Source organism: Aricia agestis, chromosome 3 (assembly GCF_905147365.1).
Source record: "Aricia agestis chromosome 3, ilAriAges1.1, whole genome shotgun sequence".
NCBI lineage: Eukaryota > Metazoa > Arthropoda > Insecta > Lepidoptera > Lycaenidae > Aricia > Aricia agestis.
In genome coordinates this window covers 14,457,814-14,518,761 of record NC_056408.1, presented here as the reverse complement: position 1 = coordinate 14,518,761, position 60,948 = coordinate 14,457,814, and the positions used below count along the sequence as shown (strand labels likewise).

At 35.6% G+C, this 60,948-nt stretch overlaps 3 protein-coding genes across 8 annotated transcripts; all 3 read right to left on the bottom strand.

Annotated features, from left to right (window-relative positions):
* Positions 1-716: 716 nt before the first annotated feature.
* On the bottom strand, positions 717-20,674 carry LOC121725240 (organic cation/carnitine transporter 7-like). Its single transcript, XM_042112101.1, has 11 exons — positions 20,581-20,674; positions 12,703-12,790; positions 7,471-7,632; positions 6,980-7,142; positions 6,419-6,540; positions 5,712-5,956; positions 5,081-5,247; positions 4,607-4,730; positions 2,553-2,836; positions 1,847-1,974; positions 717-1,281 (listed from the first exon to the last, which is right to left on the bottom strand). The coding sequence occupies exons 2-11, from the start codon at positions 12,779-12,781 to the stop codon at positions 1,178-1,180; spliced, it is 1,578 nt and encodes a 525-aa protein (XP_041968035.1). The 5' UTR covers positions 12,782-12,790; positions 20,581-20,674; the 3' UTR covers positions 717-1,177.
* Positions 20,675-28,502: 7,828 nt separating this feature from the next.
* On the bottom strand, positions 28,503-44,426 carry LOC121725242 (synaptic vesicle glycoprotein 2C-like). Its single transcript, XM_042112103.1, has 12 exons — positions 44,349-44,426; positions 44,142-44,231; positions 42,339-42,421; positions 41,097-41,258; positions 38,383-38,545; positions 36,664-36,785; positions 35,405-35,649; positions 33,595-33,758; positions 32,834-32,954; positions 32,191-32,474; positions 30,976-31,103; positions 28,503-29,129 (listed from the first exon to the last, which is right to left on the bottom strand). Exons 3-12 carry the CDS (start codon positions 42,412-42,414, stop codon positions 29,032-29,034), a joined length of 1,563 nt encoding a protein of 520 aa, XP_041968037.1. The 5' UTR covers positions 42,415-42,421; positions 44,142-44,231; positions 44,349-44,426; the 3' UTR covers positions 28,503-29,031.
* Positions 44,427-49,031: 4,605 nt separating this feature from the next.
* Positions 49,032-58,384, bottom strand: LOC121725239 (putative transporter svop-1). 6 transcript variants are annotated; one of them, XM_042112094.1, is made up of 13 exons: positions 56,583-56,614; positions 56,201-56,261; positions 54,979-55,073; positions 54,036-54,197; positions 53,659-53,821; positions 52,401-52,522; positions 51,941-52,173; positions 51,610-51,770; positions 51,425-51,533; positions 50,945-51,132; positions 50,541-50,639; positions 49,980-50,107; positions 49,032-49,460 (listed from the first exon to the last, which is right to left on the bottom strand). In XM_042112094.1, the coding sequence occupies exons 1-13, from the start codon at positions 56,590-56,592 to the stop codon at positions 49,402-49,404; spliced, it is 1,590 nt and encodes a 529-aa protein (XP_041968028.1). In that variant the 5' UTR covers positions 56,593-56,614; the 3' UTR covers positions 49,032-49,401. The 6 variants fall into 6 exon arrangements, with proteins under 6 accessions (XP_041968028.1, XP_041968030.1, XP_041968033.1 ...); XM_042112096.1 differs by lacking the exons at positions 56,201-56,261; positions 56,583-56,614 and adding an exon at positions 58,192-58,384 and having other exon boundaries at positions 54,979-55,076; XM_042112099.1 differs by lacking the exons at positions 56,201-56,261; positions 56,583-56,614 and adding an exon at positions 57,234-57,481.
* Positions 58,385-60,948: the final 2,564 nt, after the last annotated feature.

Sequence of the window (60,948 nt, the reverse complement as noted above, 5' to 3'; positions counted from 1 at the left end):
TTACCTCATTTTAGATTCTGCGCGAGTTTTCTATGGGAAAATCGCAATACTTTTATTGATACAAAATGCTTTTATACCTACTAAATAATTAGAAAAAATAATTTATAAAAACAGAAAAAGATGGCGCTATGAGCTGGATGCTATACAACTATAATACCAGCCAGGCTGGCCAGCGGTGGCACAGGAGCAAGCACCGTGGAAGACTTTGCCCAGCCGTGGGACAGTATATTTTCAGACTTTAGGCTAGAAATATACGTAAAGTTGGTTGGAGCAAGAGTAGACATTTCATTTATATTTTTTTTCCGTTAAAGACGAAAAATGGTTTTTCTATGGCACATTGCATTCACATTAGACCATCTTGCTCTAAACCAGCGATAATCAACCTGCGGCCATGAAACATTTTTAAAACGTCCATCGGCAAAACAGTGCAAAGCCGTCGTGAGAGTCGTGACGACTTTGCCATTTTTAAAACGATAATTTCGAATAAAAATTTTTATACGGTCCAAAATATATATTTTGGACCATATAAAAATTTTGGTTACGGCCTACGACACCAAGACCACTGCGTGGTCTTGGTGTCGTTGAAAAAAAAGGTTGAGTACTGTAATTGCTCTAAACCAGAGTTCCCAAACTTATTTTGTCTACCGCCCAGTTTAAGAACAAATTATATTTTATATTTTTTCAATATAAAATGCATCCTGATGAAACAAATCACCCCCAAGCCGCTACACAACGTCCCCATTTTTTTTCTGGGTCCCACATCCTTCAGACATTCAGCGCCCACAAAGGGGCGTTTTCGTTTTGGGAAAGGCTGCTCTAAACCATAAAAATATTTTTGACAAAATATAATTATATACAAAATAGACAATGATAATACAGTCCTTTCCACGTGAGCTCATGATAGACAAAATAACATTATACAGCTGGCAACGAATGTGTAGTGTTGTGTGTTCATTTTGATCCCATGATGGAAGTCGATTGCACATAATTGTGGCAGTTACACAATATTGGTATTAATTATGGTTTTCCATCATGGCTAATCGTGAGGTGGGTATTTACATCATTCAGGTACTATAAACATGCTTTGGGTCTATATTATATTCCACTCTCCCGAAGAAGCTCTTCTACAGGCGGAGTGACTTATATACGATTTTGGGTGACATTTCTTAAGACAGTTTCAAGCAGGTTCGTGGGTTTCATTCTCGGTGGGTTCCATCTTGGGTTTGCTGATGCTGCCCATCTTCTTCCTACTGGGTAGAGTCAGGCAGAGCAGGGAACAGACTGAAAAAGTTAATACATAATATTATACTAGCTATTTGACCGAGCTTTGCTCGGTATTCGATAAAACACGAATAAAATGACATTTTCTAAAAATGATTCCTAGCTAGATCGATTTATCGCCCCCGAAACCCCCTATTAAAAGTACTAAATTTCGTGAAAATCGTATATATATATATATATATATATATATATATATATATATATATAAAGATGTCTAGTGATGACAACCAATAACGATTAAGCGGATATTTGCAATTTACGTCAGATTTAGTTCTCTTCCCCCACATTGGAGGCGCTGATTCCGCTTCAAATAGGCACAAAAAATATCTGTCATTTCAAAGGGTATCATAAGTCCAGCGTACTTGTATAATAAAGATCAGTGAATATAAAGACATCGCAAGCGTCATGTCACTTAGCTTTATGACAAATAACTACCTCACATTTCAATAACTTCTAAATGTGCTGCCAAATGTATAATTAGTACTCTTATTATCATGATACCGCTTTAAATCGCGGTCTAAGCTTTATTTTTTTTGTAATTTCAGGAATGGTGGTGGACACTTACAAATGATGATGCCACCGAACAGATAGAAGCTGAGGCCGCAGTTGGTGGCGAGGAACACCCCGATCAGGTTGGAGCCCGCCATCGAGCCCACACGGCCCATCATCATCGCCAGGCACACCGCCATCGCTCTGAAAAGGTAGTACTTATATTATATCGAGACAAAGTGTGTGCAGTTTACTTAGGTAGGTACCATCGAGGAAGTTGATTCCTATGCAATTGACAGACCAACGTTATTTGGTCGAATATGTCAATTCAATGTTAATTGTGATCTGTCAGCAGGGTTTGACGTAACGCAACCAAACTACTTAGGTCCCCGATTTGCATAGGAATCAACTTCTCTGATAGTACTTCGGCATGCACGTCATTGTGCCGTCGCGTGTCGGCAGCTGCGTATCCAAACATTTTGTAACAGAATGTTTTGGTACCTATAACCCAAGTGAACAATTTCAACAGTAACTTAAAATCAAATCAAATATTTTTTTTTCTTGAACTAACTTCGTGGATACTACAGCTGCGGGCAACGCGCACGCGACGCCGCTTACGTATAAAAACATCACTTTCAAAATTTCAACTTTAAAGATAGCTTCATTTCCATTTACAGCTTGTTAAATAATTCAGGCAAGCTCTACGGCAAGCTACTACTTTTCTCAAAACAAAACATATGGTTTTTGTTTGTCAAGTTAATAAAAGTCTAGTCTAAAATTACCTGAATTTAGTGGGGAATAGTTCAACAGTGACGGCATTCATGAGTCCAATGCAGGCGCCACACATCTGGAACACGGCGAACAGCACCACGGCCAGGTGCTGGTTGTACGCGAGGTGGGCGGCCACACCGCACAGACCCGTCGTAAACAGGATCACCACCAGGATCAGCTTCTTGCCCAGGAAGTCCACCAGGAAGCCCACGATGATGTACATGGAGCAGAACACGAGGCCCACGTAGATGGACAGCTCGAACGTCGCCGTGTTCATCGTGTCGTCGCATTCCACCTGTAAGAATAATATCTTGTGTTTTTATACTGGTGAATAATTCTGTAGGTTCCGTATTATCCAACAGTTATGGAAAATTCTAAACGCATAAAAAACGCTGATTGACTGATAGAAGGCAAGGTCAAGTTCTTTGTGTAAAAAATGAAATATCATAAGAGGAATACATGTGCTGTATTCCGAAAACTATACAATCGATTCTATTCGATTGTAAGATTTTATATTACAATCGATTGTATAGTTTTCGCGCAAACCATAAGTCTTAAGGTACTCAAAGTATCTCCATACCAAATTTCATCTATACGTGACATAATTATAAAAACATACGGAGGTCAATTCTGCACATAGAATAAATAAAAAAAAATACTTGGGACCTGATCTACAATCGATATAATGGAAGCCAAAAATTTAGTTTTCATAATTTTCGTCTTTTGGTCTGTATATATGTCCGAGATAAACTCAAAAAGATTTACTTCAAATTTTCTATATTACTAAGGGGTCGGGTCAGCACATAGGCTCCATATTAATAAAACGCTATCACCTAGGGCAGGGCAAGTTCAATTTTTATTAGTTTTTTGCTCATTTCGTATCGAAAAAGTGTCTTCAACATAATGAAAGCCCATAAAATTTACTTAAACGCGCGCCCGGGTTACTTTGCAGGGGACTTTGCCCTCGGCCATATTTGGGGGGGCTGCGCCCCCCCGAACCCCCCTGTGATTGTTGCTTACATCAAAGTGGTATCGCGTCGTTAGTGCTAAGTTTTAATTTTCCTTTTTAGGAAAAAAGTTATTAATTAAAAGTGAATTTATTCTAACCTTAACAAAACAAAGTTTTCGAGTGTCATTTCATTAATATGTGGGGCTTTGCCCTCGGCCCGTACTCCCACCCCTCCTGGGATGTCTGCTTACATCAAAATGATGTCGCGTCGTTGGTTTTGAGTTTTAATTTTCCTTTTTAAGAACAAAGTTATTAATACAACCAAAACTAAACAAATACTTTTCGGCTGTCATTTGATTGATTAATATGCGGAGGACTTTGACGTCGGTCCGTACTTGGGGGGGCTGCGCCCTCCCAAACTCAACCTCCTGGGATTGTTGCTTACATCAAAATGGTGTAGCGTCGTTACTGTTAAGTTTTAATTCTCCTTTGTATTCCTACAAAGGAGAATTATTTATTATTTAAAAGTCAATTTATTCCAACCTAAACTAAACATACAGTTTACGAGTGACCTTTGATCAATATGCAGGGGACTTTTCTGTCGGCAAAAAATTATCCATTTCCGTTATTATACTATGTTAATGCGGACGAAGTCGCGGGCTACAGCTATAATATAATAATACTTTTTAACGCGAGCGAAGCTGCGGGTAAAAGCTAGTTATTTTTGATAATTTCAATTTCATGGGGGTTAAACAAGGAGCTAAGTTGTTGCCATTTTTAATCATAATTGTAAAGCCAAGAGAAAATGCTACTGTAGTGTGTAAGTCTTAAGTATACAATACACAATATATACTTAGTATACTATAATATAATATGTATACTTAAGACTTACACACTATACTACTTAGGCAGCTTAGTTAGACTTAGGTGATAAATTAATTGATGATAGAGACAATTAATTGTTAAGTGCTTAATCATTGCAAAAAGATCCATAGTATGCAAATTTGATAAGTCTCAATTACTAAAAAATGTAATTGTTCATTTTTGTTTAATAGTTAAAATCTCATCGCAAAAAACAATAATTTTGTATTCCAAGAAACATTTTTATCAACTTACTGTCGTTCCGTTCCCAGGTGAAGACTGAGTTGCATCCAAAACGTCACAGATCTTGGACTCGGCTCCGTTGTGGTTGACCAGCGAGTTCAGTATCGTTGGGAACCACACGTAGAACCCGTTCGTGCTGGAAACGAAAAGTAAAACAGAAAGTTTAAACTCTTATTCATTAAAATCGGATAATTTATGATCTACGCTATGAAGAGCCTCATATGGACTGTCGAAATATTGTCATTATTCATAAACTGGGTAATTAGACAACTTGCATTCGCTAGTTTCGACAGTGAAGTTACATTTCCAAAATTTGTAAAATTTGAGCTTTGACTTAAAGCGCCATGACACCACGATTCCTATATCAAATCCCATCCATTTTCACATCTAATTTCACCTAGGAGACTACCAATTTAATATGATGATATATGATATAGGTACGCACGATATAACTCTGAAGATTTTTTGACGTATAATAGAACTCACGTGGCGAATATCCCGAACTGCACGAAGCAGGTGAGACAGGTCCAGGGCAGCAGCGGCGGCCGGAACAGCGGCGCTGTCTGGTCGCGCATCGACACCAGCACCGCCACCATGCCGCGGTGGGTTGTCGCCTTGCCGCTGTAGTTCGCGTCCGTGATGAGGCTCTTCACCTGGAAGTGTAGGACAAAAACTATAGATTATAGCGTGTTATCAGAGGTCGAGCTAGAAAAATATTGGCTGAATAAGTTCTTGTAAGGCATAAAAAATCGATACCATATTATGTTTGCCCGCTATTTTTAAGTAGAATTTTCAAGTTTAACTGACTTTCAATTTCATATCTTACCCCTGTTTTTTCAAAACTCGTCTGATTCCCGTATCATACAGACTCTGACATAGACTTATTTATATACTGTCGTGCATTATAAGTTTATGGACTCTGATATGACATACATCCTACGAATAACACATCTTACATAGGAAGTGGGGTGAAAATCTTTAAAGAACTTTTTGTCGAAGTACAACTATTATGTTTGTAACTAGAAAATATTAATAAATCTGAATGCGGCCAGCGCCAATTAAATGCTAAATAAAAAATTATCATAGTAAAATGAAGTCGCAGATAAATTGCACTTACAGGAAAACTGTCAATAGGCAGTCTCTTATTGAAGTGATAAATATTCCTCAGGACCTTCAAACACGCTTCCTGTTGCCCGCTCGCGTTCAGAAACTTGGGGCTCTCGGGGAAGAACAGCAGGCACAGAGTTCCCAGTACGAACGGGAATGTACTGGCCACCAGCAGCAGTCGCCACGGCCGGTATAATATGTCCAGGAAGGCAATATGCGTTTCGAATGGCAACGACAAGATTACCCAGGATACAGCTGAAAAATTAAAGAGAAGGAGGAGTTAATATTACTTGTCACGAGACCTAACAATCTATCAGTACTGGATTTTATTAAAATAAAAATATAATATCAATTTACTCATTTATTTAATTAAATATAAAAATTGGTACTTACTAGTTTACTTACAAATCGCGCGACAAGCTTTTATTATCATGCAAATTGTATAATATTGAGGATTATAACTTAATAGTTAAAATTTTTAAGGAGTTTTTTTTTTTTTTAGACTATTTAAATGAAAGCTTTTTTCAAAAAGTTTTATGTTTATTAATTTATTTGATATACTAAGGATATAAATTATTGTACTAGCGTCGAATATTAAAAAAAAATAAAGTGCAGACATAGAATATATGATTCGAGTTGGCTGAGCAGTTCAAATAGATGGCTGCGATTTGCGACATATCAATATTTAATAACAACTACTAATCATTTTTACATTACCTGGTAACATGACAGTTCCAATGCCCACGAAAGAAGAACCAAATGCCACCATTTTGTCTCTGTGGTTCATGTTGGTGAACTCCCCCAGGTACGTGTACACCACGGCCGATGGACCAGACATGCTGAAATGAAAGAAAATTCGGTTACTTATAAAAATGTACCATCGAGGAAATTGATTCCTAGGCAGTTGACGGACCCAAGTCATTTGGCCGGCTTATGCCAATTCAATGTTGAATCTGCCTAGGAATCAACTTCTCTGATAGTACAATGCTCGAGTTTTTAGCTATCAATATTTGATATTAATTAAATAGTTACCTATAATGATTATTTAAATGATCTGCATTACGTTCATGTGTAGCAAGCAAGACTCTACAAAAGTTGAGGCAAGTCACTAAAATTCATGTTACTTACGTGTAAAAAGTATATTATATAATTTTTACCTTTTTTTAAGCAAATTTTAAAAGAATTAGGTAGTCAACACTACAAGATTAAGTAAATAATGTTAAATTTTGACACAATGATACAGTCTAATGACATTGTTATAGAACGGTGTTTACTTACAAAATAGCTGATAGGAATGATAATATAGCGAAGGAGGTAACGTTGGGTGAGAAACTAGCGAAGACCGAGAGGACCGCGGAGATCATCATAGACAGCAGCATCACAAACCGCCGGCCGCGCGTGTCCGCCAGCCAGCCCCAGAAATATGACGTTAGGATGATCGCTGAAACCACAGCAAGTGATAAATAAAAAAAAAACAATAAGAATGAAACGAGAACAGTATACTCGTAAAGCTATAGGCTATGTAAGTTTTGGTAATAAACTAGTAAAAATATTTTAGAGCCACGGGATGAATTAGATTAAAATAGTACAATATTAAGATAAATCGATATAAGATAAGAATAGTGGTAGAAGCTACAGTCTACAAAATATTGGCCACTGGTTGCGATCTAAAAGGAAATATAAAACAAAATACAAATTGAAAAATATGTACGATTTCTTGTTAATAAATACCTATTTAGTAGTCATACTATGAGCTGAGCTGTATTTACCAAGGAAAGGTATTGCAGCAAGCCACCCTCGTTGTTGGAGTGACAGGCCCAAATCGCACTGCGCTGCTGGCAGAACGTAGCCCATGACCAGACTCTGCATAATCACTCCCATCAGAATTAATCCACTGACAAGCATGTGAATGATGTTGTAAACACCAAAACCTGAAAACATCAAAGTCCGTTTTAAAAGTTGTCTAAAGTGCAGCTTGGCAAAGAAGATAAGACGTAAACATAATTTTTAAAACATATATTAAAAAGTACAAGAACATTTATAGTAAATCTACTAAAAATTTGTCACGGTGATGAAATTTAAAGTGTGCAAAACGCTGGCTGTAGATAAGCGAAAAACAACCATTCGATCGTTATGTTTAGTAAATTGAGTTTGGCGTCTACTCTTCCTTGCAAGACTAAAAGTAGAGTCAGTATAGTAGACCGTAAACATGAGTAGTAACATAAGTATTTTTTGAAGTTATTTTATCAGTATGGACTAAATGTTAATGAAATTAGGGGTAAGCTTATTATTAACAGTTATTAGTTTCAACGTATCATATTGTGATTATCTTTCGGAATGCGCTACATTTTTGTGTGACTCAATGTTTTAACCGATTTCATTGATCCGTGACCTCTTTATTTTTAATACTATTGATAAAGTGTTTTGTTACATACAAATATCAATTGAATTATTTAATTAATATAAGTACAAAATATATTCTTCTTCAAAAACCACAGGAGCTTTTGAAGAAAGAATGATTCTATGATGGCGTAATAGCTGTACCTACAATATCTAGATAACGTTTACATCAGAATAATGTTATGTTTTGGAAAATCCCGCTATCATGTAACAACAGATCTAGCAAACATCTTCAGTAAACACATCTTCTGCAAACAAAAAGTTATAACGTAGAGTTTGACTAACTAGGTACGCCATTCCATGACTTTGTGAGTACAACGCACATTTTGTCATAAACAAGATAGTATAACAATAAAACAACTTCAAATTAAACAACACTCATGTATATCTACACTTCATTGATCCGAGTAATTAACCTATTATGTATTTATGAATATAAAAGTAACATGAAGTATTTTTTATTTTTAGCAAAAATTAAGCATATTTTTAGATTTGTATGATATTAAGATTTCCGAGGTAAAAGGTAGGTAGATTATACTTGTTGCTTAGTAAGAGTTTGTTTATAATTATTCTTATCAGCCGCTATCACGTGCAAATTTAATATAAAATCATGCCAAAGGTAGCTGCAGGGGGTCGCTCGCTTATCATTCGTCGTGAATATGATAAAGGAAAGCTAGTGACATAAAATGATTTAATTTCTTTTACAGCTCTATGTATTTATTTGTTTCTATTTACGTACTGTGTAATTGTGGCCTCTTTGTATTATACTATTTACAATCCTTTTTTTTAATTTTAAAGGTATCCTTTTTTTGCAACGTTTACGGCCTTCCTGCGCAGACCGATGATGGTCAAAAACAAGCATTTACGAACGTGTAGAGCCTAGTTTCTCAACCTTATTTTGCTTACCGCCCACTTTGAGAATATGTTTTTTTCTAGAGCCCCCAACTTAATTTTACTTACCATCTGTTGCGAATTTAAAACAGCTATTGCCACGATTCTATTTAAACGTAAGATATTTATTATATTATAGTCATAAGATAGGAATTTTACCCCTATCATAATATTTCTGAGTTTTAAATGAAGAATGAAAGAAGAATGTTTTAATTGGAGTAATTAAAACGCATCCTTAGTTATATTGAGCAATATTTTGCATACGGTATATAATACGTGCACACGTGATAAACATGATTACGAGTACAAAATTAATATCGTTTATTTTTTGTTATTGTAGGTACAAAAACAAAAATTAAACGATATTATTTTTTAATTTACTTTAGTACGTGATTAGCGTGTATTTTTTGTCTTCATAGACTATATTTTTTAATCTACCCACGCCCCATCTGCGTCATCTCAATGCCCCCTAATTTTCTCTGGGTCTTCTACTGCCCCCCGAAAGTCTCAAACGCCCACAGGGGGGCGTTATCGCCCACGTTGAGAACCTATGGTGTAGAGGGACATAGAAGGGGACATAATATATTTTATGACTAGATGGAGCCCGCAACTCCGTTGCTCCAAAATTCGTTTATCGCACGGGAATCGTACATTTTCGGGATAAAAAGTTTTCTATGTCCTTTCCCGGGACACAAAGTATCTCCATGCAAAATTTCATCAAAATCGGTTGAGCGGCTTTTGCGTGAAGATGTAACGTCTGTTACATCTTGCGAAAATGTATCTGTCTGTCTAGACAGATACATTTTCGCATTTATGATATTATTATGGATTGTCAAGGGAGATGGATTGTGCATGTTCATTAGACATAATGGTGGTGGCTTTTTTTTAACTACATTTTAATTCTTTAATTTCTATGTTTTTTTATGAAATAAGGGGGCAAACGAGCAAACGGGTCACCTGATGGAAAGCAACTTCCGTCGCCCATGGACACTCACAGCATCAGAAGAGCTGCAGGTGCGTTGCCGGCCTTTTAAAAAGGAATAGGGTGATAGGGGAGGGTAGGGAAGGGAAGGGAAGAGGGGAGGGTAGGGAAGGGAATAGGGTAGGAGATTGGGCCTCCGGTAAACTTACTCACTCAGCGAAACACAGAACAAGCGCTGTTTCACGCCGGTTTTCTGTGAGAACGTGGTATCTCTCCGGTCGAGCCGGCCCATTCGTGCCGAAGCATGGCTCTCCCACGTTACATGCTGTGTCGAGCGAGTGTATAGTGCGTTTAACTTCCTCTAATTTTAGATGCTGATTTCTATCCTAGCTCTTTATCATTCTTGGGTCATAATCTGAACCGAATATTAATTTTATCAGCTCTGCTCTGGTACTCATGCAGTAATGCGCCATTATGAGTAAATCACAGCTGTCCGACAGAGATCATCTAAAGAGGTTAAGTACCTAATTCCAAAGTAGATGCTTTGACAAAATTGATTTATGTGGATGAATATTGCTCTAGTTATGATTATCGACAAGTTATGTACGATCAGATAATCAAAAAAGTTGTAATTGGCGGACGTACTACCGATTCTCTGATGAAGTTGATTCATAGGCAGATGGCAGACCTACATAATTCGGTCACGATTTGTCAAGCCCAGCCGACAGGTCGCGAATTATACAAGTTGTAATAAAACTAAATGATAATATATTAGGGGGTGTATGTGTTTCTGACATAGAGTTCACTGTCAAAGTAGTAGCTCTGAAGGAGCAAAAATTTTTTCACTTTTGTTTGGGAATATGCATGGTGCTGAGGCGATTGCCTATACAAGTCAGAAAAAAAGTTTTTGCTCTTTCAGCGCTGACACTTTCACAGTGAACTCTATGTAAGGAACACATACACCCATTAAGAGCTCACCTGACTCTAAAAATCTGTCATCGTCCTTCTCTCTTCACACTCACGCCCGTCTTTCATATGCCAGGTGAAAAAGGACGGCGCGGAATCATCGCCGAGTTAGTTTTACTTGAATAAAAGGCGAACTATAATGATTATGAAAAAAGTGTTTTGAGCAAATTTAGGTTTTATCAATACCTTTTTAGATATTAAAAAATATTAAAGAAAAGACAGCAAACTTCGAAGATCCAAGCAAAAATGTGTCTTAAACAAGGTTTTTTGTAAAAAAGAAACTATCGAGCATTTTTTGAGTAATAGTGTTTTCGTCTTGAGCATTTAATATTCATGAACTGAAGTTACTTGTGTCAAAAAATCAGTTTTCTAGACCTTACAGATTTTGAGATCTAGGTTAAAGTATGTAGTCAAGTGAGGGTCATATGCGCTCTTAGTTAACGCCTGCGTAGTCTAGTGGTATAATAGAGCACGGCTCTTGAATCGGAGGTCGTGGGTTAGATTCCCACGTTGGAAACATGTTATTTCCAAGTTCGGTTAGGACAATGCAGGCTGATCACCTGATTGTCTGACAAGTAAGATGATCCATGCGTGTGCGGATGGGTATGTAAAAAGTCGGTCCTGCGCCTGATCTCTCGCCAGTCGTGTCTGTCTTCCGTCCCACTGGGTTATGAGAGTAAAGGAATAGAGAGTGCTCTTGTGTACTGCGCACACACTTGGGCACTATAAAATTACTCCTGCGTAGCTGGGCTGGTTCAATGAAACCGGCCAGCGTCACCGAAACCGGTGTGGGAGCTATTATTATCACTTAGTTTTGTTACACCCTGTATTGAATTGATATTATAATTTGACTAAATGACGTAGGTCTGTTAACTGCCTATGAATCAATATTTTCGATGGTACATACTTGGTTCGGTCAGGCCAAGCCCAGCTAATACAGCTGATCACGATTTATAACTAATTTTAAGTTAATATTAATATTCGTCTTTGAGTGCGGCAATTAGATGTAGTGGTTATATTTGCAAGTTTATTTTGTTTAGAACAAAAACGCTATATCGGTCTGGAAAATTCGGAATTCGGCTTTGATTAAGACGGAATAAGATAAGACGTTTTAGACAGTGTTAAAAATAGTGTTTATGAGTTGGTGACGAAAATTATTATTGTTGTTGTAGATAACAATCAGCGATAATAATTTTTATATTTAGAAATAATTTCTCGTATTATTTTACGATTTCTGTTGAGTCATTTCAATATTTTTTAAGTTTATCCTTCAAATGTTATCGGAACTATAATACGATTTTTACAGTTTTTAGTTTTTATCACTTAATTTGTATATTTAGGATTAGTGTTGCGTACGGATGCTGGTGATACTAAACACTAAACAGTAGATAATATTATATCTTTAAACGAGCAATTCTTGTATATATATATATATATATATATAATTTGAATTTCGGAATTGGCTCCAACGGTTTTTATGAAATTTAGTATATAGGGGGTTTCGGGGGCGATAAACCGATCTAGCTACGAATCGTTTTTAGAAAATGTCATTTTATTCGTGTTTTATCGAATACCAAGTAAAGCTCGGTCAAATAGCTAGTAATGTTGAAGAATGATATCGACGTGTATCTGCTAAGAAACTATCCTTTGCCGCAGCTAACTTTGAAAGAACTCAAGGAAAGTATATTATTCAAGTAAATTGTATTTTTATAAGTATCTAGAATATAAAATATGATAGCGGGTTTTAAAAATAAACCTGCAGATTAATGACTACTGTAGTTTTTTTAACTAAGCTTAGTAAATAAGTAAGAGAAACACTTACCAGTGACCAACATGGCTTCGTCGAGGGACGATACTGAGAGCTCCTTCTCTCCCTTGTCCTTTCTCTCCATCACAGTCATTTCGCTTGTCTGAAATAAATCAATTATAATTAATTAAAATGAATGATTATATATTATGAATGTCTTTATCGCTACCATTTAAAATATATTTAACTTCAAACTGACCAATACAGAATACAAAGTTATAAATCTGTATACAGAAGTCTGACGAGAAAGGGACATCTTCATCAAATAGTATAAAAAACAATATTTCTTGTAATTTCTTACTACTTCAATGACGTATTCTTCAATGAAATGTATCATCGAGGAATTTGATTCCTAGGCAGTTGACAGACCGACGTCATTTGGTCGGATCGTGTCAATTCAATGTTAATTGTGACACATTGTGACAATGATATTCTATGTTACTAACGTAACTAGATTGGAAGTTTACGGTAGCAACGCGTTGCCACTTCGAAGATACCTGCAGGCATATCTCACATACATAATGACATAACGAATATATGACTTGACATTGTCTTTTGAACAAAAAAGTGGTTACGCATTTCTGAGAATCTTTTGTAAGACATTGCTACTCTAGTATTTTAGAAACTCATTGCATTGTGATCTGTCGACTGGGTTTGCGACCAAACTACGTAGGTCCCTCATCTTCCTAGGAATCAACTTGTTTGATAATACCATCGAAGAAATTGATTCATAGGCAATTGACGGACCTACGTTAATTGGTCGGATTATGTCATCTGAAGTCATCATCTATCGGCTGGGTTTGACAAAACGCTACCAAAATACGTGGGTCCGCCATCGGCCTATTAGTCAACTTCTTTGATGGTACTTGACGTGTCACAAAGTTTTTCTGTAAAGTGGCTAGCTCAAGGTAATCGATGGCTATTTGCGCGGACTCGTACCCAGATTATGTTAATTGATGCGACACAGTCCACAAATGCGAATCCTATCTATGTTTGATCCAGTCCGTTTCCAATGAAACAGCAAAACAATATTCTCATTTTGCGTCAACAATCTACCGACTGCTTTTTGGAGTTTTGGCCAATGAAACCGCGTTGAATGTTAGTATAGTATTTTTTCGTCATTTTATAAGAATTCAATTTTTCTATTTGATAGAAAACGGACTGGATCGAAATAGAAACGAAACTGTACAAACGTTGCATTACTTCCTACTCCTCCTTTCCTCTTCTGATCATTAATTTCTTTGCGGATCCCAAGACAGCTTTAGCATAATATGAAGGGCACAGGAAAAAAGGAGCTCATTGACATTTTTGTTTTTTTGAATTAACCATAGACTTATTTATATACTGGAATTAACTGTAGCATTTGCTTCTTATTTCTGTGGCCAATCAGATCATTTAATTTTAAACATGCTAAAAGGGGCTGAAATAGTGTTAAGTTCTTAAAAAAAAATCCAACTTTGTAATAAAACGCGCTCATTGCATTCCATTTAGGTTTAAATCTTTGATTACTGAAACAAAGGCAGTGTCAATGAACTCCTTCTTTTCCTGTACCCTTCATATACGATGTACCTCGAGCTGCCTAAGATCATAATATTATATCAAAGTATTTTCACGGTTTTATGCCGCAGTCGATCCTGGCGACACAGGAGATACAGCAGTGGGAATGTGATGGGCCAAGGCCCGATAAAAAAAGTTGCATTAACAGTAGAAACTCAGTACCACCGTTACCTACGGTGGTACTGAGTTGATTGCAGATAATTTTAGTGCAACGTATTGTAATCTTGTTTTGACGAAGAACGGTACGAAAAAAACAAAACAATCTAAATAATCTACTTCACTACTGAGAAAATAAATGACTCGAATCGAAATAATTTGGATTATTTGAGTCTTCATTGGTGTACTTAAATTAATAGATGATGTAATATTTAGCCGACTCGAAACGTTTATTAATTTATAACCCTAATATCATCGTTAAACAACATTGCGACAATGCAACGTTTGAAAACAAAAATCTATGGTACAAAAGAGGTAGCTGTTTTTATTAGAATTCAGTTACTTTACGATGCAATTCAATCAAGCCCTGTGACTATAGTCAGTAGTCACTACCTACGTAATAAGCTTACTTAACTAGATGTCGCCCGCAACTCCGTTGCGTCAAAACTCGTTTATCGCGCGGGAACCGTACATTGTTTCGGGCTAAAAAGTATCCTATGTCCTTTCCTGGGACTCAAAGCATTTCGATAGATACCAAATTTCAACAAAATAACTAATAATAATAAATTATAGTTTGTGCGTTTTAAGATGATATGGGTGACACTTCTCATATTCCTTGCTACGGGTTTTTTTTACAAGAAAACAGAAAAAATCAAAATGTAATAAATTATATTCCATCTACAAAAACAAATGTTTCTTATAATTGTAAATGAATAAAAATGAAAAGTTGCTAAATACTAACTTATTAATATAAAATTATAAATTTTAACTGTGAAAATTATTGTTACGAAAATATTTGAGAAATGTCAGATGCATGAAATGGAACTTATGCCAATAGAGATTGATTGATAGAGACTGTTGAATCGAAATCAAATCGATAAAAAGGGCGGCCATTTTAAATCGCCGGCGCCACTCTGAAACGTCAGTACGAAATCGATAATTTCGATTGCAATTCCTTTACGAAGTGATTCGATATTTTTAAATTATCGATTCATTTTCTTAGGTAACTTTCCTACTATTGTCAATTATAATGTGTCACCCATATCATCTTAAAACGCACAAACTATAATTAGTATCTAACAATGAGCGTCCGTGGCCTAATGGGTAGACCTTTGGTTGGCACTCTTAGAGGGTGCAGGTTCGAACCCGGGTTCTTTCCTCTGGACTAGGCCGACTATGATGCGAGAATGCCGTATGCGCTTGGGCAACCATACGGACATTTAAAAATCTTGTCCCAGGCACTACAGTATTTGGGGAGTGGTTACTTCACTCTGAAAAATACTGTATAAATCATCCATAACGGATGTAAAGGCCTAGTTAGTATCTAACAATGAATACTTTGTGAAAGGTTTATTAATTGACACGAATGTAAATTGTAATTTTTGGGTCCGAAGACGTACTTAACAATATTATAACATCAGCTGTTGCTACCGTCACTCTTCATTGGCTCTATGCGGCGCGGGCGGCTTCGCGCTCAGAATGCTTATAACGCGGGAAAGTTGCTTGACTTGCGGAAAATTACGTCAACATTCGGAAAAACCATATTTAGTTTGTTTTCAGATATTTTTACAGTGTTTACCTGTTAGTTAGTCAGTTAGAATTAATTTTAATCTTTATGTAAACTATATAATGTTTATAGGCTCATTTACCTGTAACAGTGTAGTTCTTTATATTATTTTAAGCTGAATGTCAACAAAAACTAAGTTTAGACCAAATAAATAATTTTCCCGTTCATTCTTTTAGTTAATTTATTGTAATGTATCCACCCATGCATAGCTTTGCGTGCTTCTAGCTTTACATTTATTTAGATGGAAGAATCTGAGTAGGTATATTAGGTTTTATACGGTTAAAATAAGTCCAAGTGAGCTCCGACTACTATTTCAAAAAGATGCAGAATGTTCTAAGCACTTATATCTCAAAGGTGACTGACTGACATGGTGATCTATCAACGCACAGCCCAAACCACTGGACGGATCGGGCTGAAATTTTGCATGCAAGTAGATGTTATGACGAAGGCATCTGCTAGGAAAGGATTTTGATAAATTTCAACCCCAAGGGGTTAAAATAGGGGATGAAAGTTTGCATTTAATAATACTTCTTAAAGCGAACGAAGCCACGGGCAAAAGCTCGTTATGTACCTATAAAATTATAGGCGGGTTAACAACACGAAAAATTATATAAGATAGGAGAAAAAATAATGAGCAATAAATGATAAATGATTTAGGCATAAGAACTTATTTTCTTTGTTTACGTAAATTTTAAATAATAATTATGGTACCTACTATTCTTATGAATGGATTATTTAGTATTAGTATCGCTTAACTCATAATTATAATGAACAGTTAAGTACCTTATTATAGTACACTTATCACAAGTGGTTGGTATTGCGGTATACAGCAGAAAAGCTCAAATACAACACTTCAGAGACAATTGGTGATTAAATGATAATTTTATGACTAAATATATTTAATATTCATAATATTATTGTGATACTAGATGATGCCCGCAAATCCGTTGCGCCTAGTTTCGTTTATCGCGCGCGGAAACCATATATTTTTCTGGGATAAAAAGTATCCTATAAAAGACATAGGATACTTTTTATCCCAGAAAAAAATATTTTCTAGATTTTGCTGAAATTTCGTATGGAGACGACATCCATACGAAATTTCAGCAAAATCAGTTCAGCGGTTTGGGCGTAACACGTGAAGATGTAACAGACAGACAAACAGACACTTTCGCATATTAGTATGGAAGTATGGATATGGATGCCTTACCTACTTGGATTCGTCGTAAGCGTAGAATTGATTAATTTATATTGTAGTCATATAGAAATGAAATTATTAAGAAAATATATTTTCACAACTTATAATTAATATTCCATGTAGATTCTATTGACTATAAGTATGAACGACGTTCTTACTTCATTCACTAATAATATTATACATACTTATTGAATTTAGTTTTGTGGATCACACTTATATGATAGAAGTAAAGTACGTACTCACATAAGTACTTTGTTTATGTTATTACATGTTTGTTACTTCCGTCTTCCATAAGCAAAAACAAATGAACGGATTGATATAGAATTTGTTGTGGCAGTAGTTTAGACTCACTTGTAATTAGGGAATGTAATTATTCGACAAATTTACTATTCGAATAATTCGAATATTTTACGAAAGTTTTCGAATAGTTCGAATATTATTCGAATAATTCAAAATTTTTGAAAAATGCTGAAAACTCTGAACATAAGTAACAAAAAACTTCGTACAACCATGTACGACCTATTTTGTTAATACTACGAAGTAAGCAATTCTAATTTTTCCTTTTATCAACATAAATCTTTGTAAATGACATAGTTAATTTTTATCGTTAAACACTCTAAAAATGTATATTTTAAGGTTACAGCTGGGCAATAAAAGGAAGGCTGTAAAGTGTAAACCGTTTTCGATCGTAACACCTTTTACTTTTCTCATGTGATTATGCTTGAAAGAAGTCAATGGATACAGATCGTGAGCGACCATTACTGACGATACTGAAAATTCCTTCCCATCCCATCCCTACCCTCCCCTATTACCCTATTCCCTCTTAAAAGGCCAGCAACGCACCTGCAGCTCTTCTGATGCTGCGAGTGTCCATGGACGACGGAAGTTGTCCATCAGGTGACCCGTTTGCCCGTTTGCCCCCTTATTTCATAAAAAAACCATGACTGAAAGGAGTTTATAATATCTTCATTTTCATGTCTTTAGGCAAAATCGTTATTTTGCCTAAAAACATGCAAATGAATTTATTAGACGTTTCTAAAACATGGTCAACGGCGACGATGAGTGGTCATACTCATTACATTTATATATTATAATATTATCATCAAAGATGTAGAATATTCATAAACAATATTATTTTTCTGAAATAAACTAAATTATGTTCTTATTCCATGTTAATTTTATGTTTGATAGCTTTTTAAACTAAAATAAAAAATATTTTTACTGTTCGAATTATTCGAAAAATAATTTGGCGAATTTCGAATAATAAAATCGTCGAATATTCGAATAAAACGAGTATTCGAATATTCGAATAATATACCCTACTTGTCATAAATAAATTATAAGCAAAAAACTTTTTGAAAAAAAGCTTTTATTTAAATGCTTACTTTAAAAATAAGAAAATAAATTTCCACTTAAAAATTCTAACTATTCAGTTGTATCCTCAATATATTATACAATTTGCATGATAATAAAAGCTTGTCGCGAGACTTAAAACAATCTGTCAATATTTAATTACTTTAATAAAATAAAAAATATAATATCAGTTTACTCAGTTATTAACAAATCACGCGACACGACACGACACATACAATATCATGTATTGTCATTCAAACTTAACGTGCCTGCAAAATTTCAGCTCGATTGGTTAAATATATCTACTTCAAAATTGAGTTCCAAGATTTCACCCGAACATACATACTTACATACATACAGAGCAAGTTAAATAAAAGCTTTTAAAATAGACAATATATTACAACGATATTACCGTTGTAATATTATATTGCCTATTTTTTAATACCAATAAACCGTTCTCATGGGATATAACGATTAACGAGCTGGTTTTGCCTGCATAGCAGTGGAGTCCGAGTTAAAGCTAACTAGTTTTAAATAAATGCCGGTATCGTACCGCGACTGGGTTTAAAACTATATAATATGTAGTACCTAACCTAACGCCTACAGCAGCTATACTCAACCTGCGGCCCGCCGAGGCTTTATCAGTGGCCCGCATGAAGTTAAACCATTTTCATGCCCACCGGCAAAGTATAGCAAAGTCGTCAAAATTTTAACTCTAAAAAAATTTTGCTTGCGGCCCACGACACCAAGGCCAAAACGTGTTTGTGGCCCGTATAAAAAATAGGTTGAGTACCACGGTCTACAGTCTACTATTTTGAGCTTTCCTGTATTATTATAGACAACCTATTAAGCATGGGTGACCAAACTCCAATACAAATGCCTACTTTTCATTCTTTTACATCTTTATAATTATTATCACAATAATTATAACGTTAATAGACTGGCGCAGGTTTACAAAACAAAAAGAGTGTTAAATATTAATTTCCTTATTTTTATAGCTGATTATTATTATTGATAATTCAATTCAATAATAATTATATGCTTAGTGCAGTGCAAGAAACAATGTAAATATTGAAATATAAGGAAACCAATACTAGAAAAATATAATAATTGAAATTCGTCAGAGTTTGCATTTAAGCAGGAAAGTGAAGAGGAAAATATTTATATAAGTAGGTAGATATTTTTTTTACAAATTTTATATAAACAATCTCCATACGTTTATATAAAAAACATATAACTGAATGTTGATAAAATAACAGATGTACTTAAATTTAAATTTTCTAGTTTCTTTCATTTTTAGGGTTCCGTACCCAATGGGTAAAAACAGGACCCTATTACTAAGACTTCGTTGTCTGTCCGTCTGTCTGTCTCAAGAACCACTATAGCTAATAGCTATACTTCTGAAAATTTCACAGATTATGTAAGTATTTCTGTTGCCGCTATAACAACAAATACTGAAAACAAAAAATATATATATTTAAAGGGGGCTCCCATACAACAAACGTGATTTTTTCGGCCTTTTTTGCTTTATATCAATAATGGCAAGAGGTAAGGACTTTAATTTTTCACACATTCTTTTGTTATATGTGTACTTTAATATTTAATAATAATATTAAAATAAAATAAAAATTTAAGGGGTGCTCTCATACAAAAACCTCAATTTTTAGCCTTTTTTTGCTCTGTATCGGTACTTCGTGCGCGAGTGCGACTCACACTTGGCCCATTTTTTTTAACATTTTTGTCTCGTCTTTTGTAGCTAGCCTTAGAATGACTTACCATAAAGTTGAAGATTATTTGATTCTTTCGCAAATTATACGTACAGTCTATTATTTTATCAGTATTTACTTGGTTGTCACTCGTCAGTTTAAGTAGCTTAATTAAACTGCAGCTTTATTTCTTGTTGAAAATAAAATAAAATAAAATATTAATATAAAAAAAAAACAAACACAACACTCAAATATTTTTATTCGAAGACTTAATACAACGCCGAAGAGGTCTTTATAATCATCATCACCTTATCAGTATCACTTACGTTAAATTCGAATTAAAAAAAAAACCAACTAACCTTAGTAGCATGCGCTGAAAAAATGTACTAGTTTTCAGTGTCGAGTCCACTAAGCTACTAAAACGACTAACCCTAGATCGTCTCGCTTGGCGTATATGTATGGTGCTTAGAATAATAATTATATCTTATTGTTTATAATGTCTTTTGATAAGGCGTCGCGGGAGAGACTACTAGGGTCACAGTTTGTTGGTCTCCGTGGAATATTCGGTAAAAAATATATCCAATCAGTACGCTACGTATCACGACCTACAAAATTTGTTTATATTTTATATTTCTGCGTCTTTGATATTATTTTATACATTACGCGCTTCAATGTTTTAAATTAGGGGTCTGCTAACATGACAACGATGTGAGGGGGCGACTAACCCAAAATTTTCGATTTTATAATAATTCATTTTTATACTTGAAAATAAGTCTCGAATTGTTTAATTTACTAAAATTAGACACAACATTATATTTCCAAGAATTCGATCTATATAAAACACGATATCTTAAAATTTTCTCGATAGAAAAAAATCACAAAAATGCATCTAATTTTAACGAATTTTTCATTTTTTTCCATAATCGTGCATTGAACTAAGTTAATATTTTAACACATTGTATAAAATTCTATCATTGAGAAACCGACCTAGCGGATTTTCTAAATGTTGTATATTTATCGAGATATAAAGAAAAAACGAATTTGGCGATGAATCCGCGTCGTCCTTTTTCACTTGGCATATGAAAGACGAGTGTGAAGAGAGAAGGACGATGCCTAATTTTTTGGGTTAGTCGCCCTCTTAAAATGAAACATTTAATATCTGGAACAGGCAGCCCGAATCCATGAGCGGCAACATTCACCTGGAAAAAGAATGTTTATCTTGGGTAGTATATTTCATTTTCCTATAGGTTATTTAGAAATGCATTGCATTGCATCGTCGGGTCACGTTGCAATGTGTACCGACCTTTACTCTGAATGGAAGCAGTAGCTAGTTTTTGTTTGTGTATATTTTGTCAATTATACCTAATTAGATTATGTAGATGTATTTAACGGTCTAAGTAAAAACAGCAATGCACGATAGCCATTTTTAAACACTTGTTAACATAACTGTTCAATCTTGCTTTAAATTGCAGCTAAGCCAACCAGCTGCACATGTATCATATCGTACCCAACTAACTTGTATTGAGATCAAGTTCAGAACTAACTTGACACTCTAGAATCAACAAAAAAGTCTAACAACCGCACTTAGAAACATTTAATGTTAATGTTGTTTAATTTAACATTATTATTTAACGTCGATCATTTAATAAAGAAGGTTATACATATTATTTATAATAACTTATGGTGCGGGCAATATTCAAAATCTTCATTTAATTACAGTTAAGTCATTAATATACACAAACAAGTAATAAGTCATTAATATGCACAAACCTCATGTGTTTTGTCGAGTACCTATTCTCTAATATGGATAAACAAGGGCAAGTTGATGCGGATTATACAGATTTCCAAAAAGCGTTTGATCATTCTCTGTTGTTAGATAAAATAGCCTTCAACGGGATACGAGGAAATTTGCTTCGCTGGTTTATGTCCTACATTTTTAATAGATCGTAAAGGGTAGGTGGTAAAGGGTGATAAACGGCCATCGTTCTGAGTTCATTCAGTTCTGGTGTTCCCCAGGGATCTATACTTGTTCCGCTTCTTTTTGTCATTTTCATAAACGACATACAACAATGTTTCAAAAATTCGCAATTTCTAATAATATATGCTGACGATATTAAAATATTCAAATCAGAAATATTGCAGACTGTATACTTTTACAGCAGGATTTGTGTAGATTACATAACTATTGTATTCTTAATAAGTTATTTCCATGTTATTTCTAAGTCTTCCTAAATGTCACACTATTTCATTCAAAAAAAAAAAAACTAAATTTCACGTACACTATTAACAACACACCTTTAAATAAGGTCAGTTTAGTTCGTGATCTGGGGGTCCTATTGGATACATCTTTACATCTCAATCAGCATATTGATAACATTATTAATAAAGCTTATCGCATGTATGGGTTTGTAATTAGGTTCAGAGATTTCGTTCGACCCTCCACACTTTTGTTACTTTACAAGACGCTAATAAGGTCCCAGTTAGAATATGCCATACCTGTATGGATCCCTCTCTATAACAAATATTCAAATAGTTTGGAACTGGTACAGAAAAAATTCTTACGCACTACTTATTTTAAATATATAAGCGATCTACTCTACCATACACTGATTTGCTTAAACACTTTAAACTATAATTGAGCTTGGAATCCCGACGTCGGCTCCTGGACGCCATGATGCTGCACGGTCTGTGCAATCATAAATTTGACCCTAACTAATAAAATATGCTACACGGTTCCTAGAACAGTCAATCGACGTAGAGTTCGCCAATATAATTTATTTCACACTACATCCTGCAAGACCAACGCTGGTCTTCGCATTTCCCTTCGTCGATTAGTGGATACATACAACAATTACTTTATTGATATTGATATTTTTGCACTATCCTATAGTCAATTCAAAAAACACGTCCATGACTATTTAAAAAATTGTAATAATTAGAAAATCATCCGTAGCTGTTATATTGTTTTTCTTCTTTTGTATTTAAATTATTTGCATATTTAAGGATAATATTAGAAAATATAAATGTTTTTCATCTGTTACAAACCACTTAACGCTATGCACTAATGTATTTAAAATTCTTTCTCTTTGTTAGGAATATTTTGTATTTTTTTTTGTTACGCCGCGAACAATGGTGTGGATTGTGTGTTTATCACTTTTATTTATGTAATTGTACTTACTTTAAGATTATAGCATGTAACTGTTTTTTGTTCCAATAAAGAAAATAACTAAAAATAAATAATATATTTTGTCTCTGAGTGCCGCAATAAAAATAAGTATAAAATATTTTAAAAGTCTTAGGGTTGGTTGCACCAGAGGCGTGGTTAAAGTTAAAGTTAAGGTTAAAGTTATGGTTATAGTTAAGGCTAAATTTAGCTTTAACTTTAACCTTAACTTTGACCGGAGAAATTGACAGACGACAGCTGGTCCAACAAGGTTATAAATGAACGTGGGCGGGGGCGCTGCTGGTAAAGGAGAACTGTCAAAAATGGCGTTTTTGAATGATGACAGCGTTAGTTCCTTTTTTCGCCACGTGCATTTAAAACCTTGCCGAGCTCTATGGTTATGGTTAAATATGGCGTCTTGATGGCGCAAATTTTTAACTTTTACCAAAGATTTGACATTTTGGATTGTAGTTAAAGTTACCGTTATAGTTAAAGTTAGTTGGTGCAACCCAACCTTAGTATGTGGCACCTTAGAGTCGTATTCGATAAAACAATGAATGCTAATAACAATATTCTATCTTCTTTTAAGTATCTACTCTATGCTACGAATGATAAAAACTAAGGAAACGTAACTCCCATAATTCAACCGCATTGAATTTGCTCCCACACTAAAATGTGACAATAGCTAAGTACGGAACATTCAAATTTACGAAATAAAGCCGTTGACAATTATTGTCATTTCTGTAAATACACAAAATTCTTACGGGTACGGAACCCTAAAAACTTCCTAGTTTTTAGGGTTCCGTACCCAAAGGGTAAAAACGGGACCCTGTTATGACTTGTACATAGCTGACCATATTTCGGTATATATCTTTACGTCATTTTAATCCTTTGTTGATTTTTTAAACATCCTCGTAATCTAATGATTTATTATGATAGGTAGATAGTCTATATTTCATAAGATTATCATGTTTTACGTAGACTAGCTAACTGTATGTACCTACAGTATATATACTGCGATCACAGCAACGTTATATAGAATCATCGGAACACGTGCTATAAATATAATTGATAAAATGATTAAATCCTTATACGTTATAAAATAAGCTTCATGGAAAAATTCAAAATGAGACTCTACCGGTACGGATTATATTATATAATATTATAATGTTATTTAGTTATGCCTAATCGGGTTAATACTTAAAATAATATAATATGAAAGCAAGATAGAGGCTCTATAAATTAGGGGACCTCATACCCACATCAATTATCTCCCTAATTTTTTTGAATTGAATCGGCCCTTAGGAAAAAGGCTAGGAAAAAATTGCTTGCGGTGAAGTTTTAAGTTCCTCTTTTACAAAGTTTTCATCAAGTCACTTCCCATTTTCGTAAAGTAACTATTAGTTTGAACATGGTTACAACAGAACTAAGAAATAGTTAAAATTATTTAACAGATTTTAGCCACGAATAATAAAAACTAAGGAATCGTAACTCCCATACTATTACGGTTTTGGTTCCTTTTGATCTGTCATGTAACGTCAGCCTAGTACTGCTCAAGGTCACCTAAATATTGCAAATGTATTGAAATGTGTACCTAAAGGTACACTTTTTTGACAAGTATTGTGGAGCATGTTTTTCGACGGAGTTACTTTTCCTTAGTTTTTATTATTCGTAGGATTTAGAGACAAAATAACATATTTCTTAATGCGGGCTCTACACTCGCGGCGCGAAAGCCCGCAAAGGCCGCGAACCGCGAGTGTGGAGGGTTTCGCAGCTTCGTGTTTGCGCTTCGCGGCTTTGCATTTGTACGCATCGTGTTCACGGCATAACAACATCCGTGAATCACGGCCGTAATTCGCGCCGCGAGTGTAGAGCCCGCATATAAGTCTTTCTGTCACTTTGTATATTTATCTGCTGAAACCATAAAGTTAATATACCTAGCGGAATAGAGCAACAATCTCGAGATGTCAAACGAAACCGAAATTGGTTTTCATCTGTGTGAAAAATATGTGTACGTATAGGGACCGTGCAGAAACTATAGAGGGCGTCGTAATTCGACAGCAGCGACACGATGCGAGTAAAAGAAGTAACTTGTGAGTGACTTTGGCTTCGCATTCTCTTTGACCCCGGCTAGTTTATAAGTGATTTTTTTCTATGTTTTAGACTATAAAATGATTTGATACTTACACTCCCAAGTGACCATATGCGGCCGCGAGAACAACAACAGATTTCCAAGAATCCGTGATCGTAGGATTGAAGTAAAATACTAGATGACGCTTGCAACTCCGTTGCGCCAAAAATCATTTATAGCGCGAGAACCGTACATCTTCCCGGGATAAAAAGTATCCTATGTCCTTTCCCGGGGCTCAAAGTAAATCCATACCAAATTTCAGCAAAATTGGTTTAGCGGTTTGGGCGTGAAGTGCTAACAGACAGACACACTTTCGCATTTATAATATTGAGTATGGATGAGTTTCTAACCGTAAACAAAGAACGAAAGCGTGAATAAAAATGTATAAAGCTTATCTAGTTATCTAAGAAAATATCTGAAAAAGTAATTAGTAGCATCCATCAGCATAGAAAGTAAAAACTTGATAAATATTGCAATAAAATAATGAAATGCAAAAATACTTATACTTATAATAATTACTGAAAATGCTTGTGGATTAATAAAATAAAACAAGTTCACTAAAATAAATGCTTTTATTTCATCAACCTTCTGCGATTCGCTCGATACCATCTTCACAACTTTTGTCTGTCACTATTTTTAACTAATTTCAGTCTGGACCTCATCAGTGCAAACACCTTAAGAGCCCATATGACCCTAACTTGACTACATACTTTAACCTAGATCTCAAAATCTGTAAGGTCTAGAAAACTGTTTTTTTGACAAAAGTAACTTCAGTTCATAAAGATTAAATGCTCAAGACGAAAACACGATTACTCAAAAAATGCTCGATAGTTTCTTTTTTACAAAAAACCTTGTTTTAAACACATTTTTGCTTGGATCTTCGAAGTTTGTTGTCTTTTCTTTAATATTTTTTAATATCTAAAAAGGTATTGATAAAACCTAAATTTGCTCAAAACACTTTTTTCATAATCATTATAGTTCGTCTTTTATTCAAGTAAAACTAACTCGGCGATGATTCCGCGCCGTCCTTTTTCACCTGGCATATGAAAGACGGGCGTGAGTGTGAAGAGAGAAGGACGATGTTTGATTTTTAGAGTCAGGTGAGCTCTTAATAAGTATTCTTTAAATAACACACAAAGACTGCACTATAATCTTTTTCCTACTTGAAGAATCATCCTTTTGAGAACCAAAACTTTGACAAGATGGTTCATGTTCAATACTATCCTCAGTGTTGAATTCCTGGCAAGACTTCTCAAGATTATCCTTACTTTTGATGCAAATTTAGGCTAATTAAATGAGCGGTGCTTATGTATGTATATCAATTTAGATGGAAGCCAGTCTGAATATTTACTGAAAGAAGCAATAGGTTAGGTTCATATATTGTGTTCATCAAAAATGAATTTACGTTTATAATCTACAAAATTCAGTGTTTTTACGAGTCTACACATAACATTCATGGAACATTTTTAATGCTTACGTATGTTTTTACCGGCTTTAATCCATATCTTTCATTTTTCAATAAGGCAAGGCATGTGAATACTTTTGGCAGAAAAATAGTAAAATTTTACATCGTTCGATTTACCTTTATTTTTCTTGTATGTATTAGAACATCCGGGAATACAACAATGCACGAGAACACTCAAATTTCTCAGGAAATCTTAAAATTTTCTGTAGCTTGACTAGAGCTTGACAATAAAATTTTCGTAAAAGTTTCGGCTACTCGTCACTAGTGGCAGTGTCATCGCTCTGCACGGTCCCTATACACTTACACAAGCATGATTCAACATGAATTCTATGAGATTAAATTGTCAACGTGCGGCACGTACCGACTGGACGTCAAATTATTATTTTTAACAAAAAATTAAAACCGACTTCCAAGGTAAAAACAATAATAACATCCTTATAATATGAACTAAAAAGTATTAAATATTTTTTCCTATCTAATAGTGCCTTTTTCCGAATTCGGCTAAACCTCAACTATTTCTGTACTCAATCTTCATCATTTTGAAGTCGGTACCAGATAGCTGAATCTTTAGTTCTCTGACAGAATATTTTAAACTTTTGGAACTGGCACCTATTTCTGGGTGTTGTGGTCTAAGTTCCAACCTAACCTAACCTACTTTTGGACTTTCTGGATTGTGTTTGTTTTGGCGCTGCGCGCATCCATATTATACAACCATGTGAGTTGTGACATTGGTGTCCCTGACATGGTAGTGATGATGATGATGATGATGATTATGATGATGATGATGATGAATGTAATTTGCATAGTAGCATATGCTTTCAGTTCTTAAAACAACGCCTAAACCCCCAAACTTGTATCTATAAGGAATCCGGAGTTCTCTTAGTATCTCCGGAACCATAGTATACCTTGGTGCAAAATCTTGCGTTTTGGTAGCATATGCTTAGGATGCTTCTCATAAAACCAAAATCACCATATGTTTCCATATAAATTTTCAGGAGTTCCCTCGATTACTCATGGATCCCATCATCAGATCACGTTTTTGTGAAAATGGAATCAAATTGGAGTGAAACCTAATATAATAAAACAAAAATTTTGATAATCGGTTCACAAACGGCGGAGTAGTGGTCGAACATACAAAAAAAATAAATATCCACAGCCGAATATATAACCTCCTCGTTTTTTGGAAGTCGGTTAAAAAGAGTGCTGCTGTCATGTATCACACGTCTCTTTTTACCACGCGGTGCTACTGATAGTGTCATCTCTCTTGCTCAGGCCTTTGTTTCTCTATTCCGCTAGGTATATTAACTTTATGGCTGAAACAAAACCTTCTCCGTGGCGGCCAGTTTTGTAAAACATCTTTTTGAATTCCAGCATTTTTAGTAACCATCATTCAGCCTTGAAACTGCGATAACCTACCAGACACATAAACCCAGGTATAAGATTAAATAAATCACTCTTATATTTTGTAATTTTATTGATTGTATCAAAAATAATTTACAAAATACTACATCATATTTTGTAACACCATTAATATTTTCTAATTATTATACTATCTATCTGAAGATCTATCTGCATTATACACGATCCGTCGAAAATTCAAATTCGCTGAAACTGCAAAAGGATAGTAAGTATTTGGAATTGCCTCGCCTCTCTCCATCTGATGGCATTGTGGATCAAAGCCTTTCAGCCTTTTTTGTTGCTATTTTACAAGTGTTGTAAGTATACTTTAGTAGTTATATTGAGCTGTAAGATGTCCAAATGTTCCAGAAGACGAGAAGCCGATTTTTCTTCTAAAGTGGCTTATGACTTTATTACAAAAATATTTCACATAATATTTTGTAACCCTAGGACACAAGGAGGTACTTCAGGAAATATAATTTTGATGATGTCCAGATGTTCCAGAAACCGAATTTTCTTCTAAAGCGGCTTATGTATTTTATTACAAAATATTCAACATATTTTTATAACCCTAGACACAAGGAAGCACTTCAGGAAATAGGATTTCGAATTTTAAAATTCGAATGTTAAAATTTTGCTCATATCGGTTCAAGCTAGGCCACTTCCGTTGCTTCAGATTCAGACATTTCTTTACTCTTCACTTGTCCGTCGTCTTTTTTACCGGGCAACGTAAAGCAAGCTAGGCCGCACACTGGAAAAATATGAAATGTTACCTATTATTTATTAATTAGTACGTTATTAGGGCAAAAAAGTGGACTAAGGGCCTGTTTCACCACCTTCTGATAAGGTGCCGGATAGGCTATTCACAACTTATTTGACAGATGCCCCATACTCTATCTGTCAAGTTAAGTTGTGGATAGCTTATCCGACACGTATCAGGAAGTGGTGAAACAGGCCCAAAAAATCATTGTATTTACTTAATAATTTGCTAGTAGCCCAGGAAAATTAAACTATCGACCTCGGAATAATTCGCATAGAGCTGAAAATTGGTAGAGACGTTAAATACACCATTATTAATAAAACCTCAAAAATCCCCGGTGATCATCCTTGTGCTAAAAATTTTATTCAAGGTCAAAGATAGGAAAAGTAGGATTTTCCCGTTTTTTTTTGCAAACTGTACATTTTATCACAAAAATAGGTAAGACAAGCATCTAGACCATAGAATTCTCTACAAAAAATATTCAGACACTTTTTTCATACGACTTACCATTCCTTATAAATGAATTTGTGGAACTACTGCTTTGAATTGAAGAATTCGTTTTTTGTTGGATAGTCTTGTTTATCGAGGAATATTTGAGCTATATAGCATCACGTTGCCACCGATAGGAGCAAAGAAATAGAGGAAAATGCGGAAAACGGGGAAAATTATTTAAAAGAGCTTATGTCACGAACTGCTAAAGCAATTTTTATGTTATTTAGCATAGATATAGAATAGACCACGTAAAGGGACATAGGCTATTTTGTTTTTCAGGAAAATTTACGGTTTCCGTGAAATTTGTAATTAACGTGGGCGGAGCCACACTTAACATCTAGTACTACATACTATAGAGTTGTTTGAAATGTTCTCGGCCTGACATACTTCTGAGTAGCTTGCAAGCGTATTGTTGCTCTTCGCGACTCGAAAAGTTTAGATTTGGTGAGTCACACAGAAGTATGTTTGCCTGAAAACAGCCCTCGTATGCTGTAGTACAAGAAGTTCCGCTCCGCCCTGTTAATTATGTATTTCACGGAAACTGTACATTTTCCCGAGAAACAAAATAGCCTATATCCTTCAACGTGGTCTACTTTATATCTGTGCCAAATAATATAAAAAATGATTCAGCCGTTCGTGAGATAAACTCGTTCAAATAATTTTCCCCGTTTTTCCCCATTTTTCTCTGTTTCTTTGCTCCTATTGGTGCCTACGTGATGTTATATAGCTCAAGTCTTCCTCGTTAAACAAGACTATCCAACAAAAAACGAATTCTTCAATTCAAAGCAGTAGTTCCACAAATTATTTAGCTTTATAATATAAGTATAGATATGATTTTCTCAAACTTTAAGCCCGCCATTTAAAAGGAATGGTAATTCGTATGAAAAAGTGTCTGAATATTTTATGTAGAGAATTCTATTGTTTGTATTTTGTAGAAATCTACACTCTTGTCCTACCTATTTTTGTGATAAAATGTACAGTTTGGAAAAAAATGGTAAAATGCTCATTTTCATATCTTTGACCTTGAATAAAATTTTTAGCACAAGGAGGATCGTCGGGAACTTTTGAGGTTTTATTTATAATGGTGTATTTAACGTCTCTACCAATTTTCAGCTCTATGCAAATTATTCCGAGGTTACGATTTTTTGCGTCTAATTAGACCGGACTATAGGCATTTAAAGTTCCCTTCATAATGATTGGCGGTCGCTACAGTAATCATTTTCCTGTACGTATTCGCAGTTTCTGAGATTTTTTAGAAAGGGATTTATTTATTCAACAAAGATTGGTTTATTTTTTCGCGTTTAACAATCAAAAGCATTAATAAACGGAAGTAAATATTATCTACCTATCAAAATTCCACCAAAGAGATAGAAACTTGCGCTGCAGTTGGTACCCAGGAATATGCCGATCAAATTCGATCCAACCATGGAGCCAACCCGACCCATCATCATGGACAAGCACACAGCCATCGCTCTGAAAAAATAAATAATTTATAGTAAAACACTGAAAATAATGGAATACAAAGGAAAAGGAGTATTATATTTTGGTGATCGGATTTTTTGCCTGTGACCGACGAAAAAACCAAAGAGAGATCTCGAGTCACCTCGTTTATTTTTTTCTAAATATTTTTATAGAATAGGATGATTTTGATAATTCTTTTATTTTTTTAAAGGTGATCCCACTGTTACCAAGTGGTCAACTTGGTGATTGAATTTACGAAAAGTCGAGGGTGATCCTCTAAAATTATAAGGTAAAATGTAATAATTTCTACTATTAATAACAAAACAAATTGATATTGTGAAATAAGCAAACAGATGAGTAACGAAGATAATATTATCTATTTTATTGTAAAAATAGATTAAGTTATCGATAATACAATTTTTGCTGCCTCGGGTTCTAATTTTAAAATAAAATATGATGATAAGTGCCATATCGCTGAGGATTAAAATAATCTAGCCAAGTTGCAGTTGTTGTGTTTTTTCATAATAATTGTACATAATCATTTATCCCCTATTGTATGTAACATAATCATTAATGATTAATGGTAATAACCATCAACATGGTTAACATTCATGAATGAGGGCAAACAGGCGTGTCCACGCTAACTCTGCCTCTAAGCTGCTCGCTCTGTGTGGACACGCCTAATAACAAATACGTAGATGTAGTAGTGCTGCCATCTGCCTATGAAATTTATTAATTTCAGTGGGCAGCACTTTCTTCGTATAGAACGTGGAAAAGCTATAGGTGGTAGCACAAGTGAAATAAATGACAGGGTACAAGTTTCGGATCAGCTACAGGCTGCGTGGCGCGACTACTATAAAACTACGTTTAAATCATGCATGACTCTAAAAATCCACGTTTCCGAATATTTTAATCTAATCAATAAATATACTTCTCATACATGACAATGTTATAAATTATGGAGGAGTATATTATTCTGTCTGTTACTTTTAACCCACAAACTACCGAACCAACTTCCTAATAGAGTAAGAATATCTATGGAAAACAGCTTCCGCGCAATATATTAAGACAAACGGCGCAATGAAGTTCCACATATTACCTATATTTAGTCGGGAACAGCTCAACGCTGACGGCATTCATGAGGCCAATACAGGCGCCACACATCTGGAACAGCGCGAACAGGCCGATAGCGACCTGCTGGTTGTACACCAGGTGGGCGCCGATCCCGCACAGACCCGTCACCACCAGCACCACCACCAGGATCAGCTTCTTGCTCACGAAGCTCACTAGAAAACCCACGATGATGTACATGGAGCAGAAGACGAGGCCCACGTAGATGGACATCTCGTAGGTCGAGGTGTTGATTGTGTCGTCGCAGTGCACCTGGAAATATAGAGATTGGAATTGTGTGTAGCTATAACCATAGACTTTAGAAGTCAGAAAAAATGATCGCTTTTTCTTGCAATAAAACTGATGCAATTTAGTATGTCGTTGGTCACATAATATTTTTGCTCGGGACTTCGCACCCCGAAAATTGCAGTGTTCCTGTTGGATATATTTATTTACGCGGACACAAAAAGGTTAGTGGTTCTTGAAACTTGAAAGTATAATAATTATAGGTATAATAGTTTGAGTAGGACCACAGGACCGGTTTTAGCATTACTAGCACCCTGGGCGAGATTCCTTCGGCACTGGGATAGTGTTGAAAAATTCGGCGCCCCTTTCCGCTACTGAGCACTCACCTGTGTAACATTAGTGGCTGAAGGTTTGGAGACGAGGACATCACAAATTCTCGTTTCGTTACCGACGTGACCTGCCAGGGAATTCAGAATTGTCGGGAACCACACGTAGAAACCGTTGTTTCTGAAAACATAAGTTTGATTGACAGTGTTTTCCACTATTTTCAATGCTGACAACTTTCAATTAATATGTAATTAACTAATTACTAATTATCAGGTATTATGGCATTGATTCCCAATCTTTTTTTAGCCTGCGGCGCAGTTACACGTTCAATATTTTGTCACGGCGCCTTTCTTTATGTAGCTATTACAAAAAGATATACATAATAATGAACACTTTATGGTTACGTTAAGCAGCTAAACTATAATATTAAACAAATATTTAATCATCTGTCTGCTTTGTATAATTAGTATTATAATTTTATTTTATAATACTTGTGGTTTCGGATAATAATGGCGGATCGACACACGGCGGCCCTCTTGCCCCCTGTAGTATAACCCCTGTATTATGGACTTGTTTTAAATTCTTACTTTGATGTGAAAATCTATAAGTCCTACCTATTGATGTTATAAATTCGAAAGTGCTTTTATGTCTGTTTGTCTACTTGTAAGTTGTAGCCTCTCCGCCTAAAATGGTAAACTGGTTATGAATTATGATGAATATATTGTATTTAGATACTAGTTAATATCCCGGAAATATGTGAAAAATTAATCGAATTTTTGCACGGACTAAGCTGTGGGTAACAAAGAAAGTGAGGACTCACGTTGCCAATATTCCAAACTGAATGAAACAGGCCAAGCACGTCCACGGTAGAAGTGGCATTTTGAATAGGGGAAAGGTTTGCTCCTTCATTGAGCTCAACACCGCTGCAACGCCTTTGGTTTGTGACCTGTCTGTATTTCCTTCCTCCGTTATGAGTGACTTAACCTGGAACGTAAAAATTATATTTCTGTAAGTTTTCTTTCTAATCAAAACATAAAAAAATATACAGTGTGTAACAAAAATAAGTGATAATACTTTAGGGTGTGTACGTGTTCCTTGTAGAGAGTTCACTGTGAAAGTAGCAGCTCTGAAAGACGAAATTTTTTTTTTACTTTTGTATGGATAAGGGCCCGCGCGTCATGAGTTTCCCCATAGAAAAGTGAAAAAAATTTTTGGTCTTTCAGCCCTGCCACTTTCACAGTAAACTCTCTACAAGGAACACGTACATACCCTAAAGTATTATCATTTATTTTTGTTACACCCTGTATATTCGAAATTCGTATCTTTGAAATCGACGAGCAGCGGATTAGTGTAGAGCCCTGAGCCACGCTCTATGAAAATTACAACATTTTTGATGAACATTAGTTGTTACAAAAACTGTTAGTCTATCAAAATATATTTTTATTTTTTTATTTTATTATTGGCCCATATTATATATACCTTATAGACTAACATACATAACATATAAACTAAAGCTAACACTAAGGTACTGGTACTGGTACTCCAAACGCTCGACCCTCAAGACGAAGTGGGTCTTGCTCCTGATGTAGTCCACGACCTGCTCGACCGTCGTGGACCAGTGCAGCCTGGACACGTACAGTGGCGTCGCGGGAGTCTCACGCCGCAACAGCTGTTCGGGTCTTTCGGGTGCTGTGCCGCGATGGTTGCGGACGACGGGTTTCTTCTTCTTCCTCTCCACTCTTATAAACCCGTCATCATCGCACTTTCGGTCCTTTTTGGAGAGAGGACACTCTTCTGCGGGAGCCTCCTTTTTCCCTTTGTTTTTTGAACGCGGGGGAGAAGGCGGGGGGCAAGTGATGACACTTGCGTAGTTCGGCCGCGGCTCCGTTGCAGGCGGGGAGCGGGCGGCGGGGGCAGTGGCGGTGGCGGCAATGACGTGCTTGTGCGTTGACCCGTCTGAAAGTGCTGACGGGCTGAACGTTATCGCTTGTGCACCACGACGGCGAGTTACGAACGCGGCATCAGGTGACCTACATATTGAATTACCACTCTTTAATTGTGATAATTCATTACGTAGATCGCTGATCGTAGACTCTGATGCCTGCAGTCTACCTCGAACTTCGGCCAACTCTTCTCTCAGGAACCTGATGTCCTTTAAGAGGGTGACAACGTCGACGTGGTCCAGCGTCACGGGCGGCAGCTTGTGCAGTTTTTTCGCCACAAAAGCCGGCACCTCATCCGGATCCGTCTGCTTCAGCAAGGATATTATATCCTGCACGCTTCTTTCAGTTCCATCCCTCCGTCGCGATGGCATATTCGCGCTCTGACCGAGCGTCTCGTATAGCAACTGCTTTCCCTGGGCAATCTCCTCGCTGGTGAACGAGGACTTGCAGATCTGCAGTATACTGACCTCGTCCATTGTGTCGATGGCGTGCTGGATGAACGCCAGCAACTCATTCGCCACGAGCGCCATGGTGACGTGCAGCGGCAATCAGCAGCGCGAATCGCGAAAATATTAATTAATAATTAATATTAGCTGCGTGTGCATAACGTGGAGCGTGACCGTACGCTAGCTCGACACATTACACACGATATATTTAACGGGATTAAATGGTCTAGTCGCTACTTACCGGATACGTGGATTTAGGTTTCATAGTATTGATAGCGTAGATCTTGCTTAAGACTTTTAAGCATTCCTCGTTTTTACCTAAAGTGTAGAGGAATTTTGGGCTCTCAGAGGAAAGCAGGAGGAATATTGCTCCCACGATAAAAGGTATGGTGCATGTGAGTATCAGCAGCCTCCAGGAACGAAATGCGATGCCCAGGAACGAAATAGGCACAGAAAACTCCAAAGGCAGGATTAACCATGCTATACCTAGAAAGAAAATTTAGTTTTATGTATTAAGACGTTGCAAAGCAAAAAATTTTAATTGACTCCCGTATAAAGGAGGTTCTGTTTCTGGTGATCTTTAGTTTTTACTCTCGAAATGCTAAATTTGATTTCTTTGAGTAACTTGTAGATCTATACTAATATTATAAAGCGGAAGAGTTTGTTTGTTTGATGGTTTGAACGCGCTAATCTCAGGAACTACTGGTCCGATTTGAAAAATTATTTCAGTGTTAGATAGCCCATTTATCTAGGAAGGCTATATTTTATCGCGCTAAGACTAAGAGAAGCTAGGAAATAGAGGGAAATGAGGAAAAAACGGGGAAAATTATTAGAAAGGACAATTTTTCTGTTAATTGGCACCGATAAGAAGTAGACCACGTGAAGGATCATAGGCTATTTTTTGTGGACTAATTTGTCTGTGAAACATCTCATTTACACGGGTGAAGCCGCGTGGAACGTCTAGTCTATACATCTATACATACATATAAATAAAATTGGAGTGTTTGTTTGTAATATTGAAAGAACCGTTTTTGACTACATACATATGATTGTATATAGGGTACAGACACCAAAACAACATTTTTTACAATTTTTGTCTGTATGTCTGTCTGTCTGTCTGCTTGTTCCGGCTAATCTCTGAAATGGCTGGAGCAATTTTGACGGGACTTTTTTCGGCACATAGCTGATGTAGTAAGGAATAACTTAGGCTACTTTTTAACCGACTTCCGAAAAGGAGGAGGATGTATTTCACTTTTTTATATTGGTTCGCGGACAACTCCGTCATTTGTGGACCGATTTCCAAAATTCTTTTGTTATTGTATGAGATGTTGCCCTAATTTGTTAACATGATCTTAGTAATTTTCCGTTACGTTAGTAATTTTACGTTTTTCTGAAGGATTTTAAGTTTGAACTACCAAATTTTGCTAACGCGAACGAAGTCGCGGGCAACAGCTAGTTATAAATAATTTGATAAGGCCGTGTTGTGAACTTTTATCTTACCTGGTAAAACCACCGAGCCGATACCAACGAAGGATGCACCAAAAGCCACCATCTTGTCTCTATGGTTAACATTCGTGAACTCTCCGATGTAAGTATAAACTACGGCAGAGGAGCCCGACATACTGAAAAAAACACAGTCCCAACATACCAATTTCCACAATAAACATATAATGTAGAGAAATGAAGACTAAAAGTTCTTGCTTCATAAAATTACAAAATTTATGCAAATAAAAAACCGGCCAAGTGCGAGTTGGACTCGTCCACGAAGGGTTCCGCAGCAGCAAAAAGGAATCTATGAAATTAAAAGTTTTTATTTTTCCTCCCCCCCCTAAAATTTTGATAATTTTTCCATTTTTGTATCAAAATCTTGATGCGGTTTACAGACTACATCTACTTACCAAGTATCAATAGCTCTTATAATTTCGGAGAAAAGTGGCTGTGACATACGGACGGACAGACAGACATGATGAATCTATAAGGGTTCCATTTTATGCCATTTGGCTACGGAACCCTAGAAATGAAAGGTAAGAATAAAATATTAACATCTAAATTAAATGTATTCAATATTATTTGTTTGAAATTATAATAATTCAATTGCGCAGACTTATTGTAGTTTGTGCAAATATCGAACACCATTATGTAAGAACTAAAATACGATAAAGTCGTTGGCAAAAATCTTACTATCTAATCTTTTTTATTAAATAAGGGTTAAATAAGGGGGCAGACGAGCAAACGGGTCACCTGATGGAAAGTAACTTCCGTCGCCCATAGACACTCGCAACATCTTCTGATGTTGCGAGTGTCTATGCGAGTGTCATAAAAGGCCGGCAGCTCTTCTGAGCTGCCGGCCTTTTATGAGGGAATAGGGTAATAGGGTAGGCGAGGGTAAGGAAGGGAATAGGGGAGGGGAGGGTAGAGATGTGAATAGGGTAGGCAGGGGAGAGGGTAGGGAAGGGAATAGAGTAGGGGATTGGGCCTCCGGTAAACTCACTCACTCGGCGAAACACAGCGCAAGCGCTGTTTCACGCCGGTTGTCTTTGAGCCCGTGGTATTTCTCCGGTCAAGCCGGCCCATTCGTGCCGACGCATGGCTGGCTCTCCCACGTGTCTAATATTATTTAAAAACTAAATAACAAATATGTATGTTATCTATAAATAGTAAGTATTATTACTAAGTATATTTTTCAAAACTGACGAGAGACTTCAAGTTTCTATGTGTCGGCCCTTCTTCACTTTGGCAGAATATGATGGACACGGGCCAAAGTGTAAAGGCCGCATGATGAGATCTTAGCGACTCAATTTTAGAATCAAGCAAAAAAAATTATAAGTAATATTATTATTAACGCTTCTACGAGTACTGTGTGCTTGTACTACTTATTTAAAATCGTACAATATCTGGCGTCAAACGCCTGTCGCAGTGCTGTCGCAAGATACATCATCTCGCTGAAAGTTCAGTAAATACATAGGAGAGTATAAGATTTTTCCATGAAGCTATTTTACTCTGGAATAAACTGTCACCATCCGTATTTCCGGACCGATACGACCTGCAAACCTTCAAGAAGATTTTTAATTTTCTTCTTCAAGAAGCTTATGCCCTCTTAAAAGGAAACGCTACAGTGGCTATTCTAATGTTGCGAGTGTCCATGGGCGACGGTAGTTGCTTTCCATCAAGTGACCCGTTTGCTCGTTTGAACCCTTTATTTTATTTAAAAAAACTTACAATATAGCTGACAGGAAAGTGAAGACGGCGAAAGATGTAATGTCGGGCATGAGGCTCAGCACGATGGAGAAGAGCGTGGACATGGTCGTGGACAGCAGCATGGTGAAGCGGCGGCCGCGCGTGTCCGCCACCCAGCCCCACACGTACGACGTCAGGATTATACCTGAAACACGTGAAAGGGTTTTTAATGATTACTTAACTTTAATTAAATGAAGAGTTTGACGGTAAATGTATGGAACTTATTTCAAAATCTTCATTAAAGTTTTAGTACACTACTTATCATAAGCACGTAAACATTGATTTTTTGTATCATGGGTCGTTACATCGCCCCTAGACGTGACAGACTATTATTATATTAGTAAAATTACTAATATAATAATGTCTGTCTGTTACTTTTTTACGCCACAATTTCAACAGGTTCAACAGGAATCAATTTTGTTGAAATGTTTGGTATAAGGATAACTTTAGACTCGGGAAAGGAAACTATTTATTTCGAAAAATGTACGCTACCCGCACGATAAACGAATTTGGCGCAACGAAGTAAATATTGTTTGACTCTGAATTTAAAAAAAATTCGTAAACGTGTAAGTGACGTATAATATACACTCAGCTCTCAGCACGATAGACCGTAAAACAAACAAGTGGACAGGACAGAAGTGACTGGTTCACACGTAATCCGTCAGTTTGTCGCTGCTTTGTCGCCAATAGTGTACAACAATAACACTTAAATCGTAATAAAAAAGTTGTATGTCAAGGCAGCAAGATATTGTGTACGAGCAAAAACAAGCTGCAGCACACTTATTTCCACCCAATTCAATTATTATACATCAAATAAAGGCAACAGAAAGATTAATTTAAAAACAACTCACAAATGATATTATTGACACCAATTAAATCCATGAACTATGATTAATATCAAGTTCAAGCGGGTCTATGTAGATCAATTATAAACGATAAATATTTCATAGCGTGCTAAAAATCCATTTTAAATCACGTTAATTATTGCTAATGACTTTTAATAGCTGTGCAACATTTTAACAACGTTTTAGTAGCTGAAATGTTTTGGTATGATACGAGTATTTCATTTAGATTATCCAAATAAAATACTCGTAACATATGTACAATGTAAGAATATCAGCAATTAATTATTAATTACTGGTCACTAAAATTATTAGAAAAGATAATACGACAAGGTGCACACGGGCGGTTCATTGTAAATTATATTTTCATATGGCACGACATTTTGTTTAAAAAAACAAAAAAAAACTTAATTTTATCAAATTCAGCCACTACAGTCGGTCGACCGAAAAACACAGATGACGAGTTTTGAAGAGTCCGTAGCTCGTAGGAGGAGTAGCTCGTGAGTCGTGGTGTAGCAACTCAATTCTTAATTAATGTACTATCAGAGAAGTTTATATAATATCATGTATAAACTTCTGTGATAGAATATTAATTGAGAATTGAGTTGCTTGGAGAAATTAAAAAGAAATTAAAATGAGCTCAACGTCTTATTTGTTTTAGGAACAAAATCGTTGAACTCTAATGTATGACCTTGTCTTTGAGGTGATCCAAATCAATTCCGTGCACGGTGCGTGTATATCGTGTGTGTGTAGACTCAGTAGTCAGTACAGACGGGCTACTATCTACTACAACCTGACGAATGTCACTTTATTGTTGTACCATGAAAAAAATTGCTTCATCAGACAAAATTACATAGGTCTTCGAACTGCCTATGGGCAGTTTGTAGACCTATGCCATTTTGTCGGATTGTGTCAATTCAAAGTTAGCTGTCGTAATCTCGTGGGTCGGCTGGGTTTGACATAATGTAACCACAAATGTTACCGAATTACGTAGGTCCATCATCTGTCTATGAAGGAATTTTTTTCATGGTACAACAATGAAGTGACATTGGTCAGGGTGTAGTAGATAGTAGCCCGTCTGTACTGACTACTGAGTCTATACGCATACACACACGATTTGATTTGGATCACCTTAAAGACAAGGTCACACATTAGAGTTCAACGATTTTTTTCCTAAAACAAATAAGACGTTTAGGTTATTTCAATTACTCCAAGCAATTTAAAAAGTAGTTACATCATATTGGGCCACTATATGGCCTTTTATAGATCAATTAATTGGTCACACGCCTTCGCATTTACATCTATTATGGCATTTGCTTTAAATTAGTACTAATTACTAAACGTCTAAATACAACGAAGTGTAAACTAGCTAGGTTGTAAAAAGTAAAAGTCATGGTACGACATGAAAACTAAATTAAATAGCTAATTAGTTATTGTTTCTAATAATAAAATTCTTAATGATTCGAGAATCGCGATCGAGACTATAAATAAAGCTTAATTTAAGAACACAGTTAATCTTAGTGAGTAATATTCAGTTAATAATCACTAATATTCAGGATTAAACTTTGGAAAAATGTTCTTCAATGGTTATCGTACAGCCTACGTGGAGACATCAGACACGTACGTAGAGATACGGCTTTCGGGTGCAATTTTGTAATAAAATACATGTGATACTATAGGGGACTGCCGCGGTAAAAAGCTATTACTAATAGACTTACATCTAGTCGCACGCACGCAAACACCGTGCCGAAATCTGCCAAATTGAATCGGCGTTTAGACGATTGCTAGTTTTTTTTCGTTAGGGATTTTCTTGCAATAGCTTAAAAATAATCAGGCGTCTTTCATGGTCCTTACCTAAGAAAGGTAGAGCAGCTAGCCATCCTCGTTGAGACAGAGATAGGTCGAGCTCACACTGTGCTGCAGGCAGGACGTAGCCAAGAATCAGGTTCTGTATTATAACCCCCATCAGGATAACACCGCTGAGCAGCATGTGGACTATGTTGTAAACACCAAACCCTGAAAAATAATGTGTAGACATTATGAATTTGTTTATCATAAACGGTGAGAAATAGAAAGGAATATTGAAATATCAACTAAACTTTAAACGTATAAACGAACATACATTACAAATGACCTCTACAATAATACACTTATATCGTTTCTTTAGTGGATTTGGACCAATTTTCTTGTTTGTAAATATTTGGCCTTGCTTCTGTACACTCCAGTTTGAGTTAAACCATGTATATCCAAAAGATTTTGAACTTCGATTTGGAACCCAGGATGAACAATCCCTTATTAATAATTAATGACTTTGTTGCATTACATCAATCATTTCTATTGTACTGCATATTTAATTAATTTCCTATAATTATTATTAGTTATCGACTGTATATAAATCAGAGGAAATATTTTACAATACCTTTTTAATTAAAAATAGCATTGATCAGTCTATTTTTTAAAAGGGAAATTTATTGAAGAGGAAAAAAACATGATGAAAGTGTTGCTGCATTAATGACTTTTTTGTCTTAATTTTAATGACAGTTACAATTATTATAATAATTACTTATTCCATGTAGTAGTAAAAATAAATGTGTTTTTATTAATAATACTGTTATTTGACGGGTGTTCTGTCTTCAATTAAAAGATACACACTTCCGATACCCATCGACTAGACCTACGTCCAGTAACCCTAGCATGGCCACCAATAGAAATGCGAAGGTATAGACAAACTTAAGGTGCCGTTCCGATCTTTACCGCGGCCAATCGCGACCATAAAGTTAATATAATTAAAATGCCACTTTATGACAGACTATTATATAGTATATGTCATACTCGTAGAGTAGGATATTATTTGAATTTTTAGGACTATAGTCTGTCATAAAGTGGCATTTTAATTGAATTTTTGGGAACGAAAAAAGCTAATCGGAACGCTATTTTAAGTTTATCTCCACAGTTTGTCCATACTTTCGCATTTCTGCTGGTGGCCGTGCTAGGGCTACAGTAATTAATGCACCAGCAAAGATTTAGTTTTTTTTTTTGATAAGAATATCCACCAAATTTGTCGATGTTAGAATATGGAGTATCTTGCCATCTTACCTGTCTCCAGCATAGCGTCGTCCAACGTAGCCGGATTCACCGGGGGTGCCATCTTAGGACTCACTTCGAAGGTCATATTCTACCTAAATACAATCGTCATGTACTTAAGAGGACTACATTTAAAAAATCTATTTTTCATTAATTAATGCATAGTCGAAACGGCATTTGCCCAGCTTTAAATCATACAGTTTTTTTTAATGAAATAAGGGGGCAAACGAGCAAACGGGTCACCTGATGGAAAGCAACTTCCGTCGCCCATGGACACTCGCAGCATCAGAAGAGCTGCAAGTGCGTTGCCGGCCTTTTAAGAGGGAATAGGGTAATAGGGGAGGGTAGGGAAGGGAAGGAAATAGGGGAGGGTAGGGAACGGAATAGGGTAGGGGATTGGGCCTCCGGTAAACTCACACTCAGCAAAACACACACAGCGCAAGCACTGTTTCACGCCGGCTTTCTGTGAGAACGTGGTATTTCTCCGGTCGAGCCGGCCCATTCATGCCTCTCTCGCTGTATAAAATATTTATCTATGGTATTCTTAATTTTCTAAAAGTAATATAATAGTGAAATACTGGTAATTAAATAGGTTTTTATTAGCACTTCAACCGTGCGAAGGGCGGAGCGGGTCTCTAGTTATACTACCGAACCCGAACAAATGACGCGGATCCGCTAACCGCCTATAAATGAATTTATCTATTGCCCGATTAGAATGTTACACGTGTGACTTTAGGGGCCAGGCACAGGCACAAACTATAGTTGGTTTGGAGATAAGCAAGGAGGGGCAAGATGATATGGGTGACAGTTTTTCATGTTCCTTGCTACGGGTTTTTTTTTACAAGAAAACAAAAAAAATCTAAATGTAATAAATTATATTCCATCTACAAAAACAAATGTTTCTTATAATTGTAAATGAATAAAAATGAAAAGATGCTAAACCAACCAACTAACTAGCTAACCAGACCAGTAGCATGGACGCCGTTAAGCATTCGTGAACTAACCCACACAAAAATTACGTATTGAGTTATGAATGCAGTTATGTTCTTTAGATGATTTAGAACAAGACTGCATTCAAAATTTAACGACAAAAAAAATTGTGGGTTAGGACACTAATGCTTAACAGCCCTTTCGAAAAAAAATGATGATACAAGTAATATACATGTATGATGTACTATCAGAGAAGTTGGTTCATAGGCATATGGCGGACCTACGTAGTTTGGTCGCTTTATGTCAAGATTTGCCGATATATCACAAGTCACAACTGGGATTGAATTGATCTGCCTATGATTGAATTTCTCTGATGGTACGAGTATAATGTACATACACGGTCGGAAAACTAATTGGCGAAGCCGAGTGACATGGATTACATTTATACCACTTTTAAGGTGCAGTTAGGTGCAGCAACTTTATATCCATTCGTAGGCTGATTAAATAACAATAACCCAAGAGCCGGCGACAGGCAGACTGAAACTTTCTAAAAGTATTAAATTTTGAGGTGGAGGTAAACTTTTTATCGAAGGTCAAATCCTAAACCGACCGAAACTATAGTTGCTGGTCGTTCTTACCTCCATAGGGGTCATATACAGGAAAACTTTCAGCTTTTATAAAATTGAGAATGTCTGGCTGTCACTGGCTCTCACTCTATAAGGTTGATTAAATAACGTCATGTCACTTTGAAGCTAGACACAAGTGCAATACTACATCGTTCAATTGAAGTACGCAATGTATTTATTTGGAATCTAACTTCAAGGCTCAATAATGATAGTTCATACATGATTCATACATAGTGTGCTTGTAATTGAAATTTCGTACCTTTGTTATATTATAACCTTGAAAAAACAACACGATATTTTTTTATTTTATTTTATTACACTCCCGCTGCAACTCTTCTCTTATAGGTACCTAGAATATAAACAAAATAGTTTTTATTAAAATTTTATTTTAATTCATAACTTAAGTAATCAAGAAACATAATTAATTAAATTCAATTAGTTTTTTTTTTTTATTTTTATTCTTTACCTAAAAGCGATTCTTCTTCTCAATCATACTTTCTTCGTCATACAAAATATATGAAGGCAACACCTCCGGGGGACTGAAGTTATCTTACTGTAGACGCAGACAGCTCGCAAATCGCAATATATATAAACAACTTAATGTTAAGAAGACTGCACACTAAAAATTTTGAAGAAACTACAAACCAAGTTAGAAGACATAGGACAGTTTAAATTTTTTTTTTCTTTTTGTCTCTTGCAGGCTGCACTATGCACTGGAAATATTTTGTACATTGATAAAATAAATTATGTACATATAGGTACAGTCTGTCAAAAAAGTCATGAAATTAAAAAGTGGCAACATCGTAGTGTCATCCCTTTCAAATCAATCTAAGAAAAAAAAGTGATGACACTACGATGTTGCCACTTTTTAATTTCATGACTTTTTTGACAGACTGTATTTACTATATAATTTTGTGTTGTAATTATAAGTTTATTAACTCACCCGTTACTTCCTAGATGGTGGTTATGCAGTTATAAGATTTTTAAAAGAAGGTTGCAATTTATTTTATTCTTTGTATTTTAACCGTAAAATATTATATCATAAGCTTGTAATATATTTTATTATAATTTTTAAGATGATGATGTGAATCGTAGGGGAGCCCAGCTCAAAGCGGCCATAGGAGGCAAAGCGGCCACCCTTAATATTTCGGTTATTTATAATGGCAGAGCAACGTTGCTGCTCTGGCGCATAGTGAACATCCCGCCCAGCCCCGCTCCATGTTGCGGTAGCGATTGGGGAAGGCGCGAGCTTGTAGCGCCAAAAATATTGGAATTGTACGTTTTATTAAAAAAATGCAAGATAAATTCTTCCTGTTTTAATTATTTTCTTGTATATTTGAATGATTCTATTTTCCCGGTGTTTTATTATTCTGGAGTATGATAAAAAATGCGAAAGAAAATTATGTTTAAAACAGAACGGTTGCCAAAGGGCAAAGCGGACCGGGCAAAGCGGCCAATAGGCCGCTAAGCTAAATGATAGTTTTTATATGATAATTACTTAAAACTATTATTAGATGGTGAACAAACTTATCATAAGAAAAGTATCCAGGGGTCATGGGAAGAGACTACGATGGCGCGAGCTATTAAATATGTTCAATAAAATCGGGATTCAGTCAAATTAGTAGAAAACAAACATGGTCATACTTTAAGGAGACATTTAAAACAGGAATATATCGATAAAACAAAGTTTTATTGATATATTTTGACTATTTTTATTTTAGAAGACTTGATTATTTTTTATAAAAAAATATTGTGATTATTGGAAGATAACTCCTGTCAAGAAACCTCAGAAACCGAGCAGAAGCGATATATGTAGCAGTTTACAGATTTTTTTTTTGATAAATACCTATTTTTGAACATTTTTAGCATTCATTTTATAAAAAATATATTTATTTAATAGAAAAAAATACCATTTCGTATGAACATTTGGGCTGGCCACGTTGCCCTTACCCCTATGGCCGCTTTAGGCGGGCCCTCGGGTAAAGCGGTTTTTTGACAGGTTGTCGTAATATGTGAATCATGAGCTAATTTTAAGATTTGGGTAAATATGAATCACACATAGCAGAAATATAATAAATGCACTATCTAGTAGCACATTTTTTATTTTTAAATATATAATATTTCGTCTTTTTTTCAAATTGAAAGTTAAGGTGGCCACTTTGAGCTGACCTCCCCTAATGCATCATGCAACAAAACCATTGTACAAGATATTATTTTATATAAATTAATGAAAATTATAGTTATAAGTTACGATGGGTCTGGCATCTTACGTATGGAAAAAGCCCCTTTATTTAAATAAATATTAAAAAAAATACTATAATGTAATATTACTTAGTCGAAATACACAGCAGTGTAAACTCCTCTTAATACTTTCAAGCCGAACAGATAAAATTACATCATCTTCAGCGAGATAAACAATAATTACTTACCTAGTAACTGAATCATAAAAAGCGGTCAAGTGCGAGTCGATCTTTCACACTAAAATTTAACAAAAAAAATGTATTTTTTGCGACTGTACTTGTTGTAAGAGTAACTGTAATACATAGAAGAGTTTGACAGATAATGTATTTAGAGCCTATGTTAAAATCACAGTATAGTAGCAATACTAGCAATAAATAATATTATTGCTATACTGTGGTTAAAATCTTATATTATATTTTATTACCTACAGTAATATTGTCTCCAATCTCCATATTGTTATTCTTAGAAGAGTTAGGTACAATCATATTATGATTACACTAACGGCCGTTCCCAATATTTGATCTATCTCTGGTTTTGCCCTACTAGAGATAGGAATAGCTCACAATAATTGACACAAAATATATGTCTCTAATGTCTAATGTGAGCTATTCCTATCTCTAGTAGGGCAAAACCAGAGATAGATCAAATATTGGGAACGGCCGCCGCAATTATATTTTAGTAATCTGTGCGATCGATGCATAAAACATAGGTAGGTCTTAATTACTTTTAAAATATTATACTTATCGCTATTTTGAATTACCTCGTCGCATGATGCGTCGTGCCTCGTCTCGTTTTGGTGTCATCTGTCTATACTCTTTTAGATATTTCTATTGCGGTGAGGACCCCAAATCTTGGCCTAGCAAGTGTTGATTTTGTAATTTTTTTTTTTATTGCTCTTATAATAATAACTAGAATTTCCGATCAAACCCGGAAAGTTCTTGGAGATCGGGCCTCAAGAGTCAAGGCAGTTCGAGGACCTATAGGACGGTACACGGGCTATGATACTGAGATACTACTACTTCTAGGGTTTGATTAAACTAGATATACCATACAAATAGACGTTTCAATTTTTAATTGACATAGGAGAGACGCTTCCTATATACCATTTAATTTATCAGTAAACAAATAGGGTAAATGCTGAAAAAGATTGGGAACCCCTGGGGGGTTCCCAATCTTTTTCAGCCTGCGGCGCGGTTACACGTCGCAATATTTTGTCACAGCACCCTTCTCTACCTTTAATACTCTACCATTATAGTAAGTTAAACAGGTCAATGATAATAATAATTAATAAACATTTCCATAACTTTTTTGACAGATTCTCCATACTGTATCTGTCAAGTTAAGTGATGGATGCCTATCCGGCACTTATCAGGAAGAGGTGAAACAGGCCCTTAATCATTTATCTGCTTTACATAATTCATATTAAAACTTAATTTTATAATATTTGTGGTTTCGGATAATGTTGGAGAATCAACTCATGGCGCCTCTTGGGAACCCTGGCTTAACCCAAGACCGCAATATTTTACTCTGGTTTAATCGTGATACGATTTTTTCCAAAAAAACACTGTTTGGGCGTTAACAGAGTGAAGCTTGAAGCATTAAATCCAAATTGTGTCAATAAAAGTAAAGATCCTAAGAAATATGCCGTAAATTATTCTTCTAACTTGGTAACAATTAATTACGCAACGTTTGGATAAGATTGTGCTATATCTTAAAGGTCGCGACAATTTGATTAAAGTATGTTAATGCTTCAAACTTCTGTATAGTGTTTACTCTATCTCGAGGGTATTTACTTAATCTTGTCGCTGAACGAAGACAAACGAGAAGATTACCAGCAGAGTAGACAGAATGATAGAGTATACCGACTTAGAACTGATGTTGAAATTTTTAAATTTGACGTATTATGACGAAAATCGTCGCTAGGGTTGTGAAATTCAACCTACGAATTTAAAACTATGACATATTCGCTGGACGTGTTCCTCTTTGGTCGTATCGTTGTTTGTGTTTTGGCACATGCGATTAAAATTGTCAGAATCCAATTTTGAAATCTTTATTTTAAATATTTAAAAATAAATTATATCAGCCAGCGCGAGGCACATTCCGTTCATAATCCTAGTGAAACCCGACGAATTTGACAGATATTGAAACCTGACCGTTTCTTTGCAGTCGAACTACTGGTCGTTATGTCTATTGTGTTACCAGCGAGCGATAGCAGAAACATCGCGGGAGGCATAGACGCATGTCACAACAATATGCTGATAATGAGATATCGCGTCATATCGTGGAAATACGCTCATTACTTTATTTGTCTGCAGATCATTATTGTAATAATTAACAACTACAACACTATCGGGCATAGGCCTTGGTGGTGTTATGTTAAGAATTAAGACAATCGTACTGTTGAGTTTATGTTACATAAATACATACCGCATTCTTCTTTTTAAAACTTATTGCTTTAGCTTTATGGATTTCACATAAGTTCAAATGCAAAGTTCAAAATAAAATAAAATATTATAAGTGCGTAATGGTCAGTCTTTTATTACAAACTTACACAGTTATTATATAATAATATTCGTCTTATATTATATTAAATAAACACACATAGTACATACCTATATATTTCACGATTTCATTACTTGCTAAGGTATAAGATACTTAAGTAAATTACTATTAAAGGTTTAAATATTTTAAAGGACTAATTTTATAATAAGTACTAAACGTTATTTAGCATAAACATTTGGACATAATGTACAAAAAATATATTAATCTTAATACTTAATTGTAACTTAAAATAATTATTTTTATAGTTTGTAATCATTATCTAAATAATATTATATAATATCATTGCCGAAGTTTGAAATTTTGTCATAATTTCAACATAGTTTACATTTTAAAATTCTTCGTCACAATGAAAATATAATACATTACGCACCAAGGGCAGAAAAATAAGAAATGTATCAGATCACATGTAATTGTAGACCGAAGCGAAGCCGACGTGAACAAACGTATTGTGATCTGAGGCTTACTTTACTGCCCATGGTGCGTATACTATTTTTCTCATCGACGGAGGCGGAAAACGGCAACATCGGTAAGCGCAGCGGGAAGAAAGTTGACGTTTTCCGCCCGGAGGTGAGAAAAATATTTTATCGCGTCCATTTTATAAAACTGCAAAAAATCTTGAGGCAAGTTTTCTAACTAATCTTGGTAGATTCTAGAGTAAACTACATAATGTTTTAAAAGAGCCTTCCAGGCCTTTGGTTTTTGGTTTAAGGTTTTTTTCATCTTTCACTCGACACTTTGTTGTCACTGGGTAAAACAAAGCTCAGGGCAGCACAAACTGAAACAAAGTATTTCATTAAGTACTAAACATATTATATTTTATAATTCAAATTTAGAACAATGTCTTGCTTGTCTTTCTCTTGCAAATAAATACCTAGGCTCACACGGGTGTGTTATTACGGTCGATAATATCGCATGCGTTATTGCAATATCTGTTTTCAGTACATTTTGTATTAGGATGGTCATAATATTGTAGTTAGGTGCACACACACACACGCAACGTCGCAATGGAAGTAGTGACAGATATCGCAATAACGCATGCGATATTATCGACCAATAATAACGCGCCTGTGTGGGGGAGGCTAAAGACTCAGCTAGTATGCGAGACTTCTTCGTTAATGACTTCAAAAACTCGAGTCCGAAGATATTTTGACCGGCAGGGTGCACTTATCATTGCAAAAGCAATGCAATAGGCGCGCTGATATTGTACAAGGATATTGTTTATAATTTACTGTCAAAAGTCTGCAGTAGCAGTCCTGTCACAAGAAACATAACCATACTTTGATCAGTGACATACCTATCAAGATGGCGGCGAACCCGTAGAAGGTGGCGGTGCAGGCGCCGGCGAGGAAGATGCCGGCCGCGTTGGCGCCCGACACCGAGCCCACCCGACCGAACATCATCACCGCACCCACCGCTGTGCCTCTGACAAAATAAAACGTAGAAAGGAGGTGTGAATGACAAACAATGAGAGATGATCTTCTTTGCCAAGCAGCAAACGTACACCAAGATTAAGTGTAAAAAATATGAGGCAAGCAATGGCAGCATTGAGCTAATTTTACGAGATACAAGAATGAGATTACGTCTTGTTTTACAAGTTATAACCATTGAAGTATATCCCACTGGGTATACTGTCATTCTGGGTCATAGCATAGGTATCAAGTGACTTACCGCCGTAATCAGAGTAATTTAATTGTGAATTATGATTATTAACCTTCAATTTAATGAAGAGTTTGACAAAATTTTAAATTAATTACATTTAAGTAATTAATTTTCCCCTCTTGGTGCGGCAGTTAATGATGTAGTAAATTTAAATATCACAATGTTGCAGTGGACAGTGGACACTTCAAATAAATACCTTAAATTGGTGGGAAACAGCTGCACAGCGTACGCCGTCAGAGGACCGATCCCGAGCCCCGTCACCTGCAGCGCCGACATCGATATACCAGCCACGATTCTATAAGCAAATTTATATCTTATGCTCAGTAACGGTACTAAAGTGTACTCCTAAATGCCATTATCACTTATAAACTGTCTACATTACAAGTTAAAGGTATGATTCAGTTTGGCCTGAAACCGACCGAGTAAAGTGTATAATAAACCATGAAAAGCTTTCACTTCACTCGGCATCAGCTAGCAGGTGATAAGCCACTAGCTTAGGGATGAGTTATCATGCTTCTGCATGTAAGGTTATGATAGATCACTATAGAATACTAACTAATCATGAACTAAACGCGTATTCAAAATGGTTAATAATCCTACCTGTTACGCGTCAGCACAGATATAAGGCAGGTGGTGGCGACCACGGTGAACATGCCGATCAGCTGTATCTTCTTGTTGATGGGGCTGAGGCTGATCAGCATCACCAAGGTGCTGTACACCAGGGAGGTGATGATGGTGATGGTGAAGGTACCTGATGAGATACCATCGTTGCAACCTTTCGATGATGTCTGAAATGTTTGGGTTTTGTATGCAAAAGAAACTACAAACTAAAGTCCAGCAGATCAATAGGACAAACTTTAGTTTAGATTAATCCAACTTCTTCCCTCATCTTTGTTGTCCCACGTAACGTATAGAAAAAGATCACAGAGCTGAAGCCGTTGCACATGCCCATACATATTGTTATAAACGGCGAGTTATGCTCGGGATTACATATGGACCGAGAGGGACCAACTCCCACACATTCCACGTAACTTTACTGTGACAAAATTAAAAAAAAAACAATGTTACAAGTAGATTTACCTCGTTATTAGGCATGTTCATGATGGTGCACACTGTCATAGATTCGTCTGACTTGTCTTTGAGCATTGTGTTTATTGTGCTCGGAGCAAACAAAAAAAGCCCATTCAACCTAAAATAAAATTTAGTTTTGAGGAAGCTCATAATAATAGGAAAATCCTGTATCCAAAAAAAACAATGACACTTACAATGAGAACAGGCCAAACATAAGGAAACCGGTCAACGCCAGCCACTTGAGATGAGGAGGACGCAACAACGCCAACGCCGACAGTTGGCCAGATTTCTTCTCATTCTCGCAGTTATCGTTAGGTCGATCACCATCTTCCAAGGATGATTGTAATGATATCACCTAAGAAAGGAAAGGAAAGACTCGATATGCACAATTTTTTCGTCTTGAGAAAGTTCAGAAATGTTTGCCTTCTTGCGCAAATCTGGATAAAAGCTAACCCTTTATGATTTTGAGCCCTTGGTTAGCTTTAACTCAGATCTGTGCGGTCTTGGTATGTCATCAAAACTTACTTCATATTTTTCTTTATCGTTGCCACTATTGGTGGAATAAATGTGCCTCAGAATTTCCAAGGCTTGGGTCTTCTTTCCTTTGGTCATAAGGAACTTGGGGCTCTCCTTCGCTCGAGTCAGCCAAAGCGCTGCAAAAACCAGTGGGAGGGAATTCGCTGCCGTCAAACACCTCCATGGTTGGATGTGGAGGGATCCAATATCGTAGTTATGAGGCAGTATTGCCCAAGCTATTACTGAAAATGTTGTTTATAATTTAAATATCGGCAGAGGTCAGTACTAAAACATTTCCTGAAATAAATGTTTCAATTGAACGTGTTGTTTACAATCTGTTTTTGCTAGTTTAAATTTTAAGGCATATTATTAGATTCGAAGTTTGTTCATGAAACGAGCCAAGAATTACGAAGAGTATAGTCGAAAACGATACGTCATACATAATAATCTTATTAAATTTAATACATACTGGGACACGCAGCCGACGCGAACATAAGAATGCCGTTACATAAGAGCAGCGCGAAATCTCTTCTCCTGAGCGGCACCATCTCTCCCGCGTACGCAAATCCCAATGACGAGGGACAAGACAGGCTAAAAGCGACAAAGCAAAACCTAAGAATCTATCTTCTACAGAGTACAGTATGTATAAATATATAATAATTCTTCTATTAGTAGCAATTTATTTTGAATATCTTTTGGTCTACATTCTAAAACGTTTTTCTGTTATTTTTATAAATTGCTAATAGCGAAAATAAGGCAAAAAAAATAATTATGCTAATTTGCTTTCTCAATTCTCGTGTCACAGTATTTGTGCGCGAGCTCCTCCAAAATGGCTCAACCGATTTAAATGAAATTTTGTATGTACTTTTAGAGAAGTTGATTCTTATAAGCTAAGTCCACACTATGCACTTTCATCTTCAACTTTCGTCATTTTCTTTCATTCAAATTTGGTTTTGGCGCATTCAATAATTGAATGCGTCAACGAACGCAACGCCAACATTGTCATTTTTGTTCAGTTGCAGTGTCTGTTGCATGCATGAGTGACGAGAACATTTTACTGGTATGGGTGGAATATGTGCGGATTATTTGGTCATAAGAAGTTCCAGAAAAAAGAACAAAGCGAAAGTTTTGGATACGGTCAGAGCGCATGTTGACTGCGCTATAACCCATGCCCTTGATGAACAAAAAAATGGAACAGTGTGGACATTGCTATAGGCAGATGGTAGACCTACAAAATTTTGGTCACGTTAAGTCAAACCCATCCGACGGATCACATCTAACATTGAATTGACATATTGAGCCGACCAAATTACGTAGGTCCGTCAACTGCCTAGGAATCAATTTCCTCGATGGTACATTCGCTAGCCCTAAGAATAGGTTTTTATCTGCTTTTTATATTGATACTAGAAATAATTTATCCATACTAATATTTTAATGCGAAAGTGTGTCTGTCTGTCTGTGTGTGTGTCTGTCTGTCTATTACCTCTTCACGCCCAAATCGCTGAACCGATTTTGCTGAAATTTGGCATGGAGATACTTTGAGACCCGGGAAATGACATAGGATACTTTTTGTCCCGGAAAAATGTACGCTTCCCGCGCGATAAACTAATTTTGGCGCAACGGAGTTGCGGGCGTCATCTAGTATTTTATATGGCAAAACAACATTTGCCGAGTCAGCTAGTTTTTAATATAATTATTATTGAACTACTTACGCATTTTATACTTACAAGAGCGAACCCAGAGACTTGCATATTACGTATCCCAAAAGGTTGGGCATCAGGGATGCCATCATGCCAAATATTCCTGCGATTGCCGTAGACAGTAGCAGTACTGGTTTTCTTCCCAGATTGTCGGCAGCACGGCCCCATAGCGTTGCCGTTAAAATTATTCCTAAAATATATCAATAAATATGAGTCGTTTTTTTCATGTAACTAGATACCATCAGCAGCGGTAAAGATCCATCAAAAAAAAATCTTTAGATTGTGATTGAACCTAATAATTTAATCGGATTACGTCGAGTCAATATGTTAGTCATAATCTGTCGGCTGAGCTTAATAAACCTACCAAATTACGAAGGTCCGCATTCATGGGAGCAAAATCTTACCAATGTTGGGAATAGAGGTGATTATTCCCCGGAGGTGATCGGGAATGTCCAGATCACAAGAAGCGGCTGGCAAGATGTACGAACTGCCAATAATTTCCAATATGGCAGCCGATAGAGTAGCGACCATCAGAGCGCAGTGCGCAAACTGAAATTTGCCTGCGCCTGTAACGAAATAAAAGCAATTTTAAATCAGAATACCTACGAATTTTGCAAATATCTTAAATATTATAATTAGAAGCGAATATGAAAGATTTTCCTTAAATTGAATTTTTGATTTTTGAAGATTTGATCAAAATAATTGAGATTTTCCTTAAATTAATAAAAGGACGTGAATTGGAATAACTGCAAAATATAATAATATAATTATTAAAAAGAATTTTTTTTTATGAAATAAGGGGGCAAACGAGCAAACGGGTCACCTGATGGAAAGCAACTTCCGTCGCCCATGGACACTCGCAGCATCAGAAGAGCTGCAAGTGCGTTGCCGGCCTTTTAAGAGGGAATAGGGTAATAGGGGAGGGTAGAGAAGGGAAGGGAAGGGAATAGTTGAGGGGTTAATTACAACCATGAAACATTTTTGTGTCTTTAAATATCCCTATGATAAATCGTAGACATAAAAAGAGCGAGCAGATAAACATTAATTCTAAGAATGTGTACATATTTGTGTTTTGTAAAAAACCGATGCAGGTTTAGATTAGAATCGGTCGATCACTTTTTTGTTATTATTATGTAAGTATAAACCTTTAAATTAATATTCAGAACATTTTTGCTAACGCTACAGCTTCATTAGATGATAACTGTAACTTTCGATCGACTTCGAGTTTCGACAAGGTTCCATCCCATTCTGATCGCGCGCGGATTATACCTACTTATAGATACACTTATACGACAGTTTTAGGTGTTTAACTAAAAACAAAAATTTACAAAATAAATGTGAACTAACCAGCAAGATCCATAGCCTTCTCCAAATCTGTCTCCATCTTGATCTTTTCTAACGGCTGATTCAAAGGCAGCTCATCTTTATTTTGGGCCATGGTACTGCGAAAAGACACAAATATGGTAGAGATATACAAAGCAAAATAATAACATTTGCAGATAGTAGGAACTTAATTAATGAAATTCACCTGTTAACGGAGACATTTTCAATCCTTCGCTTATGTTCGAAATTATTGGCCACATTGTAATTAAATGTAAATCAATAATATTTAAATATTATAAAATTATTGTTTGACTTTTAATAATTATAGAGACAATTCAATTTAACGAAATATAGAACAGAACATAATTATTATTTATATAATTATGTATTTAAATCAACCAAAGTCGACAGCTGTTTGTAGCTACTATTATAACTATATTGACTCTAAGACACGTATGTGTAATGTAATTATAGATAATGCATTCAGCGTTATTCTCCAAATATCTAATTCTCCAAGATTAACCGAGATAAGGAGTAGTAATAAAAACTTAGATTTCACAGATAACCTTATTTAGAATTATCGAAGGACATATTGACGAACAGTTTTGTTTTGTAATACATAACATTGGGTCACACAATGTTATAGGTATAGAAAACTAATCCGTTGTTCATTTATCACACGATAAGTCGAATTTAACGCTTTAAGTAATAATTAATCCTGACGATTTGTAACATTATAGTGCACTGGCTTTACAATTTCGATAACCCTTTCATTAATTGTGGAATTCCGTAAGACTAGCGCAAAATCGAAATTAATTCACATTAGAAAATTGATCATACCATACGGAAAAAGTGTGTATGCGGCGGGCCTAAATGTTAAAACATATAATTTATGTAAAAAATTTAATAGACATAAGACAAGACGTGTTCCTCCATATACCTAATAGAATTAAAAGGTATTTATGTCATCAACATCCTTTATACATTTACCTACTTACTTATCTTCATTGAGTTGAGTCCCGCCCCCACACAAAACTGCGGCATCGTAATGTCATTTTTATTATGAATTTTGTCGCAGATATTCGCGATGCGATGAGAATTCGCAGTTATGTGCGGGAGCCCTAAATTAAATGACGAATAGACTTCTCTAATTCACAATGTCACATGTCAAAATCACAAACATAGAAATCTAAGTAGCAATTTAAAAAGTAAAGTCAATTATTCTGAAGGCGAAAAAAAAATGCACACACCTGTCAAGAGCACGTAGAGTAAAGTTGTGGTGTAGAAAGCCAATATTTTTCCTCCCCCTAAACATCTTTCACTAATTACTAATAGGTAGTTAGTAGTTACTACTTAAAGGAAATGACATTAACAAACTGAGTCATTCAAACTGACCGTACATCGGAATATCTACACAAACAAAACTATCGTAATTAGAAAGACAATTAACAAAGAAAAATATTTAGTTTTGTTACTCATATCCTGCAAAGCATTGGCCTAATTGTTGACAAATGACAAAATATTTAATGCAAATTAAGATATCCAAATTGTAGGTGCTTTGTTTTATTTGCGATTAAGTTTTTGCAAAAATTAAACGTTGTTAATTTATCAAAGATTCCATGCCTTACCATAAATCATAGTAGAGGAGGGGAGGGCGCTATTTTTGTAGTCACTCGAGCGTCATGGAGACCTAGTCGGTTTTTTAAATTAGGTAAAGCTGATAAAAAAAATAATAAGAGCGGTTTTTATTTTAGTGGTGGGTTCAGAAACTGCAGCCATTTTAAAGTTTTGAAAAAGAAAATATATTTAAAAAAATTGCTTATTTTTATGTCAGTTATAAATAAATTTTAGACAACAAGGACTAAATCACTTAGTTTAGTGCAAAATAAAATATCTGCGAAGCTTTGTTAGGAAAATAATTTCAAGCTTTATTTTTTTTAATTTTAAAATGTCCCTACTGGCTTACTTAACCTTTGGATCGTCAGTGCTTTATATGGAAGCTTCTTTGGGGTATACTAAACATACCATCCTAATCTGACAGATCCGATGACATTTCAATATTTAAAAAAAACCCTGATAACTAGACACATGTTGGAAGCCAACACAAGCTTAATCTGACACGCTCGAGCTGCTCCCGAAATCCCCTCTTCCCCTCGCCAACTAGCACTATATAAGATAGTTTTCTAGGATAGGTATAGACTATACATAATAATATAGCAAGCAATTAAATATTTATATTTCAATTAGATACCTTAATAACATTTTGAATTGCAACTTACCTAGTCAAACGTGTGATCTTAGAGCTGCATTGTATACATAATGTTTATGTTTCCTGAACCAAACCATTAAAGAATAATTCCTTGAATGCTACTGTCAGTTTATAATTTTAGTTTTCACAAAACGTCTAGATTTTCATGTAAGTATATTAGTTTCTACAATATGCATACCATACCTACCGGCTACCATATAACCCATCCTAACTAATAATGCCAAATATAAAAGTAATAAGTATAAAAATGGTTAATAATACAAGAGAAAACTTTTAGACACTTTGCATAAGTAAAAAATACAAGTTTACCTAAAAGGTACCTTTAGATTTATTTAGGAAGGAAACAACATAAGTTTCGAAATTCCGATTTTAATTCCTAAATAAATCTAAACTATATATCTTCGCAGTAATAGCGTCGTCGTTTTGGCCGGTTTACATCATTTTAAAAATCCCGTGATGCAAAAAGTAAACGAGCACTGGAATGCACTGAAATGCAATTTTGCAAAAGAAGCGCTGGACTGAATCACTGGATTAAATAATGTAATAATAATATAAGACTCTACAATTATATACAGCTGCAACACAAAGTTCGCTAGCCTGTAATGTGGAAAGAAACAAAGTCTGATATCGAGCACCTATGACCCGCAATAGATATATACCTATTAAGGATAAAATAACAGTTACTACTAGATTGTTTACCGGATAAAATGTTAAAATAAGGATTGAATAAAATTTTGTACTATCAGAGACGTTGATTCCTAGGCAAATGGGGGCCTTCGTAGTTTGGTCGCGTTACGTAGGTACCAAACACAGCCGACAGAGCAATTAATAACATTAAATTGACATGATCCGACCAAAGTACGTTGGTCTGTCAACTACCTAGGAATCGATTTCCTCGATGGTACATAAGGTACGTAAAGTTATATATTAATTTGTAAGAACAGTACTACTCCAGACTCCTACCTGTTTTTTTTGTCTCGGCAAGAGGAAAAAGCTATTATTAAATTTCAGTAATTGATCCACACATACACAAACACTTGCACCCTGTCACACAATTTGTCACTTGTTGTCTTTTACTAAGATAATTATAATCTTTCGAGATTTACATAAACGACAGATAAGGTAATTGCACTGATGCATCGAATAAACAGAACTAAAAGATACACAACATATTTCATTAATACGTTGAGTGTAATTTGATTTTCCTTTGTTTATAAACCTGATCAGCAAATTTTATTGCGACACATTCGTGATTAAAATATGAATACCTACTTAAGTTAGTTGTAAGGCAGGAAATGATTTTGAAGTTTACATTCATAAAGGATTGATATACATTGCCTAAAATTTTGTTTTAATGTTAACACTATAATAATTATGTTTATTGATGAACAGTCTTGGAATCTGATTGTTAGAATCGCTTGTGGTACCCCTACATTGCTGATAAAACAGACCAAACTAGGTCTGTATGCCATAAGTACTTACTAACAGTTTATCTATTAAAAAAATATTATAAAACTTATTTTCTTTATTCCGGATTTGGGCGCCGCAGACTCGATCGCACAAAAAGTCTGTCGTCTGCGATCTCCCTTAAACTATATATAGGCCATAGCCAGAAGCCCCTTGATGGGGAACCCTACAAAAATTTGTTTAAAAGAAATTTGTTTGTTCCCTCAGAAAGCGTAACGTTGGGCTAGTCCAACAACGTGCGTACGTTGCCGTATTGCCAGTGCCGTAAATAGCCTTTTTTGCGCCCTGTATATAACTGCACCTTTGTTTTTTAACCGACTTCCAAAAAGGAAGAGGTTATAATATGTTCGGCTGTGGATATTTTTTTACTACATTGGCAAACATCTCTGGGGCGCAGCGGGAACTTATCGGGAGCAATTCGAAAAATAAGGATCTGTCTGGTCTGCCCATTCTTGCGCCCCCCAGAGTCTACGCCCTGTGCCTAGGCACCGGTGGCACTGCCCTATTTACGGCACTGCGTTGGACTAGCCCTCGTGGCCTGGAGGCCCCGTATAATTTATACGGCAGATATAGCAGAGGTAGCTACGCCCCTGCCTATAGTAGGTAGTACGTATCATAGTAAATGTGTGTGAAATATAATTATAACTTATAAGTACTGTTTGATATTCTGGGAATGGATTTACAACAGATAAAGTTTTATGATTCAACAAAAACATCAGCTTACGTCGTTCTTATATCAAAGTGCATTTGCTGACGATGCCGTGATGCTGAAGACACATTTAATTTTGCTGTTAGATAAGTATACTTAATTCATTTCAATTTAAGTATCTAGTTAAAAATCCAAGGGTTTCTTGTTAAATTGTCGCGGTACGTGAAAGGCGATTTTCGCGTTAGGCTGTAAACATATAATATTTTGCTTTATGTCTAAAGTGTTTTCAATTCAATTTAAAATCTTTAGTACTTAACTCATCCTTTAATCTGAATTGTTCATTTTAATACATACTTACTTAATTAACTTCTGTAAAAAACCTGAACATCACCCTCAATTTTGTTTTCATTCATTGAAATATAAATATCAAATTTCTTACTATAAATACTAAAAGATCTAAGACAAAATCATTAATTAAATACTATAATTATTTCAACACAAAAAATATTCTACTCTAACCACATTGAAAATTATAATATTTCAGACTATTTTATAATATTGCTTTTTATAATTTGCAGGCAATAAAAATAATAAATTAGAATTGCTTAGTATGTTTACAAGGCGCAAAAAAATGGACAATTCACTGAATACAATATGATCTTTGAAATACACTTAACATACTTACTTACAGTTAGAACAAAATAATGAAAAACATAGTAAATAGCCATAAAATTAAAATTTACATCGCATGAAACAGTTTCTTTTCTCTTTCAGCCCCTATACTTTTTGGCTATCTACCTATTTAGTTATACAAGGAACCATCTATAATATTAATATGTACCACTAAAGTTTGGAGGACAACTATTGATTGTGATATTATGCTTATTAATAATTGCTGAAAGTTGTTGGAACACATGAGTCATGACGTACCAAAGTACCACTCATCAAAAGCTGTAATATGAAAACATGGTTTAAGGGTGGTCCATTTGTAAACGTGAGTTGACATTTTCGTAAAAATTAAACGTTACATTTAAAGTATGAAGACCAACGTTATGCGAGTTTAAAATGGTCACATTTAGCAATTCCTCTTTAATCAATTCAGGAAATGAATTGTCAAAACTGACATACTGACGAATGTCAAATTAGTACAAATTACTAGACATGAATTACAAGCAGAGTCACCTTTGCGATTTAAAAAAAAACCGGCCAAGTGCGAATTGGACTCGCCCATGAAGGGTTCCGCAGCAGCAATAAGGTTTATTTTTATGAAATTAAGAGGTTTTTGATTTATTTTAATACTAGCTGTTGCCCGCGACTTCGTCCGCGTGGACTTCAGTTTATAGCGCGTGATGTCAACAAAATTGGTGTCAAAAGCTTTTATAAAAAAAAAACCCTGGTACCCCTTAAATCAAAACACCCAATAACAGCTGTGCAGGGTGCACATAATATTTCATTTTTTTAAATTAAACTTTATATTTTATGCCAAATTTTTAAGCTTATTTAGCCCTCCAATTACACAACTTTATCCATTTAAACTATATTTTGTCATTGATAGGTTTAAGGTTACGTCACTGCATAGAAAAAGTACTGCCCCCGTAGACAAGTGGCA

Excerpts from the sequence above, each read along its gene's own strand:
- LOC121725240 (XM_042112101.1), bottom strand. The coding sequence starts at position 12,781 with ATGACTGTGATGGAGAGAAAGGACAAGGGAGAGAAGGAGCTCTCAGTA. Across the intron at positions 5,957-6,418 it reads TGGAACTGTCATGTTACCAG|CTGTATCCTGGGTAATCTTG; the intron begins GTAATGTAAAAA and ends TTAATTTTTCAG. Across the intron at positions 5,248-5,711 it reads TGCCTATTGACAGTTTTCCT|GTGAAGAGCCTCATCACGGA; the intron begins GTAAGTGCAATT and ends CTACACTTCCAG.
- LOC121725242 (XM_042112103.1), bottom strand. The coding sequence starts at position 42,414 with ATGACCTTCGAAGTGAGTCCTAAGATGGCACCCCCGGTGAATCCGGCT. Across the intron at positions 33,759-35,404 it reads AACCTAAATCCACGTATCCG|GTTAAGTCACTCATAACGGA; the intron begins GTAAGTAGCGAC and ends TTTACGTTCCAG. Across the intron at positions 32,475-32,833 it reads CAGCCACTAATGTTACACAG|GTGCACTGCGACGACACAAT; the intron begins GTGAGTGCTCAG and ends CTATATTTCCAG.
- LOC121725239 (XM_042112094.1), bottom strand. Across the intron at positions 52,523-53,658 it reads AAGTCTCTGGGTTCGCTCTT|CCTGTCTTGTCCCTCGTCAT; the intron begins GTAAGTATAAAA and ends TGTCGCTTTTAG. Across the intron at positions 52,174-52,400 it reads CGCGTCGGCTGCGTGTCCCA|TAATAGCTTGGGCAATACTG; the intron begins GTATGTATTAAA and ends CAACATTTTCAG.